This window comes from Ceratotherium simum, chromosome 22, assembly GCF_057802395.1.
Source record: "Ceratotherium simum simum isolate JZ-2026a chromosome 22, ASM5780239v1, whole genome shotgun sequence".
NCBI classification, from domain to species: domain Eukaryota; kingdom Metazoa; phylum Chordata; class Mammalia; order Perissodactyla; family Rhinocerotidae; genus Ceratotherium; species Ceratotherium simum.
In genome coordinates this window covers 33,726,117-33,783,977 of record NC_141921.1, presented here as the reverse complement: position 1 = coordinate 33,783,977, position 57,861 = coordinate 33,726,117, and the positions used below count along the sequence as shown (strand labels likewise).

The window sequence follows — 57,861 nt, the reverse complement described above, 5'->3', positions numbered from 1 at the left end:
GGTTTTCTGCTCAGGAACTTCAATAAACGTCCTTGGACCCTGCTTCCCCTTACCTATGACAGGTGACCCCTGGAAAGGGCACCAGTAACTGAGGCTAAGAGGGGAGGATAGAGCCCTAGGGCCCCTGGGAGCATGAGCGAGGGGCCCGCTGTGTTTGGAAAGGGCACCCAGGAGGGAATGGCCAGCATTTGTCGCACCAGCCCTGTGCCTGGCACTTTGGAAGGATGGTCTCAGCTGAGCACAATGGGTGGAGCCCACTGCACAAGAGCAGCTGGCCGTGGGCTCTCCAGGACAGGCAGCCCAGTGGAGGGGTCTCGGCCCCAGAAATGGCCGCATGTGGCAGCCCTCAGGCGGAGCCAGGTGGGCACTGAAATCATGAGGTGGAACCAGTGGGGCCACAGGAGTGTACGCTAGACCCTGCCAGCCCTGAGCTGCCCTTGGGTCCTCCGTTCATTCAGCAGGTCCAGGTCAGTGCTCACCATGTGCCAGGCCCAGCCTGGGGAAGACGCCACCTGGGCCCTTTCAAGCCCCAGGCGCCTGGAGAAGAGAGACAGCCCAGCATGGACAGGTCACGGGGAAAAGCTCTGTGACGGCAGAAGTTTAGGAGGCTGGGCAGCCTGAGGAGGCACCCACCCCAGGCACGGGCAATCAGGGAAGGCTTTTGGAGACGTGAAGTTTTAGTTTGAAGTTGAGTTCACCAGGCAAAGGGAAAGAGCAGTGTGCCAGCCAAGAGACTGGCAGAGGGGAGCCAGAGAGATCACAGCAGACCAGGAAAACTGAAAGCTCAGAGTGGTTATTGCATAGAGTGGGACAGTAGGAGTGGTGAGACCCATGGCTAGAGAGGTAAGCAAGAATCAGGACACAGAATTCCCTCAGTGGGGAACTGACACACAAGGAGAGACTCCTGAATGCTTCCTGAAAATGCACTCTTACAGGATTTGGTGGCCAAGTTCAGACTAACCAACCTTCCCCGACTATCTGCTACGTGCCGTGGGCTTAGTGCTGTGTGAACAATGATGACTGGCCACAGAGGAAGCACCCCTAACAGAGCCTCCTCAGCCCCGAGTGCCCAGCAGGCTCTGAGCTCCCACAGCTGCCAGAACAGCATCCCTGGCCAGGCTGCAGGGACCACAGGTCAGCCGCCACTCACCACGTGATTCAGACAACCACCACGGGATGCCCCGATGGCCAGGCCAGGACAGGGACTTTTCAGATAAGGAAACCAGTGCCAAAGGGGGAGGCCTTGGTCACACAGGAGGCCAAGATCACACAGGAGTTGTGGCATGGCCAGAACTCAGAGCCCAGGCTCCCCCTCCAGGACTTGAAGCTCGACCAAGTGGGCCTTAGACAAAGCATGAGCTTCTCAGTTAGGAACTTTCCGTGATGCTGAGGCGACTGATGGAGCAGTCAACACATTTCTCCGCGTGCCTGCTGTGTGCCAGGCACCGTGCTGCATGCGCGGAGCTGCGCTGCGGCACCAGAGGAGGGGCGGATACTCCATAGCATCCAACCCACATCAAAGCCGTTTAAGAGGATGCAGAGGATGCATATGTAAAGTGCAATCTGAAAGAGGGGGAGGCCACGAGGGACGCAGACTGTGGAAGGATGCCTGGGTCCCCCACCCTGGGCCCCAGTCTCCCCATCCTTAGGCCAAGGGGACCACTGGAACCGTCTCCCAGGGTCCCCCATCCTTGCCTTCTGCGCTGCTTGCTGAGCCTGTGTGTGTGTGCATGCGTTTGCACGTGTGTGCATGGCTCGCATGTGCACGTGTGATGAGCAGGAGCTTCTGACAAGTGCCCCAGGTGTATTTCAGGGGCCGTTAAAGCTCCGTGTTTAATGGCTGGAGCCACAGTGGTCACGGCTGTCATCGGGGATTTCACGGGCTCGTTTACATCTTTAGCTTCCTCCTTCCCAGACGACTTCATCATCCCCAGCCCCCAGCCCCTTGGCGGTGGTGGGGAGAAGAGGTGGGGCCAGAGTGCTGAGCTCCCACGTTGGGTTCAAAGCTCTGGTGGGGGGATATGCTGACAGAACAAGCCCAAGCCCGGACTGAGGGCCGGGGCAGGGCCTCCAGCGGGGTCCAGGGTTGGAAACACATCCCCAGCCACTGCACAGAGCCAGCATGCTGAAGGCGGAGTGAGGCCAAGAGGCTGATGTGGAGTGAGAAGATGGGCATCCCGGGACAAGCAGGAGGCGAGATCCAGAAGCCAGGAGGTCACAGTTGGATGAGGTCAGGAATTCTAGGAGTCAGCCAAGGGGCTGCAGAAATGGGGCTGGAAGAGCCAGAGGGGAGGGCTGTGAATTCCTGCACTGGGAGGAGCAGCCCCTCCATGCCCCCCACCCCGGGAAGCTGCTCAGAAGTCTCAGGGTCCAGAGGTTGAGGGCTGCGGGGGGTGCTAGTCCTGGCTAAAGTCTGGCTGACCAGAGCTGGCATCCAGCCAGAACCCAGAACAGCCCCCAGAAGCCAAGGTATCACGGGTAGGATGTGGGATCGGGTGTGCGATGGGCTTAGAGGGGACGGATCCAGTGGGTGGTCCTGAGCTAGAACAGGCCTGGTGATGGGAGATTCCTCCGGGTTCGGGAGGAGGCATCAGAGACTCGGCTGAGCCCCTGCCCACGAGGCCACTGTGAGCGTGGGGATCACCATCTCCAGCCGTGGGGCCAGCCCGTCTCCACCTCATCAGCACTCCCTCCGCAGCCGAGGCGTGTCACCAGCAGCCCCAGGAAACATCCCCTCGGAGAGGCGCCTGATGGACCTGTCACCACAGTGCCATCCCACCCAGCCAGCCCCTCACTCTCACCGGGTAATCTGCTTTCACCAGAAACATTGTCCTTCAGCCTCCCCCAGCTTCCAGCGCAGAGCGGGGAAGGCGGGGCACAGAGGGCTGAGAAGCTGCTTTCTTCCCCGAACAAATGACCTTGGGCAGGGCCGGGAACAGCCTGGCCGGAATTCAAAGAGCCTGGGCCCCCAGCAGCCCTGGGCTCTCGCCCCCTCTTCCACTCAAATCCCAGGAAGTAAATCTGCATTTGGGACAATTCCAGATTAAACTGGACTCTCAGGAGCTCCTTCTAGGTGACCGCAAGCCACTGATGGGTCTCCAGCTTCCGAGTTACACTCTGTCTCCTTCCCCAGAAACCCACCCCAGGGAGTTGTCTGGCCAAGGGGACGTACACAGGCTTGAGAGTCAGATAACCTTAGGTTCACATCTCAGTTCTGCTGCTTCCTGGCTGGGTGACCTTGGACAGCTTGCTCTCCCCCTCTGAAACCTTCAGGGAGCCAAATGTTAAGTGGTATGATACCCCTGTAGCCTTGGTGTGGGGTTACTGGAGAGGGGAATTGCAAAACATCCAGCTCACAGTGGGCACCTCATCAGTGATGACCCTCCTTCAGCTGCTTATTCCTCCCTGCCCTGCTGGGGCACAGATGCCCACCGCCCACCCCTCCACAAGCCTGACATGTGAACAAACCCCTCTCCATGTCCTGGCTGCCTGGGACTCTGGATTCTGGTCCCAGATTTGCTGTTGGCTGTGTGACCTCAGGGAAATCACCTCCCCTCTCTGGGCACTGACCACTCCCCCCCTCCTCCCACGTGCGCACTGGCACCACACTGTTTAGCTCTCCCGCCTTTTGCCCTTTCAGTAGCTTCTTGGTGTTCCCACCGCACTGCCATGAAATGATCTATTCTGGATCTGACTGTACCATCAGACTAACAGTTCCCAGAGGACAAGTGATGTGTCCCCCACACCTGGCGCCCAGCAAAGCTCTCTGCCCCCTGCCCCCACACCGTCAGGCCTCGGAAAATGAGAGTGGATGGAATGGGTTGGAGGTGGCACAGGGGTTCTTTGCCCGTGTGACAGAGGAGCAGATGTGCCTGGGAGGCAGGGGAAGGGGTCTGCCCAAGTGGAGCATGGGGGTGGCACGCCTTGGTTTGTAGCAGCAGAAGCTAAGGCTGCTCAGTCACCAAGACGGCCTAACGTAGGGCCAGGGCCGCCTCCGGGCTGAGGTGACTGTGGTGCTGGCAACGGTGGTGGCGGCTGGGAAGGTGGCAGCAGTGGCGTGGGTGTGGGTGGCCTCGGTGCTGGTCAGGACCTGGCTCTGGCTCCTGTAATCAGACCTGCCAGGCGGTGATGGAGCCCCTGCCCCTCCCATCACACCCCTGCCTCTGCAGCTTTAATGAAAATCAGACACAGATCTTTAGAGCTGCTTAGCATTTCAATACATTCAATATTGGGTATTACCAAGTCACCCTCCTCAAACTATTCCCTGCTCTGGAGAGGTGCCATGGCCACCCACCCACACACTCTCCTCCACACAACCTCTGCCCCCCAGCAAGTCACTGTCACCCAGGCTCACACACACACCCCACACCCCCTCTGTCTGTGTCTCTCTCCCTCTCTCCCTCCCTCCCTCATTCTCTGTCTGTCTGTCTCTCTCCCACAAACATCGCAAACACAGAGAGCCGCTCCCATCTGTCAGAATGCTGATGTGGGCTCATCTCCTCCCAACAAGGCAGAATGATGATAAGGTTATTTTTTAATATCAAGGATATTAGTGCTCCTCTTTCTGATAATGAGCCACGGCCTGATCTCTCCCTTTCCCTGAGGAAAGTCTTGGGGCTGATGGGGGGCAGGAGGGGGCAAAGGGCTGTGATGCACGGGGGCCTACTGTGTGCCAGGCGCCTGCTAATCTCCACAACCCTAAAGAGCAGATAGTGTGGTCCTCATTTCACAGATCTGGACCTGAGGCTCAGAGAGGTAAAGTGGGCTCCCAAAGCCACACTGCACACAGGAAGGGTCAGGCCTGGGATTCGAACCAGGTCTGACTCCAGGGCCCAAGCTCTTTGCTCCCTCTCAACAAATTCCCCCCGGCTGCTGCCTGGGAGCCCCATCACCCTGACACTCCACAGGGGTGGCCCTGCTCTACCCCACAGTCAAGCAGACAGGTCAAGCCCAGCTCTGGCCTGGCCCAGGCCCTGCCTGATAATCCAGCCTTCCTACAGGGGCCAGGGAGTCCCTGGAGACCCCAGATTTGGCAGAACCTCCACGTGCCATCTCCTGCGGCTGCCCAGCGGTGGCCTCTCCTCAGGCCATGTGGTTCTCTGCCTTCCTGGCAGAGTCTGCAGGGCTCGGGGAAGCGTCAGCTCACCCACAGACCAATAGCCCACGTGGCATCTGCTCTCTCCCTCGCCGCTGACCAACCCCTTGGTCTGGGCTTTCCACTCATCTGAGTACCCGCTGCTCTCCCCGCTCCCAGCTGCGTCACGACTAATCACCTGGGCTTCAGAACCACGGATCCGAGTTTGAATCTCAAGTCTGCCACTTAAGAGTTGTGGTATGGTGGACAAATCATGTCACCCCCCCCACCCGATTCTCCTCACTTATAAAGTGTAGATAATAATAGAACTTACTTCAAGGGGCTGTTCCTAAGATGAATAAGAATAGTGACTGTTGTGCCCTATTATCCTAGATGTTGAGAGCCCTCCCCAGGCTAATCAGCACCCCAGAGAGGTAACACCATTTACCTAAAGTTACACACAGGCAGTTTGCCACACACAGGCAGTTCGTGGCAAAGAACCTGGCCTCCGTTCCAGCTCTGGGCCAGGCCTCAAAAGGGAGCCAGGGCCAAGGCAGAAAGTCCTTATGGAGGGCTGCCCGCACGCCAGCTGTAGAGGATTTGGTGCCCAGCAGGAGCAGAGGGGGTCCCTGCTCTCACAGAAGGTGGCGTGGATCAAGAAGCCACACACGTGCAGTCGGATTCCAAACTGCGCAGGGCTCTGTGAGAGCTGACTCAGGCCAGCGTCAGGCATGGCTTCCCCGAGGAGGAACAGGGGATCCTGGGGCGGGTGGTGTCCCAAAGAGGGAGCTGCGGAGGCACAGGCTGTGTGTGGGCGGGGCACGGTGCACGTGAGGAAGTGCAGAGGAGAAGCTGGTGACCAGAGAGGTGGCAGAGTCCAGACCACCTGGACGGGGCCTTTATCCAGAGAGAACGGTGGAAGGCTCTGGAAAGGTTCTAACCAGGGGAGGGGAGGGCATGGGACAGGGGCCGACCACGATCTTCTGCACTGAATGGCCTTCCTGGCTGCAGCGTGGTGCATGACCGGAGGGGCCAGAGAGTGTCCAGAGAGGACGGGGATGTGGCCACCACAGTTGCCCAGGTAAGAGGTGATGGGGGCTCAGACCGGGTTGGTGGCAGAGGAGAGGGAGATGGCGAGGAGCAGACAGATTCAAGATAGGTTTGGGTGGTGAAGTCAAAGGACTTGGGTGTCGTGGATGCACAGCTGGTAGAGAAGGAGGTGCTGGGACAAAGGCCAGGTTCCTGGTGGTACAGCTGGGCGGACCATGGTGCCGGACGAGGGCCAAGCGTGGGGCGGAGAATTGTGGCGTGTCGGTCTGGGGCAGGTGGTGTTTGAGGGGCTGTGGAAGCTCTAATGGACGAGGAGAGACTGAGAGAGAAAGAAACGGAGTCCGTGGGAAGAGACGGTTCCCTCAAGACGTGTGCTGGGAAGGGGAGGAGACAGGGAGAAGGCAGGAGGCAAGGGAATGAGACAGAAAGGGTTGGTTTGGTTTGGATTTTTTCAGGACAGGAAAGACTTGAGCATGAAGGATGGAGCAGCCCAGACCTCTGAGGCCCATCCCAATCTAGTCATCTCTCTACTCCATTCTGCTGCTTGCCAGTGGTTCCAAAAGGTGAAAGTGACTGATTATATGTAAACAGTAGGAAGCAATTAGTCTGTGCATGCCCGGCCATTAATAAGCCTCTTATGTATTTATAACGACACTTCATTTACCCTCCAACCTGAGAACAACCGGGAATAAGCAGAAGAGACCTCTGAGCAGCCACAGTCGCTGACTCGAAACTCACATTCTTCACTATTAGGGAGGTCCCTCACTTAGAACCCATTGACTCTTACTTTACATACAATTCTAATAAGCATTCATATATATATATATATATATATATATATATATTTAGTCCACAATAGATTAGAAGCAGCAACTTAGGGGGCTGGTGGGAACTGTCAGAGGCAGGGGCCCTGCAGCAGGAAGAAGAGGCGGCTGACAGCCTGAGAGAGAGGGAGGAGACAGAAACACTATTCAAGCAGAGAAGCCTGAGGTCCTTAGTCTATAAGGGCAAGGAGATCCACGCACCTCTGTCATATTCTGTCCCACAAGCAGTGGCTTCAACTAACTCATCTCTAGGTCCTTCTCCACATCAAGATTCAGTGATTCTTTGTTCACAGCGATGACCCTGAGCACTGAGAGAGGGCTAAATTACATTATTTTCTGCTTAAAGAGGACTTTTTTTTTTAAATATTTTAAACTGTAAATTTTATTTTAAGTTTTGGTGCCTACAGTTTCTGAAATGTTCCCTTATGTGGAAGGGGATTTTGTAATTGCCTATTTGATTATCTGCTTCCCCGTTAGATGGAAGCTCGATGAGAAGAAGGACCAGGTCTGTGTGGTCCACCATCTCATTCCTGGCACCTGGCACCCAGGAGGGGCTCAGTACAGAGCTGTTGCATTGTGAATTGGTTCATAAATTCATATTACATATCAGGCAACATTCACGCAAATATATTATTATATTTCTTTTCACCTATTTCTTTTTACTTTTTTGTGTGTGTGTGTGTGAGGAGATCAGCCCTGTGCTCACATCTGCCAATCCTCCTCTTTTTTTGCTAAGGAAGACTGGCCCTGGGCTAACATCCATGCCCACCTTCCTCCACTTTATATGGGAGGCTGCCACAGCATGGCTTGCCAAGCAGTGCGTCGGTGCGCGCCCGGGATCCGAACCGGCGAACCCAGGGCCGCCGCAGCGGAGCACGCACACTTAACCGCTTGCGCCACCGGGCCAGCCCCTCTTTTTACTTTTTTAACTAAAAAAAAAGAAAAGAATGGAATTACATATGTGGCGCACACTGTATCTCCATCTGACAGGGCTGTCTGAGACAGCCCTGCCCTGGCTCTCGAGATGAAGCACAAAGTTGAAACACATCCCTGTGGTCCAGGTGAACCTCTCCTATGTAACATAAGCTACTTCCTCACTCGTTTCCGGGGGCTGCCTCCCCTCCAGCCTGGGAGCCCTTCATGGGCAGAGTCAGATCTTATTACCCAGGAACTCCAGCGCCAGCCCAGTGGAGTGCCAGTGCCAAGCTCCCTTCATGCCCCTCACAGCTCAGGGAAACAGGAGAAGCAGGCACATTACAGATGGGAAAATGGAGGCCCTAAGTGAGGAAGCAACATGGGCCTCATGTCAGGAATCCAGCTCCTCCTAAAATCTCCAGCAGCTCGTCCTCCAGCCAGGGGAGAAGGACAGATTTCTGTGCAAATGTGAGGAACGCCTGCCCCCTCAGTTTCCTCACAGAGCGACCAAGCTGAGGGTGAGAGGGGCCTGCGGGGTGAGGGTTTCTCTGCTGGAGTCTAGGCCCTGAGGGAGACAGCTTGGGGCAGTAAGACGTTCAGGGCAGGGGTTAGGGCGGCTCGGGGATGAGTGGGGATTTAACCACGAAGCACTGCCCCCACCCGCACACTCACACACACCCATCTCCTATCAGAACGTCTCTTCTACCTGTGCCTGCAGTTGGCCCTGCATAGTTCATCCCTTGGGGTGCGGAACGGCCCAGCCCCAGCTCCCTCCTTTAAATATAATAATGCCTTGATCCAGCAAGTCCACTTCTGGGTATTCATCTGAAGGCAATGAAAACATAACTTGAAAAGATACCTGCACCCCCATGTTCATTGCAGCATCATTTACAATAGCCAAGACGTGGAAGCAATGTAAGTGTCCATCGATGGAGGAATGGATAAAGAAAATATGGTATATATGTATGATGGGATATTATTTAGCCATAAAAAAGAAGGAAATCTTGCCATCTGTGGCAATATGGGTTGACCTTGAGGGATTATGCTAAGTGAAATAAGTCAGACAGAGAAAGACAAATGACCATATGATCTCACTTTTATGTGGAATCTAATATATATATAAATATATGTTAATGCCTTCCACTCTGAGATCTCTTTAGAGGTTTCCAAGCGTGTTTGCATCTGTGAACTCACATGAGCCTCACAGAAACTCTGAGTTGGTGGCATATCCTCGTTTGTATAGTTGGGGAAACTGAGGCTCAGAAAGGTGAAGTGAGAAGAAATACTCCTGGGAGGGCCCACATGTAATGAGGGCTTGTCTGATGTCCCTGCAACTGCCCCTCCCACTCCCAGAAGGAAAAGATGAGGGTCGGGGAAGGGCCCCGAGGTAGGGGAGGGGCTGGCTCAGAGGCCACCCTGCTTGGCCAAGTCCAGCTCTGCCCACCCCACCCCACCTTGCCTGCTGCATATATCAAAGGTCCCGGAGCCGGGGCTAATGGCTCCCTCTTTCCCACTGGCAGATTGGCAAGTTGCCACTTTGAAACACAGGCCCGGCAGAGGGGAAGGGTGGGAGGGGGAGACCCTGGGAAGAGGGCACCCCTGGGCTGGGGCATCCTGGAAGCTCCAGAGGGGTCAGGGGGACAACCAACAGCAAGCTGCTCTTATCCCACAGAACGTTTGGTGAAATGAAGTTCTTGTTTTGCTAAAGAGGATTCGGAATATGGAGCAGACCCCTGACGGATAACTGCCCTCATGCTCACCAAGTCCTCAGGGATCCCCCAACTCCAGAAGACCGGCTTTCTTCAGTTTCCTCACCTGCAAAATGGGCAAAACCCAGGTTTGGTTGGCTCCACCTCGACCTGGGGAGGCAGAACGCCAGCCCGCAGCAAAGCCTCCCCCACCAACAAATGTTTCTGGGAGCCCTGGCCGAGATGGGTGATGCCCATGAGTGCTCGTGACTGCGTCCTGCACTCCGTCTGCACTTTTCCGCCCTGCCTTGCCCACCCCCCAACACCCCAGGAGCAGGTTGCCAGCCATGGACTCTTCCACATGAGGAGCCCGGACGGAAGGTCTGGAGTCCTGTGGGCTGTGGCCACTCCACCCACAGGTTGGCCCACACTGTGGTGTTAATAAGATGTTTGCATGAGCTGCCAACTTTAAATATTAGGAGACACCACATCAAAATTCCAGATACACCACTTCTCTTGAAAACGCAGAAAATTGGGCTCACCTCCCCACGGCAATGTTGGCGGGAGCTGGGAATGCTCCTTAGGGGGTTTCATCGGGGGCCTGCCTATCTCATGTGGGCACTGGAGTCTGCCTCTCCGGGTCTCATCCAATCTGCTCCCCCAACCCCCTTCACAGCATCCCAGAACAGTCTCTAGCTAGTGTCTGCTTGAATGCCTCTGGAAACAGGGGGCTTACTACATCTTTGAGGTGGTTGGTCTGAGCTGTTAGAAAAGGGCTCCTAATTTGAGCTGTCGTCCCCCTTTCTGTAACACAGGAAAATGCACAGGAAAGAAGTGGGCTGTAGAGTCCAGCGGAGCTGCATCTGAGCACCTCTAGCATTTAACCAGCTGTGTGATCCAAGGCAAACGATGGCCTTTCTGTGCTTGGGCTTCCTTAGCTGCACCTCCCCTACGGGGCTGTGTGACTCTCAAAGTAGAGCCAGTTTATAAAGCGTCTAAAGCAGGGTCTGGCCCATGGCATGCCCACCCCAAACAGCCTTTATCATTCTACATAACCTCCAGCCGTGGGCCCAGCTCTTCCCTGGTGAGCACAGGAGCTGGAGTGAGTCAGAGGGCGCTGAGCAATGGTCTGTGCCAGCTGGGAGTCAGCCCCCAGCAGGCCCCCACAGTCAAGCCCCCAGTGGGCACCCACACTTGAGGGCCAGCCCCCAGGAGTCGCAGGTCTCTTATGTGCTTCCCAGACAGCCTGGCCCACCAGGTGCTCCTAGGGCTTTAGAGAGGTAGGCAGGGGCCCAGGAAGGAGCCCGGCAGCCCTGCCCTCCCCCCACAGCCTGCAGCCTTCCCAGGATGAGATCCCTGCTGCTGGGAATGGAGCTGGAGGTGGGGACAGTCAGGGGAGGGGAAGGCAGGGAATGATCATCACCATCATCCCAGAACAGTGGCCATCACTGGCCGCCAGGCTGTGGGTCTTCCAATTTAATTCTCACAGCCACCCTAGGACATGCATACTGTTATCCCTGTTTACAGACATGGAGCTTGAGGCTCAGAGAGCTTCAGAAACTTGCCCAAGGCCACACAGCTGGGATTTAACGGCTTGTCTGGTCCCCGAGCCTGCGCTCATGACCACCTCACTCTAAGGCCTCCCTGAACGCCGGGTGCCCCCTTCATGCCGAGTCACTAGGATGGGGGAGGGGAGAGAGTTTTTACCTAAAAGTGCTTCTGAGTTTGTCTCCGAGCCTCTGCCCGCGAACTAGTGAAAATTCATCCGAGTGTGTCACCGCGCGGGGCACTTTGTCCGGGCGCGTGTGTCCGAGGGTCGTGCGTGTCAGAGTGTGTGTGCGCGCACACAGGGACTCCCCGGCGGGTCTGCGTGTCCCAGTGTCGCGGTGGCTCCGAGTCCACGTGCGGGTGTGGGGCGTGTGGCGCGGGGCGCGCGCCGCCCCCGAAGGCGCGGGCGGGCGAGTGCGGTGGGTGCGAGCGTGCGCACGTGCGGCGGCGGGTCCGCGGGCCGGTGTCCGCCGTGCGGGCGCCCTGTTCCCCCCCCCCCCCGGTGCTGATTGGCTCGGCGCCGTGACGGGCCGGCCCCCGCCCGGGGCGGCGGCGGCGGCGGGCGCGGGTGCCCGCGTGTGCGCTGTGTGCCGGCGTGTGCGCCGGTGTGTGCGCCCGGCCGCCGTGTGTGCGGGAAAGCCGGGGAGCGCGCCGACGCGCGGGCCGCCGCGGCCGAGCCGGAGGGTGCGCGGCGCCCCCGCCTGCCCGGCCCGGCCATGGCCCCCGCCCGGGGCCGCCTGCCCCCGCGCTCTGGGTCGTCACGGCCGCGGCGGCGGCGGCGGCCACCTGCGTGTCCGCGGCGCGCGGCGAAGGTGAGCGGCGGCGGCGGCGGCGGCGGCGGCGGCGGCGGGGCGGGGGCGGCCGGGGGCGCGGCGCGGTGCTGCCCGAGGCTCAACTTCCTTCCGCTGGACCCTGAGCGCCAAGGGGGCTGGGATCCCTGGGCCTGGGGGGGCAGGGATGGCACCGCGGCAGAGACCCGGGGTCAAGGGATGGAGTAATGGAGATGGTGACAGGACAGGGACCAGAGAGCTTGAGGATTAGGGACAGAGGCATGGGGGACAGAAGGACAAGACTGAGGGATTCGGAGCTGGGGACAGAGAACTGAGGATTGGACGCTGGGGAGAGGGGACAGGATAGGGGGACAGAAGACAAGGGAAGAGATGTAGAGGAGAGAGGGGACAGAGACAGGGCAGGGGACAGGACCAGGGGACAAGGGTGGGGACGGAGGACAGAGAACAGAGTGACCGAGGAATACAGGGATGCAGGATGATGTTCAGCGAGCCGAAGAAAAAGGGGGCTGGGGCTGGCCTTGAGAGGTGGTGACCACAAACTGAGAAACAGGACCAGGGACCAGGACGGGGTTTGGGGGAGGGCAGCAATGAGGGGCAAGGAGTGAGAGTCAGGGGGTCTGCAAGGTTGGCGAGCTGGAGGACTGGGGGATAAGGAGGGACAGCAGCCAGGGAGTAGCAGCTGGAGGGGAGGCAGCTTTGGTGGACAGGAGGGGTAGCCTTGGGAGGAAGGGCCGTTGAGGAGAGGGTGAGGGGCTGCAGAGGGACTGAGGCAGGCAAGGCCCTGGAGGGCAAGACCGGAGTGGTCCAGTCACTCAGGGGACATGCGGGTGGGGGGCAGGAGCAGGGGTGTGGGCTGAGCAGTTAAGACCAAAGGGTTTGGGAGGTGACCAGGAAAGCTGGGAGGGGGCACTCATCAGGCTCCCCCAACACCCAGAACCTCACACCTACACACATTCATACATACCCCGCTTAGCCCCACTGGACACTCCAGGTCCAGCCCAGGATGCTGCCTTGGGTTCTGCTCCGTGCCTTGTCTCCTACCCTGGACCTCCTCTGCTCCCACAGCTCTGCCCAGAGGAGGCCCACCTGGTGCTCTGTGCAGGATCCCGGGGTGATGTCCTGGGTTCAGCGCTGGGTCCCCACCCTGGCAGGATGAACTTGCGGAACGGAGCTCCAGAGCCAGGGGCGAGGGACATTCCTCGTCCCCACTCAGATACACCACAGATCCAGCCCCTCACACATGGGCAGCTCACGCAGATACAGCCGTATCCACAAGCACACACACACACACGGACACACATCGAGACTCACGCTCATGGACCCAGGCCTGTAGAGACTGACATGCATGGACAGTTCCCCCCACACCACCCACAGTCAGACGCACAGACATGCAGCCGGTATACATGTGCGCAAACACACGTGCACACACATACATGTACAGATGCATGCACACAAAAATATGCACATTCATGGACAGCTAGCACATATATAAGGGAACCCTCAAACTTGTATTCATGCCCACGGGAATGCATGTGCACAGAAAAAACACCCACATAGGTAAACTCACAGTCTCCAGTGAAACGGGCTGTGCAGGGGAGCTGCGAGGTAGGGTGGCAGGCAGGGCAGGACTGGCTGGGGTGGGTAGTGATGAGGTGCAGGTTCCTGGGACACCAGGAGAGAACTGGGGGTTGGCGGGGTAGGTGAGTAGGGAAGAGGGCACGATTGGGCCACAAGGGGCCTGGGGGTTCTCAGAGCTGTGGCCTGAAAAGACTGCTTTCCCAGGGTTGGGAGGGGGGGAAGGGCACAGTCTCTTCACCCAGCAGGATGCTGCGGGGGCCTGCATCGAGGCTCTGGGTGTTGGGCAGTGTACCCCCAACTCCGTGCTTCAACTCTCTTCTCCTGGGAGGAGCCAGCACCCTCCAGAATTGCAGCCTGGCAAACCCCAGACCCCCCTGGGGAGGGGACTTTGACCATTGGCCTGAGAGAGAGGACTTGTCTGGGGAGGGGCAACAGTTGGGGAAGAGGTGATGTCCAAAAAGAGAGGCAGGCAGGAAGTCTTTGTCCAAGGCGGAGGGAGGCATTGTCCAAGGGCCAGTCCACGCCTGTCCGATCGACGCAGCAGGGTACCCACGGGACAGCCAGGAGTCCCTCTGGCGTCATCCCTGGGCTGGTGCAGAGCCAGGACCAGCCAGAGAGGCTGTTGGAACTCAAGGAGGGGGCTGTGTTCCCAGCTGGGGTCCTGCAGAGGTGACAGTGCCCCAGCCCGGCCAAGTGCCCCTTCGCCAGGTCCCTCACAGGGCTGGGGAGGGCCCCACCAGGCTCCCACCCCTTCTCACTCTGGTGTGGATTATCCACCACTTTGGGCTGATCTCTGAGGCATTCACATCCTTGCCGACGTCCCCTGACCACCCCGAATTCTCCAGCCTCACCATCATGTGCCGCGTCCTCGGGGAATGTAAATCAATTTAAGTATTAGTCTCAGCGAAATGGAATGGGAGAAGGTGACGGTGCCAGAGAAAAAAATAAATCGCATAATGCCTTCCACAGCCGAGCAGGAGAGGCTTAGGAATTATCTGTGCTTCTCGGAGCAGGAGGGGGACCCGTCCGATCCCCCAGAACAGCCCGGGCAGGTAGGCCCAAGAGGGACGCTTACGGACATCTTGCCGATGAGGAAACTGAGGCACAGAGGGGTTAACTGGTTCACTTCACTGAAGGCCCTGAGAGACCATTGAGTCCGGTCCTTCCATTTGCAAGTGGGGAGACAGGCCCGGAGAGGGGAGTTGGCTTCACAAATGTCACATAGCCCAGCAGTGCAAGAGGCAGGAGAGAGTCCGGGCCTGGTGACCAGAGAATCTGAATTTCCGAGAGGACTCGGGCCAGGACTGGGTGGGCCTGATGCTGGAATTCTCTCCAGCCCTGATGGAACCTCCTGTGGGCCTGGAGCTTCCCGTGAGAGATACTCTGTGTTTTCCCCATGGGAGGGGACATGAAGTAGGGAAGAGGGGGACAGAGGGAGAGAAGGGGAGGGACAGAGAATGGTCCGGAAGGAATTGAAACAAGCAACTCTGCAATCCTATAGCTCTTCCTGAATCCGATGGAATTGACTTTTGACTTATCTTTGGATTATCTGAGCCCCCTGGCTGGGTGATCAAGAATCAGCCACAAATGTGGTGGGGCTTCCCAGGGGAGGGAAGAGCCTGGAAAGTGGGGTCTGCCGGCAGCTCCCCTATAGTCAGAGTGTTCCAGGGGGAGAAGTCCAAGCAGTGGACATTCATTCGGATCGCCCCTGCATCAGGGCAGGTCTGAGCTGCATCCAGGGGAGGCTGGAGAAGGGACCCTCCGGCTCTGAGACCCCATCTGGGATGTTGGTTGGAGTGGGGGGGGCCCATAGGTCCCCTTTCCCCACCCTCTCCCCAAACTAGGCCCTGCTGGTCTGGGGGAAACTGCAGTGCGGCCCCCTCCCCCTCCCACCAGCCAGCAGGAGGAGAAAGCTCGCCTGACCCAGTTTTCTCTCATTGCCTGGGAGGGAGGGAGGGAGGCGGGAAGGCTCTCTGCCTGCGCCCCTGGAGTGAGCCAGCTCGGGCAGGGGAGATCCCTCTGCGGACGTGGGCTCCATCCCCTGATCCCACCTGGCCCCTGGGGACCCAGGGAGGCGCGCAGAGGCCCCTCCCTGGTTCTGCAAGCCCTCTCTCCAGCCTGCCGGCCTCCTGGGCCCCTCACAGTCGGGGGGGGGTGGGGAGAGAGGAGGAAGAAAAGCAGCAAATAAAAGCATCCTCACTCCAGCATTTCCTGAGGACACTTGTCTCCATCTTTGAGGGGCAGGCACAGAGCTACTCACATCTTAGGCAGGACACCCAGCCTCCCTGCAGGAAAGTTCCAGTAGGGCCTCAGCTTTAACCCTCTGTGACCTGCCGGCTGATTGGGTTAGTTGGAAGCCCGTGATTGCTGGCTGGGAGAGGGGGTGCGCGGGAGAGAGAGTGAAATGGAAAGCCCTCTCCTACGACTATCACCAGAGAGACCTAAGGAAACAGGGGCCCAGAGAGGTGAAGGGACTTACCCGAGGACACACAGCAGTTAGAGACAGCTGGGATTCAAGCCCTGATTTCTTAACAGTTAAGTGCACTTCATCACTGTAAGTGAGTGGGTAGGTCCGAGGTACGTGGAGAGAGGAGGGTGGGGCAGGACTTTGGCAAAGGCGTTGACTCCAGCTTGACGGTTTACCCTCCCCCACCCTGCGGCATTATTATCCCCATTTGACGGATGAGGAAATTGAGGCTCAGAGAGTGAAGGTCACCTGCTACTAAGTAGCCGTATTGAGATGTGAGCCCAGCAGGGTCTGAGTCCAGAGGCCGACTCTTCTCTCTATGATGTTGTTGCGACTTCGGGGTCCTCTTTGAGGGTCTGGCTTAGAACAGACTTGCCTTCCGGGCCAGCGCCCCTTCCCAACCCTGGTGACTGCTCAGAGGGCCTGCTGCTTGGGCCCAGGCCACCAGGGCTGGTGGCGTTGTCTGTGGATGCCACAGCAGGTGGTCTGAAGGCCAGCCCTGCCGGCCACACTTGGGGGCTCCAGGCACATTCCTGAACCTCCTGAGGCTCAGCGTTTTCACCTGTAAAATGGAGATAGGAAGGACCACCGCTCGGGCTTGTCGTGCGGGTCACCGACGAGGCATCTAAAGTGCTGCTTGCAGGGCCCAGGCGCTCACAGGAGGCAGCTCTTAGGACCTGTTAGATGCCGGGCACCTCCTGGAGGGCGCTGATGATTGTAAAGGTGGGGCCAGTCCTCCTGGGGGCGTGACCTCACAGCAGGAACGTCCATGGGTGCTTTTGAATGCCATCGTGTCCCCTGAGTGAGACAGGGTCAGGTCAGCCTCACGACACCCTGCGAGACAGGAACCACTGTCACCCCCATTTTCTGGAGGAGGAAACTGAGACTCAGGGAGGAGAAGGGACTTGTTCAGGGACCCACAGCTCTTCAGTGGCAGAGCTGGGATTCTGGCCCAGGCCCCCTGGATTCCACAGCCCACGTCTTAGTCACCCCACTGCACCACCAGCAGGGCAGCCGCACTCTGGGCAGCTTGTGGCCTAGGGGTTTAGAATTTTGCATTTTGGCCGAGGTGGTGGAGGAGGGCTTCAAGGAAGAGAGAGAACTTGAGCTGAGCCTTGAAGGATAGGGGAGGTGAGGAAGGACACAGAGACACGGAGCTGGCGTGTGCAGGGCTGAGCCCACCAGTGTGGCCGGGTCAGGCTGCTCTTGTGGGACTGGGGAAGGGGGTCCTCGGGGTCTGATGCTCTCTTGTCTCCTGTTGTACAGTGAACTTGCTGGACACGTCGACCATCCACGGGGACTGGGGCTGGCTCACATATCCAGCTCATGGGGTAAGTGATGGGCAGTGGGCCAGCGTTGTCCCCTGAGCAGAGAGAGGCTGTGACTCAGAGTCTTATCATCAGATCAAAATGAAGCAGAGGCCAAGAGAGGTGAAGGGACTTACCCAAGGACACACAGCAGTTAGGTTACAGACGGAGCTGCTGATTTCTTAACAGTTTGGTGCATGCAGACCCTTGAGGTTACAGAACCACCCCTGGTGCTGGACTCCTGGCTCTTCAAGTCTGAGGCCCTAGATGTGGGATCCTCATGTCTGTGTCCTGGGCCTGCAGATTGATGATGTGCCACAGCCGGGCCTAGGGTACACTGGGACATATCACTGTCAAGGAACGGGGCCAGGAAGGGCCCCAGCCAGGCCTTTCACCCCTTCTGGATTGGTCCCCTCCCTCATGGCTACCCCGCCCTCACCAGGAGCTGGACCCCTGGAGCCCCCGCTTGTTTCTCTCTTCTGTCAGACCCCCGATGTGGCACTGCCAACCCCCACTGTGGCCAAGCGCCCGGGCCCATCTGGCCTCCCTGGTGACCTGGGCTCAGCCCATCAGGTCCCTGGGGGTCGTGTACTCATGGCAATGTCCCCTCCCACCCTCCCGGGGAGTGGACACGGTAACCTCTGGGCATCCAGGGACAAGGCTGCACTGCCCAGTCCCTCTGCTTCTCTTATCCAAGTCCCAGAGAGGGAGGACAGTAAAGCCAAAGTGACCCCAGGAGCCCGGTGGGGTCCTGGCTCTGCCATCGACGAGCTGGGTGGCCCTGGGTCACTGCTTCCCCTCCCTGAGTCTCAGTGTCCCTGTCTGTATAAAGGGACAAGCATGTGACAACCTCGTGGGGTTTGCTGTGAGGGCGAGGGGAGATGACACGTGGTCTTGCAGTGTGCCTGGCACTCGGTGAGCCCTCTCTAATGTATTATTATTGTTATCGTTGTTGTTAGTGTGTATGATGGTTATATCACATAAATGTCCTTCTACAGATGTGCTCAGAAACACACACACATCCCCGCCGTAGGCACGAGCACGTCACACACACATGGCTTCTTTCATGAACACTTCTGTTTCCTCCTCTGGAGACAGAGGAATGAGAATATTATTAATAATAGTAATGATAATGACCCTGAGAGCTAATATTTGTGAAGGGAATGTTTCTTTACTTTGGGGTAGGGTTTTCACCCGGGCCGTTGGTGGCCTGTGGCTGGGGTCAGGACAGAGCCTGGCTCCTCTCTGGGGGTCTCATCCCCAGGTAGCAGTAAGAGAGTCCACTGTTGTCAGCCCCCGTGCACCAGGCTTCAAGGAGTCATAGGGCTTTAAGCAGTTGAGGAATGTGCCCAGCCTGGTGTTTGGATGATCTTCCTGGGAACCGAAGGTTCTTTGTTTGCAGGGCGCTGTCAAGCAGGGCTCAGCATTCTCTAGTTTCGTTTGGGAGTTAGAACAAATAATAACATATTCATGTAGCTCTTGGCAACTCACAGACGTTATCCCAGTTAATCCCCACAACCAATCCTGTCAGTCGCTATAGCCCCCCATTTCACAGGTGAGGAAGCCAAGGCTCAGGGCAGTGAGAAATAAGTTGCCTACAACAGCCAGGTTCCAAGTGATGGACTCGAGCTCAGATCTGTCTGGGCCTGGAGCCCACGTTAAGTCCCTCGTGCCCTCTTTGGTCTGCGTCCTCGCGGTGAGGCGGTGGGAGGCAATCCTGCATTGTCTGCTGAGCAGGGGACCACCTCCCATCTTTGGGGGGCCTGGACATTGGGTTTGTCCCGAGAGGAGAGAGGCTGGATGAGACCCGTGTTCCCAGACTCTGGGCCTGTGCTGGGCTCTCAGATGAAACATGCAGATGCCCACATGCAGGGGTCTGGGGAGGGGCTTGGCAATCTTTGGTTTAATAAGCTTTCCAGGTGATTCTCCTGCCCAGTGAGCAGGCTGGGGAGCTCTGGATGTGGTCCTGGAGGTTCCATCCACCCGTCTGATTCTGGAGTCCGTTAATCAGCCGGGGCACGAGGGTCATCCAGGGCTGTCTCCAGCATCAGCAAAGCTACCGGATTGTGAGGCAGGCTGCACAGCCTAACGGCCAAGGGTTCTGGGTCTGGACGAGCCGGTGCTCTGCCGCCTCTAATCAGTGGGACTCGGGCAAGTCTTACCTCGCCTCGGCCTCCTCGTTTGTAGCATGGAGATGATCACAGAACCTGCACCCGTGCAGTTGTCATCAGTGAGGATGCGTGGAAAGGATACTTTGCTGATGAGAAACCAGCAGCTCTGAGAGGTTAAGCCAACTCTGCTAAGGTCCGGGGAAGTCTGGCCCAGAACATGCTCTTAATCAGGCTGCGCCCCTCCCTCCACACACTGGGACGTGCGCCACCTCGTCTGGTGATTAACGGCCGCTTGAGAACGCTGCCTTAGATGAGAAAGCGCGTTCGTCTCCGTCGTCTCACTTGATCCTCACCATCTCCTGGAGTAAATGAAAGGGACAGGCGTTAGCTACCCCATTTCACATATGAGAAGCCCAAGGCTCAGAGAGGAGATGTGATGTACCCAGGGCTGCACAGCTGGTTTTCTGCATTCTGTTCCAGAAGGAGGACAGAGTTCCAGAGCCATGGTGGGGGTTGTTGGAGGAGTGTTCCAGGGGCTACAGAGGCAGCTGGGTGGGAGTGGCACCCAGCACGGGGTTGGGGTGCCCCAGGTGGAGAGCAGGGCTGATTCCACCCTTGCACCAGCCTCCAGGAATTCGTGCCACTATGGGAGTCTGCAGCAGCCCCTGGGGCTGGCAGGGCAAGGCCAGGCCGTTGGCACTGGTGTGGCGGCTGGAGTGGACTCAGAGCGAGCTGATTAATTTATCTGGGTCCCTGGCAGGAAACAGACAGGGAGCAGCTGGTTGGCTCTTTGGTGCTCCATTAATTGTGACAATGACTTTAACCCCAGATGTGACAGCACTGCCCAGAGGCCCTGACTGCAGTGTGGGGTGCAGGGCGGGGTTTCTCTTGGGGTGGGGGGGTACCGGAGGCATAAACTCTTTCAGGTGAGGCTGGCACGCCCTGGACCTCTTCCCCAGTGGTCCCTGGAGGCAGGCGCAGGTGGGCTGGGAAGATGATGACAGTTTTTCAGCATCACATAGTCCCTTTCCTCTGGTGTCTGCCTGTGCCAGGCAGAGCTAAGCCCTTCGCAGTCGTCTTCTCCTTTCATCCTCTCACGCCTCGCTGAGGTGGGGCCTGTCTCAGCCCCATTTTACAGATGTCTGCGCTGCGTGTGGAGACCACACAGCTGGCCAAGACGGGGTGAGATGGAAGGGCTTTGTCAGGCAGGAAAGACTTGACCTGCCCGCAGTCCCCGCTCTAGTGCATGTGGAGTAGCTCAGGACCCCACAGATTCTCAGAGCACCACGAGGACTGTCTTTACCTCCCTCGCCCGGACCCCCTTAAGCGATGGGATCTCAAGTTCAAAGACCACTGCACATAGAGGCCCGAGGGAGAAGATGAAAGTGTTGCATCTCTGGTGGAGCCAGGGCAGGACCCAGAGCCCATCGCCTCCATCTGCCCTGGGCCCCCAGCCTCTTCTCAGGGCCCTCAGGAGTCCACTCAGCCCAACAGCGACTGCTCCCGGCCAACCAGCATTCTGCAGTGAGGAAGCTGGGGCCCAGAGAGGAGCGGCGACTTGCCCAAGGTCACACAGCAGCTTGGAGACCGAGCCAGGCCCAGAGCTGGGCCCCTTAAGTCCTGGCTCATTTCTCAACGCTGCGTCTCCAATGTGACTCTTCTGTGTCCAAACCGGGCTCCTTGGTGCTCTGTGAATAACGCTTACACTTCCAGCCCAGCTGGGGCTCTTCCTCCATCCCTGCTGGGGGTTCCTGCTTCAGCCCCGCAGGAAGTTTCACCCACCCCCCGATGCCTGCTCCCTCCACCACCTTGTCTGATGCACTGTGAGGCACTCGAGGGAGGGGCTATTTCTCACGTATTTCTTTCTTTTTAAAAAAGTTGTGGTAAAATACACAGATCATAAAATTTACCAGCTTAACCATTTTTAAGTGTACAGTTCAGTGGCGTTAAGTACATTCACCCGGTTGTGTGACCGTCACCACCATCCGTCTCCAGAACTCCTTTCATCTTCCCAGATGAAGATGGGACACTAACTCTCCGTTGCCCCCCCCCCCACCGCCCCTGGCAGCCACCATTCTATTTTCTGTTTCTATGAATCTGACTCAGTACCTCATATGAGTGGAATCATACAGTATCTGTCTTTTTGTGACTGGCTTATTTCACTTTGCATACTGTCCTCCAGGTTCAACCATGCTGTAGCATGCATCTGAATTTCATTCCTTTTTAAGACTGAATGATATCCCCTTGTATGGATGTACCGCATTTTGTTTATCCATTCATCCACCAATGGACGCATTTGGGTTGTTTCTACCTTTTGGCAATTGTGAATAATGCTACTGTGAAAACAAATGTACAAATCTCTCTTTGAGATCCTGCTTTCAGTTCTTTTGGGTATATACCCAGAAGTGGAATTGTTGGATCATATGGTAGTTCTATTTTTAATTTTTTGAGGAACCGCCATACCGTTTGCCACAGCAGCTGAGCCATTTTACATTCCTGTGCACGAGGGTTCCAATTTCTCCACATCCTCACCAACATTTGTTATTTTCTGTTGTTTTGGTAATGGCCGTCCTAGTGGGTGTGAAGTGGCATATTGTAGTTTTGATTGTGTTTCCCTAATGATTAGCGCTGTTGGGCATCTTTGCATGTGCTATTTGGCCATCTGTGTGTCTTCTTTGGAGAAATGTCTATTCAAGTCCTTTGCCCATTTTTTAATTGGGCTGTTTGGTTTTTTGTTGAGTTGTAGGAGTTCTTTATATATTCTGGATATTAATCCCTTATCAGATACATGATCTGCAAATATCTTCTCTCATTCCGTGGGTGCCTTTTCCCTCTGTTGATAGTGTCTGGCTCGTTTCTGAATCACTGATGCCTGACCAGCACCTGGCACAGGAGCAACCACATCAGCTTCCCCGTGTCCTGGTGCTCCCTTGAGCAGAACCCAAGCTGGCCTGTGTGCTCCCCACCATAGATGGGGGCAGAGGGAACATTAGGAACAGCAAGGCAGAGGGAGTCCATCCATCACACAGTCACTCAATAAACACCAATGCCGGGCCGCTGCTGCAGGTTTTGAGGCGGGGCATGAATGGTCAGGTTCACATGTCAGAAAGGTCCCTCCGGCAGCTGATACGGCAGCTGGACCAGTGGGCTCGCTGACTTCCCCAGGCAAGTGCCCCGACTCCGGGAGTGATGGGAGCAGCCACACAGAAACGAGGTCAGGATTTGTAGCTCTGGCGCCGCCACTTCCCAGCTCTGTGGCCTCAGACACGTGGCTCATGTGTCTGAGCCCCTATTTCCTCGTCGGTAAAAAGGCAGCAAATAACACTTCCCCAGAAGGACGTGACACAATGTGAGGTCACGTCTGTAGGGTGCCAGGCCTCTGGCAGCTGTGACGACCCACAAGAAGGTCAGCTCCTCCAGGGCAGAAAAGGTTCTGTCTTCTTCCCCAGGGCGCCCCCAGCACAATGCATGTGGCGAGGGTGACGGGCAGGAGGGCGAGGGCTGACTCTCATGTCACTGGCTGTGCTCTCTCTGCCGCAGTGGGACTCCATCAACGAGGTGGACGAGTCCTTCCAGCCCATCCACACGTACCAGGTGTGCAACGTCATGAGCCCCAACCAGAACAACTGGCTGCGCACAAGCTGGGTGCCCCGCGACGGCGCCCGGCGGGTCTACGCCGAGATCAAGTTTACCCTGCGGGACTGCAACAGCATGCCCGGAGTGCTGGGCACCTGCAAGGAGACCTTCAACCTCTACTACCTGGAGTCAGACCGCGACCTGGGCGCCAGCACGCAGGAAAGCCAGTTCCTCAAAATCGACACGATCGCGGCCGACGAGAGCTTCACAGGCGCTGACCTGGGCGTGCGGCGCCTCAAGCTCAACACGGAGGTGCGCGGCGTGGGCCCCCTCAGCAAGCGCGGCTTCTACCTGGCCTTCCAGGACATTGGCGCGTGCCTCGCCATCCTGTCTCTCCGCATCTACTACAAGAAGTGCCCCACCATGGTGCGCAACCTGGCTGCCTTCTCGGAGGCGGTGACGGGCGCCGACTCGTCCTCGCTGGTGGAGGTGCGGGGCCAGTGCGTGCGGCACTCGGAGGAGCGGGACACGCCCAAGATGTACTGCAGCGCCGAGGGCGAGTGGCTGGTGCCCATCGGCAAGTGCGTGTGCAGCGCCGGCTACGAGGAGCGGCGGGATGCCTGTGTGGGTGAGCACCCCCGCGTGGGCGGGCTGGCGGGGGGCTCAGTCTGGGCTGGCTGCCAGGGTGAGTGAGGGGACGTCACAGTCAGCAGGCGTCTGGGTGGGAACACAGCACCTGGGAAGATGGGTGAACCTCCAGGGTTCCTGTGTCAGCAGATACCCCGGGCCGCCTGTGTGTGTGTGTGTGTGGTACAGGGGGAGGAGAAGAGAGGGAAATGCCACAGCCGGGTGGTCCCCTCCGTGGGCGGTGTGGAGAGGTCCGTCTAAGGACGCCTGTGTGATGGGTACACCCCTGGGTACGTACCTGTGTCAGGGACAATACTATGAGCTAACTTATGTCGGGCATTGTTCTAAGCACATTTCACGTGTGAATTCAGTTAATCCCCACAACTACCCTGTGAAATGGAAACTACTACTCCTCTGGTTTTATGGATGAGGAGACTGAGGCACAGAGAGGCGAAGCAACTTGCCCAAGGTCATACAGCTAGGAGGTGCGAGGACTGTGGTTTGAGCCCAGAAGTCTGGCTCCTGAGTCTGTGGTCAGAACCACTAGACTTCTAACCTGTGGTGGAGGGGGCAGTGGAACCAGGCCCTCAGTAAGTGAATGCAGTGTGGGGCCACTGTGAAGGTGTGTGGGCAGGGCACCCAGGCAGCACTGCCCAGGTTGGGTACGTTACTGGGGCACCTGAAGTAGCCTGCCTGTGTTCAGGGGGAACTTGTCTAGGGACCTGTGGGAGAGGACAGCCAAGGTCCCTGTGGAGGAGGGTAGCTGGGAGCACCTGGGTCATGAAATGGCGTGGCACCTGTCCCCACGGGTGTACTGCTGGGGTTCCTGCATCAGCCCAGCAGCAGGGCCCAGACCCCAGGCCGTGTGCATGTGTGTCACAGCTGCGCTGTGCCCCTTGTGGGAGCAGTGCCGCCAGGCGTCCTGAGAGCCCGGGAACACTGGAAGAGCTGGTGTGGACAGACAGCTGGTGCCCCAGCTGTTACTGGTCGCCGCCTGGTTGCCCTCTGCCCTTTTTTGGCCTCTCCAGGGACTGGACACGTGGCAGCTCCGCCACTCAGAGCACGGTGAAGGCTGCTGTTGGGACTGTTGGTTCTCCTGGGGGAGGACGGTGTTCCTATGCAGGGATCAGAGAGACGGGGGCCGGTTCCCAGACAGCCTCAGTGAAAACTGGGGCAGGGCCCTGTCAGCCCCAGGAATATCCTCCTCGCTGTTGGTTTCCACTGCACAGGCCCTGAGGCCACAGTTAGAGGGAACTTCAGCCCCCTCAGCTCCATCCCTCTGCCCCTAGCAGGCAGGACAGGCCCCTTGGTGCTTGCAGGACCCAGCAGGGGACACGCTGACAATTTCAATGATGCACAAGGCGGTTCTTGGGAACCAGGATCTTATGTCCAACTCCCAGCCCCTTCCCAGCAGCTGTCTGGGGCCCTCTGGCTTCCTTAAGAAACCTTTCTTCACATTCCCAGCTGCCACAAGTCTTCACCTCTCCTGGACCTGAAACCCCAAAGCACCTTCTGTGACATTTGCCTGTTTCTGCATTTGGTCTACCCTCCGTGGCCCCGTTTGCCAGGCTCCGCAGGCCTCCAGCCTCTCCTGGTTCGTCTCACAGATGAGCCTGTGCTTCTCAACTTCCCGCTGGGTAATAATAGCAACAAACATCCCTATTGCCTTTACAGCCTGCAAGGGGATTCCTCACACATCAGTTCATTTGCTCCAGGCGGGTCTTACAGTTCCATTTGACAGATGGGGAAACTGAGGCTCGAGAGATCGTGTCGCCTGCTTAGGTCTCACAGCTGGTGGGAGGTGGGGCTGGGACCTGAGTCCAGTCAGTCCTGCTCTGAGCCACGTGTGGGCTTTCCACACATCCCTGGCCCACCCCCCGACCGCTCTCCCCATGGAACTGGCTCCCGACATCCTCTCATTCTCACGGGGTAATCAAGTCCCTTAGCTACAATTTTTTGAGTATTTGCCATGGGCCAGGCACTTTAATGAGTGCTTCTTATATGTCATGTCAGTTACTCATCCTGTTGAACATCTGCTGTGTCCCAGGCACGGGGAGTCCCTGCCTCTGGGGAGTTCATGCAGCTTCTCATCCTTGCAACAGTCCACTGAGCTGGGTATTACATCTCCATCTCACGGATGCGGAAGGCTGAGGCCCGTCAACTCGAGTAGCAGAGTAGGGATCTGAGGACGGGTTGTCTCGCTCCAGAGCTGGAACTGCTTCCTCTGTGCACAGAACCCTCTGCAAAGCCCCACTTCCCTCCTCCCCGGGGTAACGTTCAGACGGTTAGTAACTGGTACAGTGTAAGCCGGAACAGTCGGGCCAGCTGGTGGATCCCTGCTCGAGCTCAGCCTCTGCCCCCAACTCTGGACTCAGCCAGTGGGTGCAGGCCACCTGTTAGTCCAGTGTGCTCTGCGTGCGCTGCCAGTACACTGGTCTCCTGACTTCGGGGCTGGGCCTCGCTTGGGGGCCTTGGTACTGCTCCAGCCACCTTGTTTCATGGAGGCAGGAAGTGGAGCCCAGAGAGGGAATGCGTCTTGCCCAAGGTCCCACAGCGTGTCAAGGGCGGGACTCTTGGTGGAAACCCCAAGGCCCAAGCAGTGGGACCTTCCAGGGCCAGGAGAGGCCAAGGCCACCCTCATTTCCTGGTGCTGCTGACACATTCATAAAAAATAATACAGAAAAGCCAAAGCAGGGTTAGGGAATTGCAACGTATTTTGAATTTTACATTTAAATCACAATACAGCATAATCATGCCAGTTGCAAGATAATTACAGGTTTTATAAAAAATACTAATTCATAGTGCACTGCAGGCAGTGAGGTTTGGGAAGGGAATGCCAGTTTGAAGTCGCGTGAGGAGAGACTTTTCTGAGCCCCGCCGGTGGGCTTCTGTGATGGTCTGTGCAACCTCCTCCTTTGCAGGAGCAGCGCAGGTCCCAAACTGAGGCCTCCACAAATGGGGGGCCGGGCCAGAGGCCTGCCAGCGTCCCCCATCCCCATCCCCTCCTTGGTGGGTGGCCCGAGAATGCAGAAGATGGGGGCCACGCAGGAGCTGGGAACAGAGTGGGGGATGCCCTTCCTGGGCTGCTTGAGACGTCCTCTCAGAGCCGTGGCCCCCCACCCAACCAGAGTGAGACCTCCTGAGGCCGGGGGCCCCGCCTCCTCCGGGACAGTTCTCTCTGAGCAAGCAGTCGAGGAGAAGAAGGGGCGAGCCGTCTCAGCTTGTCCAGCCCTGAGCCCCCCTTCTGGTGGTAGGAGAAGAGATCCAGAGCTTGAGGCGCGCAGGGGCCGGGCCCACGGTGACAGACACCCTCCCAGCCTCCGGGCTCCCGTCTCGCTGGTTTCGCCCTCACAGCTCCCCTCCGAAGTGGCCAGGCAGCTCTGGATTTTACAGAGAAGACAATAAAGCCCAGGAGAAGAGACCAAGCTGGTCACATGGCTCTTTGGAGGCTTTACTGAGACTGCACCCAGGCCTCAGAGAACCACGGAAGGTTATCAGAGCCACGCGGAGCTAGTCCAGGTTACCCGTGGGGAAACGGAGGCCCAGAGAGGGGCAGTGACTGGCCCAAGGGCACACAGCTAGGAGTGGTGGATCGAAGCCCAAATCTCCCAGCTCCCCGACCAGAAGGCTCCCCACGCCTCACAGTTCCTGCCCCAGTGACCTCCCCACACCCGGCTGCACTGCCCTCTCACTCCAGAAAGGGGAGGACCTCTCAGAGTGTCACCCAATGGAGCAGCAGCCCCAACTCTGAAGTCCCTGTTGCCGTCCTTCCTGTCACCTGGACTCAGAATATAAATCACCCTCGGTGGCCCTAATCATCTTTCTATAAATATCAGAGTCTCATTTCGGAGGGGGAGCGTGAACGACGAGCTCTTTCGCCTTCCTGACTGTGTTTAAAATCTGATTTAGAATTAATTTCCTTTGGTCGTCCACCGGCGGACACCTTATTTGTCAAATCTCCAGCTCTTCGCAGGGGAGAGGAGGGAGGTGGCCGGGGCCTCAGGCAGCTGCCGGCCTGACAGGCTGCCGGGCAAGGTGCCCTCTGCAGGGGCAAGAGCCCCTCCTGGCCCCCAGCCCGGCCCCGGGTGCAAGGCCTCCGGAAGCAGCCTGGGTCGTCGGGCAGGGCCCCGAGCCACTCCATCTGTCTTGGCCATTAATTCCCGGCTCTCCTCTAGGTCTCCAGGCTCCCTGAGGCCTGGTGATTAGTATTCTTATTAAAGATTATTTTATTTTCATTGTGCGGATTAATCTGGCCTTGACACGTTATAGCCATATGGGTATTAGCCGGGCGTGTGAGAATGCCCACTGGTTTATCCCTTCACTCAAATGCAGCAGAATGGCGGGGCCGTCTCTCAGCCCCGACGGGTGTTGAGAGGCTGGTGGGGGAAAGGCCCCAGCTCCCTCCAGAGGCTCCTCCACCTGGGTTTGTGTTCTGGGGCCGGGCACCCAAGCTCCCTGCACCTCTGTTTCCTCTCTGCCCAACAGCTATATTAGTGTTGGCTACGTAGAATTGTAATAGTAAGTGCCAGGACTGGGCTGGCCTGAATTCATGTGTGTTCACTCGTGCCATCCTCCCAACAGCCCGAGGAGGTGGGTCCTATTATTATTCCCAGTTTACAGATGGAGAAACTGAGGCCCAGCAACTCGCCCAGTGTCACTTAGCCTAGGCGAAGGGGTTAGACGAGAAAGGGGACCTACGCAGCCTGCTCCCGAGTTTCTGCTCCTGACTGATAAGGACTAGATGAACTCTCTGAACAGTCAGGGACTCAAAAATGAAGGCTATTATGTTGTGCTTCCTCCATGCCGTGCATGACACCGAAATGCCACCGCGCGTGTGCTTGTCTGCCGCTCACTGCTCTGCAAGCTCCGTGAGAGCAGGACCAGCTCTTATTTATCTGGGGTCTGTAGTAGAAACTCAGTACATTTGAGTGAAGGGATAAACGAGGGACGGAATACTCAGAGGGCCCCTGAGATGCTGACGGACGTGGATCCAATCATTACAGCGAGGATTACGGTCATTCGGTTCAACAACAGGTCCGACAAATCTCTGCTGGCCAACTGCAAAGCCCTCTTCCTCTGCCCGCTTCCTGGGCTCAGAAGGGAGTTCCTAGGCTGTGCCCCAGGACTGCGCCTCCTGGGGGGCTTCTGGGAAGAGGAGGCAAGGTCACGATGTGTCAGCTAGGAGTCCCCTCGACTCTGAGCTCCCAGCCCCCAGTCAGGCCTGAGCCCTCTTGGGGCCTCCCCAGGGGGAGGGAAGATGTCTCAAAACTGAGGCATATTTCCCCGACTCCCCGACGTCTAAGCCCTTCCTGGCTCCACGGCCTCTGAGTCTGTCAGGCAGCTTAAGGGACTTATCATCTCTCCTGATTTCAGGTTTTCTTTCAAGTTTGTAGAATTTTACAAATTAACCTAATTTTAGCTATTATAATAAAGAGATACGATCAACATCCAAAGAAGAAACGACAGGATGTCTTTTCAAGTGAAGCTTCTCTCAAGCACCGAGTTCTCCAGAATAGGAGTTAGTGGAGAGAGATGCCGGGGAGCTTCCTGGTGGTCCGTCTGCAGAGGAATCCAGTTCCGTAGGTAGAGCTGGCAGTGGCTGGCTGGGTGGCATTTGGCTGTCCTGACCCCCTGGGGTCTCTCTCTGCCCAGAGCAGATAATGGTGGGATTAGCTCAATTTGAAAACTCCCACCGGCATTGACAACTTCTGCCCTGAGCCAGCCCTGGGCCAGACACCGGGAATTCTGAGATGAATAAGGCAGCCCTGGTCTCATTCACAAGGATCTGCCCACAAGGACCTTCTGGCCTGGGAGGAAAGTCAGACACACAGATAAATAAGTCTAGCCGTAGTGTTACAGGTGGTGAGACTGAGCAGGGACTGCAGAAGTGGAAAGAGGGGAGTGGTCGCTTCTGTGTGTGGGTGTGTGTGTGTGTGTGTGTACATGTGGAGGTGTGGAGAGGTCCAGAAAGACTTCATCAAAGGGACTGTTAAAATCAATCTTGACAGGTGGACAAAGGAGAAAAGGCAGCCCAGGAAGAAGGCACAGCACATGCAAAGGCCCTGAGGCAGGGAACAGCCTGCTGGGTGTGGGGGAATGACCAATCCTTTAGTTCAACCTGAGGATGGGGCATGAGAGGTGGCGCTGAAGGAGGCTGCAGGTGTGTTTTGGTCCCACAGGGAGGGCTTTGAATGCCAGGCTTTGTTGTTTAGGGCGTGGGGAGCGCGTGAGGGGTTGAACTGTCAGTGATGGAGGCAGGTGTGCATCCTAGAGAGTCCCTAGACCTAGAGTATCCCCACTCCCTTCATGGCTGACTCCCTCTGGTCCTTTAGGCCTTTAGCTCCTCCCACCATTGCCCCTTTGCCACATTATCCGCTCTATTTCCTTCCTGGAGATGATCACAGCCTCGTTCACTGGGTCTCCCCCTCCAAAATGCCTGCTCCTTGACTGCGAGACCATGTGGGTCTCGTTTGTGGCTGTGTCTCCAGCGCCCAGAGCAGCGCCTGGCACACAGTAGGTGCTCAGAAAGACAGGTGAAATGAACGGTGGTCACTCCAGGAGCTGGGATGGGAGGCAGGGCTGCAGGCTGGTGTGGAGGCTGCCGGGCTCCTCAGGTGAAGGATGAAGCGGGTGTGGCAGAGAGGCTGGAGGGAAGATGGGATGTGAGACAAGTCAGTCCCAGCCAGGGTGGCAGTGACGTGGGGTCTGGGAGGGGTGGGAGCCTGTGAGTCCTGGATGGTCAGCGTTGCCTGGGGAGCTTGTAAAACACAAATTCCCAGGGCTGTCCCTAGTGGCTGTGGTGGGGCCGGGACTCCGTATTTTTATGGAGGTGGTTCCACGTCTGCCCTGCTTGGGAACCGCAGGTCCTACAATCCGTGTCTCTTTTCCAATCACATTTCCACCCATCCCCATTCCCTGTCCGGCTGTCACGTCCCACTCAAGTCACATGCCTGGAGTTTTGGCCCCCCTTTGATTCTTAGCCTCTTGCCCTCTCCACCCTGCCCCCAAGGCTGGTGTCTCACTCAAGAACCAGTGTCCTGTGAAGGACAGAATCAGGCTGGAGACGGGGCCTGGGTGGGAGGGGCCGTTAGAGGAGAGGCTCTTCCCTGTGCCGACTTTGGGGCTGGGACTCAGGTGTCAGGGTCCCAGCCTCAGCTCTGCCCCCGACTTGCTGTGCAACCCTGTGTAAGTCGCAGGCCCTCTCTGTGCTTCAGTCCCTCATCTGCAAATGAGGGTAGGACTGGGTGATGCTGAAGCTCTGCACCTCCGTCCTTCCGGGTGACCCTCCAGGAAGCCCTGGGTCAGAGGGAGAGCTGTCCCCGAGGCCCACCATGGTGGCCTGGCTGGCTCACCTGCAGCTGCCTTCTCCTCCACAGCCTGTGAGCTGGGCTTCTACAAGTCGGCTCCCGGGGACCAGCTCTGCGCGCGCTGCCCTCCCCACAGCCACTCTGCAGCCCCCGCCGCCCAGGCCTGCCGCTGCGACCTCGGCTACTACCGCGCAGCCCTGGACCCACCGTCTGCAGCCTGCACCCGTGAGTACCAGCCTCGGACCCCAGCACCCCTGAGACCCAGACTGGACCAGGACCCTGCGCTTGGGCCCACAGGCCCCAGGGAGCCGGTGCTCTGTGGATGAGGCAGGGACAAGTGGCTCTCTTGGGTCAGGGCCCAGCCTGGGGTCCGGGGCGACTCTGACCCCCCACGGTGGCTTTGAACTCTCTGGGCTCCCAGCCTCTTGTCCTGTGTCACCTGCCATCTCTCCAGGGAAATCTTCCTTCCCTCCTTGGTCTCTCCTCTCTGTTCCAGAGGGCAGACGAGAGCTGGACTCTGGCCCTTCCCAGGGCCGGGTGGCTTTGGTAATCTTCTGGCCCAGCAGTAATGCCAGCGTCCCGGGGGCTGGGGTGGGCAAGCCAGGGGATTTGCCCATGAGGCAAGGGGGGGTGTCACAGAGCCCCCCATCACTGTCATCCTTGATGAACTGGTTGGATCTGCTGAATGCCGGGAGCTGCCCTAGTGGGTGCGGGGTGTGTGCATGGGTGTGTATATGGAGTGTGTGTGGCTGTCTGCGTGGATGATGGCATGCGTGTGTCTGCTTCTGTGTGTGCCTTGGGATGCCTACGACTGTGTGTATCCGTGTCGGCAGCTGCTGCTACAGAAGATGCCTGCAGAGTGTTTGGATGCCTGAGGGTGAGTGTGCAAGGGCTTGTGCCCACGTATGTAAAAGATCCTTAGGGGTGTCTGTGCACACATGTGTGCGCATCTGGGTACCTGCTGGGGGCTCCTAAGTCCCCGAAGAGCTTGAACAAACATGCCTGTGAGCTCAGCATGTGCATACTTGGCCCTGCAAGGGAGGTGTGTGCGGGAGAGGGTGTGGCTGCGTGTGCGCACACCCCGTACACCTGAGGGGACTCCCAGGGCCGCTGGCGCCGCGCCTGCAGGGCTGCGTGACTGTCTTGGCGTTTTGCTGATGCAGCTCCTCTGTTGCCTCCTCTTCCGTGGCCTGAAGGGGCCTCTCATGCTCCCATCCCAGCCGGGGAGGGGCTGCAGCCAGCTCGGCCCACCCCGTTTGCCAACCCTGGGCTCTTGTGGTGGGGGGAGGGGTATTTCACACGGCTCTGATTTTGCCCCCGAATTTACCCCAACCTGATCCCCGTCTTCCCCTCCCCCCTTCTCCATCACCTCCCCCCAGGCTCCCTGCACAGGGCCGGTGAGGGCCCAGGTGTGTTCACACCACATCCACACGTGCGCACACACACATACGTTCCCTCCATCCCTCCCTCCCTCCACTGTTCTGCCCAGACCTGTGCGTTTTCCTCATGTGGGACCGAGATGGGCAGAAGGAATGGCTGAGTGACATAGTGACAAGCATGGGCTCCTCAGGCCAGGTGAGCCCAGCTCTAGGCCGTGGACACTTGCATTCAGCTGGCTGAACTCTGGTTTTTCTCCAAATGCACAATTCAGTGCCCTAAGGTTCTAGAAATCTCAAGGCTGTCAAAGACTAGGCTTTTAATGTTCCATACCCTTCAGATTCTAAGATTTCGCTTGCTTCTGAGATTCTACAATTCTGTGTTCTTACGATCTAAGAATCTCTGCCTGGGATTCTGAGAGTCGGAATTCTGAGCCCCAGGGGTCTCCACAGCCCCCCACGCCCTCCTGGCTCAAATCGCCACCCCCAGGGGCCTACCCCAGTCCCCAACCCTACCCCTCTCCCAGGGTCCTTGTGCTGCCCAGACTGGGGCTCCCTCTGGGGCGGTTAAGGGGCACACAGGGCCGTGGGGGCACCCGTTGGGCTTCCTGGGGCCTCCACTTTGCTCCAGCAAAGTGCTCCGTGGCATTTACGTTAAATCCAACACACGGGCTTAAGGTGGGGTGTGGGACGCAAACAGCTGGGGCATTTCACACCCCGCATGGCTGCTGTGGGCACCCCTCAAGGCTGTGCAGTATCGGTCCCCAGTTCTGGGTGAAAACTTAGGGGAGCACAAACTGTAAAATCTCTGTGGTCCTGCAGGGGAGCTGGGGGTGGGGGTCAGGTTTCTGTGCCCAGACTCTGACACCATGGTCCCAGTCTGATGGCAGAGACACTGCTTCTGCCCTCGGGGAGCTTCCTGAGGATGGAGTAGGCATGACCTTATCCTTAGGGAGCCCCAAATATCATGGGGGTGCTCCAGCCCTTCTCTGGTCTGATGGGAGGAGACTGGACCGGCTCAAATAAATACCCTCCACTCCACTGTCATTCTCTGCCCCGCAGGGCCACCCTCGGCACCTGTGAATCTGATCTCCAGCGTGAACGGGACATCCGTGACCCTGGAGTGGGCCCCTCCCCTGGACCCGGGCGGCCGCAGCGACATCACCTACAACGCCGTGTGCCGCCGCTGCCCCTGGACGCTGGGCCACTGTGAGACGTGCGGGAGCGGCACCCGCTTCGTGCCCCAGCAGACGAGCTTGGTGCAGGCCAGCCTGATGGTGGCCAACCTGTTGGCTCACATGAACTACTCCTTCTGGATCGAGGCCGTCAACGGCGTGTCTGACCTGAGCCCCGAGCCCCGCCGGGCCGCCGTCGTCAACATCACCACAAACCAGGCAGGTAGGCGGAAGCCTCTGTCCGCAGCCTCCCCGGCCCCTGCCCTTCTGGCGTCAGAGCGCTGCTGCGGTCTGGCTGTGGCCTTCTGGGCACAGCCCAGAGGTGGGCAAGTGCCCACCTCTCCTGGCCCTGCGCTCCTCACCAGGACTCAGAGCTACGGGCCTCAGAAAAGTAGAACACGTCCTCTAGGTGGGAGGAACCCAGAAACACAGAGGCAGGCTAGCCTGGCCGTCATGGGCCTGGGTTCCAGAACTTTCCCTCTCTGCCTATTTCCTCCCTGGTGCGATGGGAATAATAGTACCTGCCCCAGGTACTGTTGTGAGGCTGAAGTGACAGAAATGAAAATGCTTAGCCCAGCACCTGGCCCATGCTGCGTGCTCGAGAAATGTCATTAGAAAAATAAAATCATTCTGATTATCATTTTCCAGAACAGCTGCCACTGCTGCCCCTGGGATGGATTTGGTCTCACTGGTTTGGACAACAGCCATTTATCTCTCTGTTTCTAGCCAGTTGGTGGGCTGGATTTAGCCCCTGGAACCTCTTCTTTTCCAAATTCTGGTGGGTCCTGCCTGTCAAGGGGCAGCCTGACCCGAGAGCCCACCGCGGGCAGCTTCCCCATGAAAGCCACCCTGGCACACGCCCTGGACCCCACAGCTCCTCACCCCCATCTCCTCCCCACACCATGCAGGCCTGGCTCAGCAGACACTATTCCCACCATGTCACAGAGGAGGAAACCAAGGCACAGAGAGCCACCCCATGTCACCACATAGGAAGTGGCAGAGTCAGGATTCGAACCCAGCTCTGTCTCACTCCCAAGTGAAACAGGCCTCCCATCTCTGAGCCAGGGCACCCCTCCCTGACGCCAGGGTGTCAGCCGCTCAGGAGACTCGCATCCGACCAGCAGGTGTGGAGCACCCACTGAATGCCAGGCACTGTCCGCGGTGCTGGCCACACAGTGAGGGACAGGCCCGTGTGCCGGTGCTCAGGGAACTGCCTTGCCCACTTTCTAGGGCGACTGAGGCCAGTGGCTGGCTGGTCGGGGTGGAGGGTGGAGCAGAGAACCCAGCAGCGTTCAGACCCCGGTCGATGTGCCCCATCAGTAAAAAAGGGAAACCCTCCCTTGAACCCACGCTCTCCTCCAGCCGCTGGACCATTTCTCCTCCCGTGAAAACGTCCCGAAAGAGTGTCTGTGCTTTGCCATGTCTGTGTCCTCTCCTCTATGGGCCTCTTTGGGCGTCTTTCCCACCTTTCCACAGAAAGTCAACATGCCCACGTGGCCACGTGCTGTGGGCACTGCTCCCCCCGCTCTTCCTTCCTCCTTCTTCAACACTTTTCTCTTGCCTTCCGTGCCCCACCTGCCCCCTATTTCCCGTCCGCCTGCCTGGCCTGTCCTTCTCCATCTCTGCCAGCCCCTCCTCTCTAAACAACCTTGGAAGTCTGGAGGACCCTCCTCTCTTCCCTGTTTACTCAGGTCAACCTTTCCTGAGTGACCTTATGAGGGTCCACGGCTCTGAATTCCACCTCCGTGCTGACATCCCCAAAGTCTTTCTGCAGCACAGACCTCTCCCCAAGGTTCAGCTGCCCTCTCCCGTGTCCACTCGGATGTGTTTCAGATAACCCCCAAACCTGCACCTGCCACAGGCCCCATTCTCGGGACATGGCCTGGTTCATGGGGTTACTGAAGGCCCGAGCCCAGTTGTCCTCCTTGACTCTCTCTCTCTCATGCCACATCCATCCCCTAGCCAGCCCCCATGGGTCCCCTTGAGCATAACCACCTCCACACTTAGTACCCACCCACTCCATCTATCTTAGCTCAAGCTGCCATAACAAAATACCATAGACCAGGGGGCTTAAACCACAGAGATTTATTGCTCACAGTTCTAGAAGTGGAAGGCCACCATCAAGGTGCTGGCTGATTTGGTTCCTGGTAAGAACCCTCTTCTTGGTTGTAGATAGCTGCCTTCTCACTGTGTCCTCACATGGCAGAGGGAGAGCGAACGTTCTGGTCTCTCTTCCTATAAAGGCACTAATCCCACCGTGGGAGCCCCACCCTCATGACCTGATCTGAACCTAGTCACCTCCCTAGGACCCCAGCTCCAAACACTATCACATTGCAGGATAGGGCTTCAATATATGAATTTGGGAGATGGAACACAATTCAGTCCATAGCACCGTCCATGTCCCCATCACGTGTTGCCTGGACAACCAGGGGAGCCCCTCTCACCTTGCCCCGTGACTCATTCTCACACCACATCCTGAATGAGCTTTAAAAATGTGAGGTCTGGTCCTACGTGAGCCCATTAACAGCTCCATCCTGAGCTCAGATACAATTCAGACCCTCCCAGGGCTGGGGGCGGGGGACCCATGTGACCCGCCCCTGCCCGCCTCTCCAGCCTCACCCCATCCACTCTTGCCTGGCTCCCCCAGTCCAGCCACACTGGCCACCAGTCCCCATCCTTGGACACCACAAGCCCTTCCCCACCCCGGGCCTCGGCCTTGCTTCCCCATTGGAGTGACACGCTCTTCCCTGGGACGTTCCCATGACTGGCTCCTTCAGTCCTCAGTTCAACTGTCACCACTGCCTCAGGGAGGCCCACCCTGACCGCCTCAGCTAAAATGGCCCAGTTCCCTCCCAGCCCCCTGCTTACGTAAGGTCCTCTCCATCACAGCGCCTCTTCATCCTTTCATGGCGCTTAACCAACCAGTAATCATGCGTTGACTTGTTGTCTTATTTGCTTTCTGTCTCTCTTACTAGACCATAAGCTCCTGGAGGGCTGTCTTGGTCACTGCAGTATCCCCTGGTCCTAGCCCGGTGCCCGGCATGTGGTGGCATTCAGGAAACCCTGGGGGGTGATGGAGTGGACGCCCACAGCTCTGAGCTGGGGCCTGGGCAGACAGCATCCCTGAGCAAGTGGGTGAGGTCTGTCCTCAGAGACCACCTGCCCCCCTGCCGACTGGCCCCTGTTCTCCACAGCCACCTCCTCCTTGGAGCCGTCTCTAGTGCCCCACCCTTTCTCCCTCCTGCCTCTGAGCCCTGGTCTCCCTCTGTCTGCCCCACACACGCGACACCTCTTGCCTTGGAAATTCTTTGGTTTTTAAGAGGCGCTCATGTATTCCTGGTGCTGCTGTGTGTTGCTCACGTACAATGGTTGTATCTGATCCTCACCTCCTCCTGGCAGGCGGTGCCCTCTAGCTTCGCTTTCTGGATGGGGAGACTGCCGCCCAGAGACAGTGATGGTCCTAGGCAGCAAGACAGGGGCCAGTTGTGAACCCAGACTTGATTCCCAGGCTGGGGGGTCTCCCCTGTGTTGCACTCTCCAACTTAGCTCTGGAATTGCTTCTTAATTTTTCATGTCAAAGTCATCCAGCAGCATTTATTGGACACCTACTGTGTGCAGTCCCTGCCTACAGGGAGCCCCCAGGTGTGCTGGGGAGATAGGATGCCCAGATATGAGGCCAGAGCTGGCCACGTGGGGCAGGTGGGGAACATGGGAGGTGTGGGGCAGAGAGTAGAACTCAGGGTGAGCAGGGGTAAGAGGAGGCCTGTGGGCTGGAGGAGGGAGTGGCAGCCTTGCGAGCTGTTCCGTGTTTGGCTGTGGCTGGGTCCATATCTGACACTTCCCAGCCGACTCACCTCGGAGGTAATTGCACTGAATGCAGGAGGGAGGGAGGGAGTGGATGAATCAGTCTGTGAGTGAGGGGGCGAATGGGTGGCCTGGTGTGACTCGAGAATACGTGAGCTCAGATGGCCCGGGCCTCAGCTCATGTCCCTTCCCTAAGGATCCAGAGCTGTCCCAGTCACACCCCCCAGACCCAGGCAGTGAGGGTCCGGTTCCTTCCATTCTCCCCCTCCCTCCCTTCTTTCCTTCCTCCTTCCTCAGGTACTCTGAGAGCCTGCTCCACCCCGGGCCCTGGGCTGGGGGAGGGGAGACATGGAGATAGAGACATCAGGCGATGGGGCCCCAGGGTGGACAACAGCGGCTGCTTCACGGGGCTGGCGGGGTCCAGCCTGCTTCCGATGGATGGGCCTGGCCAGAGAGGAGGAGGAGGCAGTGAAAGCTCGGCCGTGGAGCCGACCCCAACATCCCAGAGCAGAGCCAGGTGTGCCGCCCCAGGTGACTGACCAGGGCAGGGCCAGTGATTGGCCGGGAGGCGTGGAGGATGCTGGCTCCCCTGGGGGCGGGGGCAGGACAGTCAGCAAGCTGAGCATGGCCGGAACCAGGATCCCTGCACAGGGCCCTGGGAAGGAGCGGGATGGAGGCCAGTCCCCGTTCTCGCCTGTCTGCCCATCTGACCACAGCGGCCTCCCTCCCCTAGCCCCGTCCCAGGTTGTGGTGATCCGCCAGGAGCGGGCAGGGCAGACCAGCGTCTCGCTGCTGTGGCAGGAGCCCGAGCAGCCCAATGGCATCATCCTGGAATACGAGATCAAGTACTACGAGAAGGTACCACGGGGAGGGGAGGGAGGGGCGGGGGCCAGGCAGAGGACTGGGGCTGACCACCCCTCCCATGGCAGGACAAGGAGATGCAGAGCTACTCCACCCTCAAGGCTGTCACCACCAGGGCCACCGTCTCGGGCCTCAAACCGGGCACCCGCTACGTGTTCCAGGTCCGAGCCCGCACCTCGGCAGGCTGCGGCCGCTTCAGCCAGGCCATGGAGGTGGAGACCGGGAAACCCCGTGAGTGCCGGGAGCGGGGAGGGCGAGGGGGTCCCTGGTGGTCGGGGGGAGGGAACTGTGCGTGCTGAGCTGGTGCCTTTGGTGGATCAGCATCTTTACAGGTGAAAAACAGGCGCAGAGAAGGAAAGGTACTTGCCCAAGGAGGCAGAGCTAGTAACAGCCGGTCAACTGCTGGCTTTTCCTGAGCTCAGTGGGACTTGCAGGTGTCAGGAGGCCCTTTCCAGCAGGATAACCTTGTAATTGTCCCAGAGACCCTTAGTGAGTCGGCATTACCCACATCCCCATTTTACAGACGAGGAAAAGGAGGCTCAAAGCCGTAAAGTGAGTTGCCCGAGGTTACCTGGCAAAGCAGGATTTGAATCTGGTCAGCCTGGGGAAAATTCCATGTCCCTCCGCAGTGTCGTCCGGCCTCCAGGCTCCAGAGCAGTGGTTCTCACAGCGTATTCCAGGACCAGCAGCATCAACCTCACCCGAGAGCTCCCAGAAATACTGATTCTCGGGCCCACCCCAGACCTTCTGAATCAGAAACCCTGGGGGCGGGGGGCAGCAATTTAGGTTTTATCCAGCCGGCAGGGTGATTCCGAGACGCGTTCCAGCTGAGAGCCCCCGCCCCATCTCCAGCCAGCTGAGGTCTTCCCCTGTCCTCCACACCCTCCAGGGGGCGGTGCTGGGATAGAGGGTTCAAGGCCAAGTTCAGGACCCTGCTCACCTGGCACCCTTGGCGCTCGTGCGTCTCAAGTGTTCCTGATGCCATGTGGAGACCACCCAGACGGGAGTCCTGTCCATCCCATGTCCCGTGTGGCCTGGGGTAAATTCCTTGAGTTCTCTGAGCCTCCGTTTTCTCATCTGAAAACTAAAGATACTACCGGGACCTCCCTGGACGGGGTGCGGGGAGGGTTCATGGAGACCGGAACGTGAGCCCTTAGCACATTCAGCTTGCTGTTAGGGTAGCAGGCAGGCCAGGCATTTTCTGACTCGTGATAGGTGAGAAGATTGAGCCTCAGAGAAGTCTAGTGACTCTCCCCGGGTCACACAGTCCGCGGAGGTGGTGGCAGAGGTTGGGAAGGGTCTTGAAGGGGAAGCTCAGCAGAGAGAGGGGTGGGGGCAGAGCAGGAGGGGGCCTGAGAGGCTGCCCGCAGCCCCTGGGAGAGCCGCCAGAGCCCTGGGCCTGAGGCCAGGGCTGAGCCGCTGCCTGCCCCTCCGGTGACCCCTGCAGGGCCCCGCCACGACACCCGGACCATCGTCTGGATCTGCCTGACGCTCGTCACGGGTCTGGTGGTGCTGCTGCTCCTGCTCATCTGCAAGAAGAGGTGGGTGGTCCTGGCCCCCAGCCCCCAAGCCCCGCCCGTGGAGTGCTGCGCTGCCCGCCTGCCCCAGCCCTGTGCCTGGGGCCGGGCTCACTTACAGACACAACTGCTCCTCCTTCCTCCTCCTTCGACACTTTCCTCTTGCCTTCCGTGCCCCCCCCACCCCCCATTTCCCGTCCGCCTGCCTGGCCCGTCCGTCTCCATCTCTGCCAGCCCCTGCTCTCTAAACCACCTCGGAAGGCTGGAGGACCCTCTTCTCTTCCCTGTTTACTCAGGTCCACCTTTCCCGAGTGACCTTATCAGGGTCCATGGCTGTGAATTCCACCTTTGTGCACATCCCCAAAGTCTATCCCCGGTGCAGACCTCTCCCCAAGATCCAGCCACCCTCTCCCGTGTCCACTGGGATGTGTTTTAGATAAACAACCCCCCAGCCTGCACCTCCCACAGGCCCCCATCTCAGGACATGGCCCGGTTCATGGGGTTACTCAAGCCCCGAACCCAGTCGTCCTCCTTGACTCTCTCTCTCTCATGCCACGTCCGTCCACCAGCCAGCCCCACAGCAGAACCGCCTCCATCTCATTTAATCCTAATGACACCCCAGGGATGCAGAGATTCTGACCTCACTGTGCAGGTGTGCATGTTGGGGATCAGAAAGGTTAGGCTGCTTCAGCCAAAGAGATGCCAGAACTGGGGCAGGAACCCACCTGAAGACTCTCGGTCACTCTCCCCACTCCCACTCCATCCAGAGGGAGGTGGACGTGGGATACTGGGCTCAAGCAGGCTTAGGATCCCAGACGGCAAGAATGAAGGATCATCTGATAGACGGAGAAACTGAGGCCCAGGGAAGGGAAGGGGCTTGCCAAGGTCACACAGCAGAGTCGGCCTCAGAAACCTCATCTCTCAACCCCTCCACCAGGGATGCTTTCATGTAAAATGAGGCTGATGATGCCGTAGACTTTGCCGTGAGGGCCAGTGGACTCGCTTTTGTAAACTGTCAAGTGTTTATAAATGTCAAGGATGTCACAGTTCCGCTGGGTGGAGAGCCTGAGAGCAGGGACTCCTTCCTGCAGGGGCAGGGGCAGGGGCCGGGGCTGGGGTGGCAGGTGCTGACCTGAAGTGGGGAGGGGAGTAGAAGGGAGGAGTCCTGACTTGTCCCTGAGTGGGGTCGAGGCTGCCGCTCGGGGTGGTCTGGCCTCAGGCAGAGCCGTGCCCATCCTCCGCAGGCACTGTGGCTACAGCAAGGCCTTCCAGGACTCAGACGAGGAGAAGATGCACTATCAGAATGGGCAGGGTGAGTGCGGGGCCCCGGGATCTGGGGGCAGAGAGGAGGGCACGGTGGAACCAGTGCTGGTGTGGGGGAGGCACAGGTGGGAAGGAGAAAGGTGCCCCCAGAAAAGACCAGAGCCCCAGAGATGGACAGCAGGATGTCACAGAGATCCGAGACCCCACAGCTGTTAACTTTTCTTGGGTTCGCAGACCCCACTGAGGATGCTGAAGACCCCCTCCCAGGGAAACGCACCCAGTGCATGCACTCACACACAGTTTTACACACAATTTCGGAGGGGCTCATATACTCTTGGACAAGAACTCCTGCTACAAAGAGCTTTTTCAGGACTCTGCAGAGACCCCAGAAAACAAGGCAAATATGGGGATGCCTACCTCTGCACCCACTTCTGTGGCCATGTAGGCAGTAGTATCAGTCATGGTCCTGATTCCCGTTGAGCCTGAAGGCAGCCTCAGAGTCCTTCTTCGCACGGTCTTCTAGAGAACCACTTTCAGTCCATCTAAGTTGGCACTTGTGATAAAACCTTTTTTGCCACTTTCCTACCCCAGAACAATTTAGAAAGATCTTAAGGACTCTAGAAGTGACCCCAGAAAATGACAGACATGCTCAGAACTCACTGGAGACCCCAAAGTCCTCTAGAGACTCCAGAGCTACTCCACTGAGACCCTATTTTCACTTGGCTGGCACTTATTGGGCGCCTGCTGTTTGCCACCACATCCTGAGATTCCCAGAGACGCTCCTGACCCCGCCCCAGACCTGTCCCAGGCCCAGGGAATGCTGGGAGAGAAGTCTTCCTGGACCCCACTGATGGCCCTTCCCTCCTGGCCCTTCAGCGCCCCCACCCGTCTTCCTGCCCCTGCACCACCCCCCGGGAAAGATCCCGGAGCCCCAGTTCTATGCAGAACCCCACACCTACGAGGAGCCGGGCCGGGCGGGCCACAGTTTCACGCGAGAGATCGAGGCCTCCAGGATCCACATCGAGAGAATCATCGGCTCTGGTGAGCCTCCGGGGCTGTGAGGGGGGACATCACGGAGGGGCGCCCGGGGCAGAGGGAGAGGGGGCCGGCAGAGCCGGGCGTGGCCAGGCCCGAGGGGGCACACGGGTGTGAGGCTGGGGGAGTGCGGGGGTCTGGGGCGAGGGGAGGAGGGTCCCACCACCCTCCCCTGCCTGCCCCACTCGGGGTCCACAGGAGAGTCCGGGGAAGTCTGCTACGGGTGGCTGCGGGTGCCGGGGCAGCAGGACGTGTCCGTGGCCATCAAGGCCCTCAAAGCCGGGTACACGGAGAGGCAGCGGCGGGACTTCCTGAGCGAGGCGTCCATCATGGGTCGGTTTGACCACCCCAACATCATCCGCCTGGAAGGTGTCGTCACCCGTGGTAGGTGCCAGGCGGGGGCAGCCCCACCCTGCAGGGCCCCACCCTGCAGTGGCCCATCTCCAGACCACCCTGCTCTGCCCCTGCCCTGCCCCTGTCCCCTGGCTCAGGTCCCCCGGTGACTCGGTGCTGGAGAGGGCCCAGGGCCCCAGGACCCCAGTGGGGACCCTAGGCTTCCTGGGGCCCTCAATGCTGGCCCAGCTCCTGGCAGCTCATGAGCAGGGGGCATGTTCCTGGGGTCTCTGATATAGCAACCTGGATGCCCCCACCAAGAGCCCCTTCCTCCTGTCCCCCTCCCCAGGCCGCTTGGCAATGATCGTGACCGAGTACATGGAGAACGGCTCTCTGGACGCCTTCCTGAGGGTGCGTGCCCCGCACCGCCTTTCCTATGGGCTGGGGGGAGGGATGTTCAGTCTGGGTGCTGGGAGATAATATGAGGCCTCCAAACACCTGCGGGAGCTTGGACCCAACAGCCCTGGGGAAGCGGGGCCAGGAATAGGGGAGTCTTATGGGTCAGCCAGTCAAGCTGCCTTTCAGCTCCCCATCACGTGAGAGTCTTGCTGCCCTGCACACAGGCTGAGGGGTGCTCTGTGGGGACCCGGGGCCCTGCTCAGCTGGGAGGCACGTGGCTGTGGTGGAAATCACTGGATTCCCAACACCCGCCCTACTGTTTATTTGCTGGGTGCTCTTAGGCACAGGACTTAACCTCTCTGAGCCTCCATTTCTCCTGCAAAGTGAGTGAGCAGTCATCGCCGCCCCGCCTCCCTCTCAGGGTTGCTCTGAGTGTAAATGGGGCCGTGAGCACAGAGCATAGACGGTCACATGCTGCACACGCAGTGAAGCCCTCTGTCAACTGCAGAGCCCTCCTGAAGCCCAGCCGTGTCCCCCTGCAGACCCACGACGGGCAGTTCACCATCATGCAGCTGGTGGGCATGCTCAGAGGAGTGGGCGCCGGCATGCGCTACCTCTCGGACCTGGGCTACGTCCACCGCGACCTGGCCGCCCGCAATGTCCTAGTTGACGGCAACCTGGTGTGCAAGGTGTCCGACTTCGGGCTCTCGCGGGTGCTGGAGGACGACCCTGACGCCGCCTACACCACCACGGTGCGCAGCCCACACCCCTTCACGTAGCCCCAGGGAGGGGCGGGGGGCGCAGGAGGGCTCCCCGACAGTTCCTGAAGTGAAGCTGGCAGTTTCTGGGTCGCCCTCTACCTGGGGCAAGTCGTGCCTCTTCTCTGCAGCTCAGTTTCCCCCTCTGGGAAACGGGAGCCACCTCTCCCGCTGCTCCTCTGTCACCAGGCGGCTTGGGGAGACACCAGGGCTGGTGGACACTGTCACTTCCTCACGCGGAGATTTTGGGAGAATTGGCATCTCTCTGAATCAAATTGATTCCACATCTGTCTCTAAAGTTTGGCTAAAAACCAGCATTTTCAAAACGTATTCCATGGAGATTAGGGCTTCTCTAGAGGTGCCTGGGGGCTGCCTTCAAGGCAGGAGGCTGAGTGGACGGGGCTCGGGCCCCAGCCCCTGACTCAGCCAGAACCTTCGCTTTGGTTTTTACCCACTGAGCCTCCGAATAAGGTTTCACTTAGAGAAAGGATTTTGCGACCAAAAAAAAAAAAAAAAAGAAAGAAGGAAAAGGAGGAGGAGGAGGTAGAGAGCTTCTGGGCCGCGTTCTCGGAGCTCCCTCACTGGTCCAGGCAGCTGCCCGCTGGCCGGCGCTCACGGAGCATCCACTGTGCCGGGTGCTCCACACACGTCCTCGCGTTCGGTCCTCATAGCTACTCTGGGTGCCCGTCTCCCCCATCAGAACGGGTGTCCTCGGAAGGTGGAGGCTGTGTCTCCCCCACTGGATGGCGAGTTTCCAGCCTGGGAGACAGGACCCCAGTGATCCGCTCCCTCGCTCAGGCTGTGGAGAGGCGCTCAACACACCTGTGTCCTTCGCAGGGCGGGAAGATCCCCATCCGCTGGACAGCCCCCGAGGCCATCGCCTTCCGGACGTTCTCCTCGGCCAGCGACGTGTGGAGTTTCGGTGTGGTCATGTGGGAGGTGCTGGCCTACGGGGAGAGGCCCTACTGGAACATGACCAACCGTGACGTGAGTTTGGGGCCCTGGTCGGGCAGAGGCGGAGGGGCCTTGGAGGGAGGGATGGCCTCCAGCCCAGCGCTGTGCCCCCTCCCCAGGTCATCAGCTCCGTGGAGGAGGGGTACCGCCTGCCTGCACCCATGGGCTGCCCCCGCGCCCTGCACCAGCTCATGCTCGACTGTTGGCACAAGGACCGGGCCCAGCGGCCTCGCTTTTCCCAGATCGTCAGCGTCCTCGATGCCCTCATCCAGAGCCCTGAGACGCTCAGGGCCACGGCCACTGTCAGCAGGTGCCTGGCGCCCACCCCAGCTCTGCCCAAGCGCGGCTGCCCCCCCCCAGCATTGCCCCGGAAAAGGCCCGGACTTAGTCCAGGCCGTGACCCCTGGACCGGACCCAGCCTGGGCCCCGGACCCCTGCCTGCCTGATCCCCAGACCTCTGCCCTGCCTGGGCCCCAGACCCTTGCCCTGCCTGGGTCCCTGACCCCTGCCAGCCTGGGCCTTCCTTAGCCCTCTCCTTCCAGGCCTGAGGTCTGGGCCCTCAGACCCCTTGCCCACTGCTGAGCCCGGATGGAGGCTGAGGGTGGCTGTGCCAGGGTCCCCAAGGAAGGCAAAGGCCCTGGCAGGCCGCTTACCAAGGGCCCCTGTGCCTCAGGTGCCCACCCCCTGCCTTTGCCCGGAGCTGCTTTGACCTCCGAGGGGGCGGCGGGGGCCTCACTGTGGGGGACTGGCTGGATTCCATCCGCATGGGCCGCTACCGGGACCACTTTGCTGCTGGTGGTTACTCGTCTCTGGGCATGGTGCTGCGCATGAACGCTCAGTGAGTGAGAGGGTGGGGTGGTCCCCACGGGGGTGCAGCAGGGGGAGAGGGCAGGGGTCCAGAGGCAGAGCCACTGAGGGGGTTAGCAGCTTCGGGGGATGGGTTTGTCCCTCCCAGGCCAACCTGGTGGGCACTCCCTCCCTCACAGGGATGTGCGTGCCCTGGGCATCACCCTCATGGGCCACCAGAAGAAGATCCTGGGCAGCATCCAGAGCATGAGGGCCCAGCTGACTGGCACCGAGGGGCCCCACCGGCACCTGTAACCCAAGGCTACTGGGGCCTGGGCAGCAACCGAGCCTGCTCCCGGCCATGCTGGCCGTCACAGGACGTGTGGGGCTGGCCGGCAGTCAGGGCGGCCCCAGGCCTGTGTCCCTCCCCTTAGGCGCTGGGAGGCCCTGGAGTGATCAGGGGTCAGGGTGCCTGGGAAGGGGCCTTTGGTGCCCAGCACGGCCAGGACACCCGCCCCCAGGGCAGAGGGCCTTCTCTATCCCAGAGGCTGGGGCCTCAGCACCACTGAGCCCATAGCGACATCGCTCACCTGCCTCTGTGTGTGTGTGTGTGTGTGTGCGTGCGTGGGCGCACGCGTGCGCTTGTGCTATAGGGTGTGTTCTCACGAGGTCGTGGGGACCTGTGTGAACATGTGTGATCACGTGTGTGTGTGTGTGTCCACCTATCAGGTCCCAGCATGAATGTGTGCAAGTTGTGGTGTGCGTGCTTATCTGTTAAGACTGGGGGCACACATGCGTGACCTTGAGTGGCGTGTCATGAGTAAGAATGCATGTCCCAAGCCTGTGAGCAGGGAACTTGGTGTGACGCTGCCCGTGGAATGTGGGCCTGGGTCCCAGCACCTGCAGGGCCTTGGAGAGGCTCACGCCCACCTCCCCTGTGCGTGGAGGCCGGAGCCAGGGGCCACTTCTGAACTGAACCAGCACCAGGCCCACCCTTGTCTCCGCCCGAGTGAGCCCGCCCCCGGCTCTTTCTCAGGTCCAAGCCCTCCCTCTAGCTGGTGGGGGGCAACCTGCAGCCTCCACCTGGCTCCAACCGCTGCTTCAACAGGAAAACAGGGTTCTCGGCCAGCCCCTCTGGCCACTTTCTGTGGAGGCATCACCGGAGTACGTGAGATGCCCTCAGCTGGACTGGGCTGCCTGGCCAGAGGCCAGGGGCCACCAACTTCCCTCCAGTCTCTGATGCCCTTCCACGGCCCAGGGCTCCTCACCTGGAAGTCCCTCTGCCAACCTCACTGCCCAGCCCTAGCCTGCCCCGCAGCCCCGTGCCTAGGATCAGGGACCAGGAGACCCAAGTCCATGTCCGCTGCACCATCTGAGCAGACCGAGGGCTGGAGCGGGGGTGTGCCTTGTCCAAGGTCACACGGCGGCCAGGTTTCTGAGCTGAGGCCTCTGCCTCCCAGCCTAGGGGTCTTTCCCCCGCAGCATCCCACACGGACAGCTGTGGGTGGAAGGGGCTTGCGAAGTGCCCCTGTCAGAGGCTGACCCTCCCCCTTACGGCCCACCAGGGTATGTAAATATCTTTTTTCTACCATGTCAGAATATTTTTTCCTCACTCCTGACAATGCAAAAATGGTCTTCAAAGCACATAAAAGCAGCAGGGTGAGCAAGTCCCACCCTAGGGGCAGTTCGGCAGACAAGGCCCAAGGAGCCCATGGGGCAGGACGCCGGTGCGCCTGCCGCCCCGAGGGAGGGGCCAGCCCGGCCCCAGCCCCGCCCCGCCCTCCCTGTAGCCAGCACAGCTGTCCCGCGGAGACGCCAGCACTGAGCACCCCTCCCTCCTGCAATAATTCGGGGATCTCAGCCCCGCCGGGTGCCGCAGCCAGCTCTCTGCACCTCTGTATATTATGTTACTATACAGCCGAGCTGTTCTTCCTTCCTATGGAAGTCGGAAACATGGTGAGGACACGATCCGGGAGGACCCTGTTCTCCTCCCACCCACCCCTCTCTCACCCCGTTCCTGGGCTCTGCATCCTCATGGTCAGGGGGACACAGTGGGCCTGGCGCTTGCAAAAGTGTGGCCCCTGCCGCCAGTGTGAGGTGCCCCTCGGGATCCCAGAGATCTGCCTCTCTGAGGTCTCCATCCTGAGTCTTGAACTTGCCCACAATAAGAATAAATTCTGCCTCATCTTTGCCTGTGTCTCCTTTTTTTCCCATCCCTACGACCCTGACATCTCCCGATGAGGAAGGAGCAACCTTATGCTGTGCACCTACTGTATACGTCCCATATATTTCTTCCTCTCTGGTCTTCTTGTCTATCCCAGGAGGTGGACTCATGCCCCCATTTTATCTGTGGGGAGGCTGAGTCTTATAGAAGTCGACTTGCCTGTAGTCAAGTTTGAGGGGAGCTGAATCAGAACCCAGGCTTGTCCAACTCCAACGCCCATGCTCTGCTAGGAAGCACCCCCAAACACCCCAAATTCTGTCTTCCGGATGTGCAGATTGCCTTTGCCTTATGTTCTCTTGTGGAAGAAAGACACCTCCTGGAGGAGGAGCACGTGAGGAAGGAGCATTTCATGGGAACAGCTTCCTCAAGCTGTTACCCCAAGACCCCCAGGGCCCCCAGGTCCCCCCAGGACCAAGGGGTCCACTGGGAGACCTGGGTGCTGTGGGGCAGGGAAGGGAAGACAGGGTGCGAGCATCTCCCTAGTTACATTAGGGGGCTGAGGACTCCACTCTGCTCCAGGAGAGAGGACAGCAGGAGCCGGGGAGATGGCGTCAGGCAGAGCAGAGCCCAGCTGTGTCCCTGGGGGTCAGTGGCTCAGACATTTGGGGAAGTGCCCCTGAGGTCTTCTTGATGAGCAGGAAGTGGTCTCCAGCGGCCTCTGTAGCTGAAGGTCTTCACTCCTGCACCTCCCTCAAGTTGGAAAAGTGGGACCAGGGAGAAAACACCTTCAGTGTGTTGCCTACAGTCTCCCTCATAATCACAACAGCCCTATGACTTTGGTAATGTTGCCTCCATCTTACAGATGGGCACAAGATGCTCGGAGAGGCCAGTGTCCCACGTGGCAGAACCTCCTGTAAAGCTAGATCTGTCTGATTTCACGCCAGGTGTGTTTCCCCCTGAAACTCCAAACTCTGCTCCAGGCCCGCTCCCCCCGGGACCAGCTGTTTCCTGTGAGAAAGAAGCTGTTACTACACACGTTTCTTCCCCAATCATCAGAGCCTATTGCACACCTACTATGTGCTGGGTGCCACTGGGGACGCAAAGATGGAGGAGCTGGAGCCCTTCAGGAGCTGAGACTAGGTGGAGGTACAGAGTGAACAGAGGTGGCTCCCTCAATCAGGTCCAGTGTGCTCAGTGTCCAGGGAATGGGGCGTACAGAGAGGTTAGAGGAGGTCAGAGGAGAGCGAGTGGGCCTGGAGGGCCAGAGCTGTCACCAAGGACTTCCCAGAGGAGGAAGCTAGGCATTGAAGGATGAGAAGTGTTTGGAGTTTTATTTCCCAGACAGCCCCCTGTTCGAGGACAGAATGCGGAGGAGAGAAACAATAACAGCCAGAGAAGAAACAAAGGGTGTTCATGTACGGGAAGCCTCGTTATCATAAAGTCGGCTAGCCCCCTCCAATTTAATCTATACATTTTATTTCCGATAAATTTTGCAGTAGGGTTTTCTCTGTAATTTGACAAGCTCATCCCAAAAAGGATATGGAATAATAAAGAACCCAGAATAACCAAGACAATTTTGAAGAAGAAAGAGGAGGAGAAAGGGAACCCTCACCCTACCAGATATTAATAATTACTATAAAGCTCTAATAATTAAAATAGTTTGGTTTGGTCCCAGGAATAGAGAAACAGATAAAAAGAACAGAGAATAATGCCTAGGAACAGATCCAAAAATATATATGAGGGTTTGAAAGATGACAAGAGGTAAAAGATGGTCTAGTTAATGGGTGATATTAGGACAATTAAATACCTTCATGGAAAAAGATAAAGTCAAATCCTTGCTCACAACACTCACAAAATAAGTTCCAGGTTGATCAAAGTCCTAAATGTAAAAAAACAGACTGTAAACTTTTAAAAGAAAACAAAAAATTAACTTTTCAACCTTAGAGTAGAAAATAAACAAGACACAAGATGTAAAAAGAAAAAAGGAAAACAATGATAAATCCTATTTCATTAAAATCAAAAACTTGTACATGACAAATAATAAATAGTGTTAAAGCCACAGCTGGGAGAAGATATTTGCAACCAAGAGAATTTGTTTTCAAAATAAAATTTCTTTAAAACTCCAAAGAATCAATTTATCAAAACATTCCAAAGCAATAGGAAAATGGGCAAAAGATATAAACAAATAACATGAAGAAATTTGAATGGCCAATAAAGATATTTAAAAAGATTCTCAACATCACTAGTAAACATGGAAATGCAAATTAAAACAATAATGAGATAGCACATTACACCAATCTGATTGGCAAAATTAGTCTATAACACTAGTATTGATGAAAGTGTGTGGGGGGGGAAGCAATGTTTATAAACTGCTGGTGGGAATGTAAATTGGTACAACTCCTTTGGAGAGCAATTTGGAAACAGTAAATTTTAAGATGAGCAAATCTAAGACCCAGCAGCCCCAGTTTAGTGTGTGCCTGTCTTGGGGTCGGTTCCCTAAGCAGGGCCTGAGACTCTCGTGCAGGTGACTTACTGAGGGAGAGCTCTCAGGTGAAGGACAGAGGGGAAGGCAGAGGGGGTGCGAGGAAACGCTAAGCAATGATGTGTTCTCAGTTGGAGATGAGCTTCAATCTGATCCCACAGGGAGCTCTGAAGCATTAATAACGTCACAGGGTCGATCCGCCTTGAGGCAAGAGGGTCAGTCTTTTGTACCCCCATGTCCATCAGTCATTGGCTATGGGCTGCCACATGGGGGGGGGTGTCATATAACTTCCTGGGTGAGGAAGTTCCCAGAAGGGAGCAGCTATGAGTCCTTAGCAGCCAACACTCACAGCAGCTGGAAGATGAGTGCACCTGCAGGTAAAAGATATTTGGGTGGGGCATCACAGTATTTTCTATGCACCCTGGAGAAACTCAGGCAAAAGGATATATGTCCATTCGTTGCACCTTAGTATGTGATAGAAAAATGAGGAGCAGCCTAGCTGTGTCTCAGCAGGGGAACAGGAAAAGAAGCTGCTTTATAAGTACAATGAAATAATCTATCACAGTGAAAACGAACAAACTAGATCAACATGCAATATGGATAAATCTCCAGAACATAATATGGAGTGAAAAAATAAATGACAAAGGAACATCTACAGTATCACACCGTTTACGTAAACTTTTAAAATATATGTTAACAATAGAATTACAGGTTTTGAATGTATAACTAGATAGTGACAGCACATGCCCTGGCCCCGACAAACACCAGCTTCCGCTGAGTTACCTCTGGGGAAGAAAGACCAAGAGGGAAGGCATCTTGATCTGTATCGACAGTGTTTTGTTTATTTTCTTTTTAAAAAAGAGCGGCTCTGAACCAAATATGGCAAAGTGTTAACACCCATTTAATCTTGGTGGACACGTGTGTGTCTGTTACATTATTTTCTGATTTTTCTGTGTGTGGAGATGTTGTATGACTAAAAATAAAAAATGTTTAAAAACCACAAGGGAGGGGTTCTGGGGGCTGCCCTCTGGCATCGCAGCGTCTCCTGAGAAACGAGAACCGGCCCTTTTGGGAACGCTAGGGCTGCGCTGTCCAGGGTGCTGGACAGCAATGGTGGGGCTGGTTGTGCTGCAGCAAATGAGCAGGTCCTGGCAGCCCTCTCTCCAAACTGAACCCTAAATCTAACCGTTTATCTCCATCTGCCCCCGGTCCGAGCCGCCACCACACCTCTCCCCTGGATGTCTGCAGGAGCCTCTTCACTGGTCTTCCTACTTCCTCTCTCGCCCCCGTAATCCATTCTCCACAAGCAGGCAGAGGGATGTTTTAAAAACATAAACCAGATCATGCCACTTCCCCAGTTACAACCCTCCCAAAGCTTCCTATCAAGTGGATAATGACATCCAAAATCCTCACCTGGCCTAAAACATCCTACATGATCTACTCCTGCTGGCCTCTCCGACCTGCCCCCCGACCATCCTCCCCCACACTCATATCCTTCCTTTTATTTCTTGCACGTGCCAGCCCTTGGCATTAAGCTCTTCCCTCTGCTGGGGATGTTCTTCCACATCTGCAGAAGGTTCAGCCCGAGTGTGACCGCCTCAGAGAGGCCTCCCTCCTTTCTACCGTGGTACCCAATGTTATGGTATTTATACCACTTACAATGAGTTGAAGTTATCTCTTTTATTGTTTATTTACTGGTTTATGTTCACCCCCATCATTCAGTATGCTCTAAAAACACAGGTACTACGTCTAATTTACTCAGTGCTTTACCCCCAGCACACAGCACGCTGATGGCCCTCACAGGTGTGTAACTGATATTGAATGAATGAATGTATATTTACTGAGTGTCTCTTCTGTGCCAGGCTCTGTGCTTGGCTCTATGAGTTCTGGATTAAATAAGATAAACATTGCCCTCAAGGTGCTCACAGGCTGGAGAAAACAGAGAAGCCAAGTCACAGGATCATAGAATGTTAGAATAAGTCCCTTTGCTCTTATTATAGAATTAGAGGATTTTAAGGGAATCAGACTGTTCATTCTCCACAATCTCTTTGTTTCTTCTGTTTTTTTCTTTTTGGTGAGGAAGATTAGCCCTGAGCTAACTTCTGTTGCCAATTCTCCTCTTTTTGCTGAGGAAGACTGGCCCTGAGCTAACATCTGTGCCCATGGTCCTCCACTGTATATGTGAGACGCCTGCCACAGCATGGCTTGATGAGAGGTCCGTAGGTCCATGTCTGGGATCTGAACCCACAAACCCTGTGCCGCCAAAGGGGAGCGTGAGAACTTAACCACCATACCAGTGGGCCAGCCCCACTCCTTGTTTCTTAAATAAAGAAATCCAGCCTTACTGAGAGAGGAGAAGGACTCGCCCAAGTTCACACAACATCAGAGGCATAGTCTGGGTCTGAGCCCAGGTCACCTACCTTCTCAGTTTGCATTTAAAGGAAGGCTTCCCAAAGCAGCTTTGGAGCCTATTCTACCTCCTGGCTCTAGGCATCCTAGGCATCTAGGCACCACCTGCAGAAGAGAAACAAATTCCCCAGAGGAGTGGTTTGAGGAGCAAAAGGAAATCCTCAGGCAGAGGGGCACCTTACCCTTTAATCAGACACAATATCTGAATTTTCACCATTAGGATATCTTCTCTTTGGAGTAAGCCTTGCTGTCTTTGGACTCCCCTGGGCAAACACAGAAGCCTCCTGGAAGAACAGTTCTTTGTACCCCCAGTGTGGGCAAAGCTGGCTCCCCTAGGAGGGGGCTCACTGGGAGAGGAGAACAGACAACATGACTGGGGGTTGGAGCAAGCGTGGAAAGAAGTGGTCCAAGGCACCAAGTGAACCTTTCTAATCTGGCCCCACCCACATCTCTTGCCTCATCCCCTGTCCCTGCTCCCCAGCAAACTCACAGAGGACCTTCCAGCCATGAGAAAACACCTGCAGACCCACGAGAAAACACTCTTGGCTCTCTCCCATGGCTCTGCCATGTGTGTTTTCCACTAGAGGAATGTTCTTCCTCTCCCTCTCCTCCCCCACCCCCAGCTAATTGCTACTCATACCACAGCTCTCAACCTCTGGTACCCATTCCCTAATTTAGGATTGGATGCCTCCCTTCTCTGAGATCCCACAGACCCCAGGCTTCCCCAGTAAAGCACTTATATTGCACTGTGATAGATCTCCCACCTTCACGGTGGGCTGATTAAGGCCAGAACTGTCCCTATTTAGCCCGACAACCCCAGTGCCCAGCCAGCGCTGGCTCATGGTAAGAATTCGGTGAATACTAAAGGCACAGACAAATAGCCCTTACTGGGGCCCCAGTATCTGCCCTGTCTCAGAGTCGGTCTCTTCATCCTTCCCTTCCGTGTGACCTTGAACATATGACCTCGCCTCTTCGAGCCTCATTTCCTCACCCGTAACATGGGGTCAATACTTACACACAATGCACAGGCTCATCATGAGGATTAGAGGATGATATGAGGGTAGGACACAGGACAGTGTCTGGCGTTAGTCACTCTAGTTGGAGGACAGTGGCTGGGTGTCTCTGGGATGGTGTTAGGGCGAGGCTGCTGGGGAATGTGAATGAGGCTTTGGCAGCAGGAAGAGGTGAGAAGCCCCAGTAGTCTAGAGTCCTGGCCCCCAGGGCAGCCCCTCACTGTTGTCCCTCTATCTCTCACTCCACCCAGGGGATGATGGCCTAGGCCCATGGGCCACCACTTCTCACACTCCATCCCCCATGACCAGGCACCTCATTAGGACACCTCCATCTCTGCCACCGTAGGCAGCTGGGGAAGGGTCAGCTGCTGGTGTGAAATTCACAGTCCTTGGAGGGTTGCATTTCCATGTCTCCCGTGTTGGGGCTGGTGGAAGGTAATGAATAAAAGATGGGAAAGGGGGGAGGTCCTGTGGTTTTAAGAGAAATGTGATGAGCATTTAGAGTGGGGAGATTAGTGCAAGAGCTTCTCACTGAATACCAAGAACGAGGGGTCCAGCATCAAATGTAAAATAAACTAGAAAGCCACCTTCCTGCTCTGAGGTGGCAGGAGCCCAAGGGAAGAAGAAGGGGGCCTGGGGGCCTTGGCTGGGGAGGGGACAGGGGTAGAGGTGATGCAGATTCAGGGGAAGGAAGCCGAGAAGTTCAAGTGGAGGCACTGCCAAGGTGACCCAAGGGCTGGGGCCAGGGAGGTGAGGGGAGCCCAGGGCATCCCCCTCCCTCCCAATGCTGACACCCTCTCTGGATGCTAACTGTAATTATTCCCACACACTCGAGTGAAAGGGGCTGTGAAGAGAAGCCTGTCTGTATGGCATCTAATGAGAGCCTATGTGGGTGGCTTATTGTTATTAATAATAATGAGTCACTATTTACCACACTTTTATCATGTGCCAGACATGGTGACAAGTGCTTTCCGTGCATTATGCCTTCCAGTCCTCATGCAGCCTTATGAGAATGTTACTATTACCATCCTCTTTTCATCAGTAAGGAAACCGAGGCACCAGGAGGCTATGTAACTTGCTCCATGTTACATAGCTGGTGAGCGGTGAACAGGATTTGAACCCAGGTCAGCCTGACTCCTTGGGAGGGGCAGTGGTGGGGTGTGCTGGAGGGGGTATTTAAGGATGTGGGCCCTGTCCTAGGGGCTCAGGAATCACCCTGCCAGCCAGCAGATCACACCTGGATCTGTCTTCTGGACAGTTTTTCCGTGGGGATAGTATCCCAGGCCCACTAGTCAAACAGGGTGAGTGGTGGGGCAGAGGGGTGGGCCCATGGCTATGGATTTGTGCTTCAATGACTAATGATGACTACGAGGGGTTCTGCGGATATTTTTGTGCAGGTGGTAGCATGTGACTATGCAAAAGGGTACATGTGGCATTATCTCCAAGTGTGTGTATGACTGCTGCTGTATGATTGTACGTGTGTGTGTCTGTGAGTATGACTGGTGGGTAAGTATATGCCCTGAAGGTGAGGGTGGTGAGGCTAATGGATGTGTCTTTGTATGTAGAACCCAGTGACTAAAATACATAAAACACACAAATGTATGTGATTGGTGTAGGTATGTGATTGTATGTGTGTGTGTGGTGTATATGCATTTCCTTAACGGTGACATGGGCCAGTGTGTGACCAAGTGTACAAGTGGCATGCCAGTGTTGGAGGGAGGTAGGAGTGTGTGTGCATGTGTGTGTGTGTGTGTGCATGCCAAACCCAGATGGTCACCTCTGATTCCCTCCCTCCTCCAGTCTCTCCCCCAGTGACAGAACTGCGTGTCTGTTGAGATGCTCAGAATAGGAATCATTGTGCCTCAGTGTAAGGATCCTCACGGAGACATCCCAGACATGGAATGTCCAATTGCAGATGCACAGCAGAGCCCCAGCTGTGAGATTCTCCCAGCATCCCTCCCAGTCCAGGTAGACACTCCTGGCTCCACCCTCAAGAGAAGCCAAGTCTCTGAAGGATTATGTACCAGGTCATCTGTATATATCTCCATCCTTCTTCCCATCCCTTCACAGCGGGGAAAACTGAGGCTCAGACAAGACTCTTGCCTCCAACTTCAGGTCCAAATTGTTTTCCCCCAAGGTCTCCTAATTTTCTGAGCTTTTTGCTCCATAATTTCCCCTAACTCTTGCCCTGGCTGAAACCAAGACATTCAATCAATCATTCATTCAGCAGCTATTCAGCACCTCCACCCTGTGACCAGAGGACCTGGTCTGCCAGCCTGTAGCCAACTGTCTGAGGACACACCGTCACCTTCCTGAGACTCCCCTGAGCCTCAAACCCAGCAGGATGCTTGCAGCCCAACAGTGCGGTGGAGCTGTCCGTGGTGCTGACACTGCATCTGCAGGCGCTTGCTTCCAGGGCCTGGGCTGGGGCCACCTCCAGACTTGGGGAGGACCTGAGGCTGGATTATTGGAACCATAGAGTCACGGTCAGAGGAGGTGATTTTCCTGCCACGCTCCATGCTGGACTGGCACGTCTAGAGTCTTGCCTCTCTTCCTGCCTGAACATCCTGTATGGAGCTTCTCAGGGGCTGAGTGAGGCTGATGCAGCCCAGGTCCTGGTTCAGTAATATTTGCTGGACTGAGCTGAAGGAGAAAAACAGGACCTTGGTTGTGTCCAGGGGAGGATACCGTAGTGGAGGGGGGTCTGGGAGCCATGGTAAGGGGAGATTGTGGAAAGACCCTAGTGAGGATGGAGAAGCATTACCTATCATTGTCTTCAGATCCTGGACGGGATATCCTGGGAAAGGGACTTGGGATTTTTCTTCTCAGAATCAGATAGTGGAGGCTTCAGAAAGACAGATTTCAACTCTGTTCTAGAAACCCTTCTTACAGTCAGAGTTCTCTCAGCGAGGGATCATTTTGCCTCAGGAAGAGCTGAGCTTCCAGACAGGGAGAAAGACAAAGCATTCCGTCTTTCTAGGATCCTCAGGAAAGCAGACCAGCCTTTAGGACAATGGCTGCCATTTATTGAACACCTATTGTGTGCCTGCCACAACCCATGGGCAGAGGTATCATTAGCCCCACGCTACAGAGGAGGAAACTAAGGCTCAGAGAGGGGAAATGACTTGTTCAAGGTCACATGGCTGGTAAGCAATTGAGCTAAAATCACACCCAGGTACGTGGTTCCAAACCTGAGCTGTTAATCTCTGTGCTACCAAGGCTCCCTGAACCAATGCAGAAGGTGTAGAATTCCTACCCTCTCCCCTACATCCTCCCACAGCCTTCTCTCAGCTCCCTCCCCCATGGGTTGAGTTTTAAGGAAGAAATAAATTAAAACTGGATGTGATGCCCAGCCCAGGGTGTGGGCCCTGATCCGATTAACACTAATGTTTCTTTCACAGGGATGGGGCAGTGTTTCTCACCTGCGGCAGTGCAGGGTGGTGGAGGAAGCTGCCTAGAAGTCACCAGGGCCACCTGCCTCCCAGCTCTGCGGGTTCCCTGACCCACCCTGCCCCACCATCTGCCACCAACTTCCCCTCCTCCCGTGCTCCCCATGGTCGAGCCACAGCTCTCAGAAGCCCCACCAGGCTCCGGCTGCATCTCCAAGACAGCCTGGGGCAGCAGAAAGAGCCCAGGCTTTGGCTCAGACCAGAGTCTAGATCCAGGCTCTGCCTCTTACTATGGGGCTTTAGAGAAACCATGTACACTTTGGTTTCCCTCCAGCAAAATGGGGAAGAAGCCTTACTCACAGAGCGACTGCGAGGTGTGAATCAACATATCCAGGGCTTGGAACCTCTTTTCTTGGTTAACACTCAATAAATGACCATTACTGCTACTTCTACTACTATCATTATATTGATACATGGAAGCATTTCTTGTTCTGAGTGCTTGATGACCAAGAAGAGAAATGGGTGAAAATCAAGATGGTGGGAGTTGAGGCCCCATTTTTGGGGGAGCAGGGCACTCCTTAGGAAATCCCCAAATTTCTCCCTACCAGCCACATTCATGGGGAGGGGGGACAAGCAACGGGGAGTCAGTCTGACCAGGGACCCTGTTATTGGGGGTTCACCCCACCTAACTTTGCAACTAACTGAGAGACCGTGGGAGTCCCTCAGATGGAGACCAAAGGCATCTTGATCACTGGAGGAGCTGATGCTGGACGATGTGGCCTCTGTCTGAGGGCTAGTAGGTTTCCTATGGCAAACCCCAGGGTCTGACAGACTCACTGCCCACAAGGGCACTGGTCCTGGCAGCCCCTTCAACTGCAGAGGAGCGGAGCACACGTGGGCTTCCTGTGGGCAGCCTGGCTCCCAGAAGAAAAGATCCCCCACCCTCAGGCTGAGAGTCCTTGACCTGAGCGGCTCCCCTCTCTGAGCCCCAGTTTGCCGCTCTGTTAAATGGGGGCAATAACAGAACCTACCACGCAGAGCTGCGGCCAGAGACAGAGGGAGCAAACGAGGCAGAGAGGCAGCAGACCAGAAGGCTCCCTCCAGGGTTCCCAACCTCCGTGTCCCCAGGGCTAGGACCCTGCACTGGGTCCCGCGGAGGGTCCAGGTGCCGCCCCACTCCCCCAGCATGGAGCAGACGTCAGCACCGGCTCCAAGCCTCCTCGCCTTGCGTGCCAGACGAGGCACGCGGCTGTGAGGGAGAGACGGAGGGGAAGAGGCCG

General features: G+C 57.2%; 1 protein-coding gene across 1 annotated transcript; it reads left to right on the top strand.

Annotated features, from left to right (window-relative positions):
• The first annotated feature begins 11,883 nt into the window (after positions 1 to 11,883).
• EPHA8 (EPH receptor A8) lies at positions 11,884 to 47,300 on the top strand. Its single transcript, XM_087446600.1, has 17 exons — positions 11,884 to 11,911; positions 17,202 to 17,266; positions 22,894 to 23,557; positions 30,933 to 31,088; positions 33,302 to 33,637; positions 37,952 to 38,076; positions 38,148 to 38,310; positions 39,527 to 39,620; positions 40,841 to 40,908; positions 41,736 to 41,900; positions 42,093 to 42,278; positions 42,577 to 42,638; positions 43,169 to 43,378; positions 44,222 to 44,371; positions 44,458 to 44,648; positions 45,012 to 45,176; positions 45,325 to 47,300. The coding sequence occupies exons 3-17, from the start codon at positions 22,960 to 22,962 to the stop codon at positions 45,437 to 45,439; spliced, it is 2,784 nt and encodes a 927-aa protein (XP_087302726.1). The 5' UTR covers positions 11,884 to 11,911; positions 17,202 to 17,266; positions 22,894 to 22,959; the 3' UTR covers positions 45,440 to 47,300.
• Positions 47,301 to 57,861: the final 10,561 nt, after the last annotated feature.

Coding starts and splice junctions, on each gene's coding strand:
- EPHA8 (XM_087446600.1), top strand. CDS start 22,960: ATGAGCCCCAACCAGAACAACTGGCTGCGCACAAGCTGGGTGCCCCGC. Junction 23,558..30,932: donor GCGGCGGGATGCCTGTGTGG/GTGAGCACCCCC, acceptor TCTCCTCCACAG/CCTGTGAGCTGGGCTTCTAC. Junction 43,379..44,221: donor ACGCCGCCTACACCACCACG/GTGCGCAGCCCA, acceptor TGTCCTTCGCAG/GGCGGGAAGATCCCCATCCG.